The 72089-nt window shown below is 45.4% G+C and overlaps 2 protein-coding genes and 1 long non-coding RNA gene across 4 annotated transcripts in view; all 3 read left to right on the forward strand.

Moving 5' to 3' along the window:
- LOC106572952 (coiled-coil domain-containing protein 120) overlaps positions 1-16909 on the forward strand; it is a 125477-nt gene extending 108568 nt beyond the window's left edge. For both annotated transcript variants that reach the window (XM_045696556.1, XM_045696555.1), the window contains exons 8-10: positions 139-219; positions 919-1905; positions 10964-16909. In XM_045696556.1, coding sequence (XP_045552512.1) covers positions 139-219; positions 919-1905; positions 10964-11066 — 1171 coding nt within the window. In that variant the 3' untranslated portion in view covers positions 11067-16909. The remainder of the gene's footprint in view (positions 1-138; positions 220-918; positions 1906-10963) is intronic.
- Positions 16910-23332: 6423 nt separating this feature from the next.
- On the forward strand, positions 23333-58055 carry abcd1 (ATP-binding cassette, sub-family D (ALD), member 1). The gene is made up of 12 exons (XM_045696557.1): positions 23333-24570; positions 24826-25055; positions 29469-29651; positions 29902-30033; positions 35934-36114; positions 41203-41345; positions 41814-41985; positions 43394-43488; positions 50863-51008; positions 53578-53808; positions 54007-54132; positions 57449-58055. Exons 1-12 carry the CDS (start codon positions 24174-24176, stop codon positions 57699-57701), a joined length of 2289 nt encoding a protein of 762 aa, XP_045552513.1. The 5' UTR covers positions 23333-24173; the 3' UTR covers positions 57702-58055.
- A 10073-nt stretch (positions 58056-68128) lies between these two features.
- On the forward strand, positions 68129-70820 carry LOC123727378 (uncharacterized). Its single transcript, XR_006759376.1, has 2 exons — positions 68129-68633; positions 68838-70820. It is a non-coding gene; the product is annotated as an uncharacterized lncRNA (long non-coding RNA).
- Positions 70821-72089: the final 1269 nt, after the last annotated feature.

Here is a 72089-nt window from a genome sequence, read left to right on the forward strand (position 1 = left end):
CAAGATATGTCCTGTCTTGAGACTGTGGTATGATGTAGTCCTAATGCAGACTCTTGCTGTGTGTGTGTGTGTGTGTATGTGTGTGTGTGTGTGTGTGTGTGTGTGTGTGTGTGTGTGTGTGTGTGTTACTCTTCCCAGAAGCAATATGGAAGGGAGGAGTGTACCTACCACGCCCCTCCTCGCTCGGAACGGACCAACAGGTGTCCACAACCACATCAGGTGAGCTGAAGTCTTAATCTGTACAACTAATCCTAAACCGACAGGTGTCCACAACCACATCAGGTGAGCTGAAGTCTTAGGCCTAGATTCAATCAGATGAAGCGTTAACCGGTGACAGCAGATACCCAGCATAGCAGATGTGTCTGAGGTGGGACTGTATTGGAGCCGTCAAATAATCGGCTCTTGTGATCATTGCCACGCGAAGCCACACCCGCCCCACTCAAGTTAGAAGTTCGCGAGCAAGAAAGTGTAGGCTATTTAGAAATAATTATGCTCAAATTGAAAAAAATCATTCAACTAAATATTGAGGATTTCTATCAGCCTAATCGAGGTGTAGATTACATCTGCGTGGGATTTCTGTTACTGTGACTCCGTGCAGCCAATGGCAATGCCCACTTTAGGTATAATGACGGGAGCCACTTGTGGATTTGACAACTCTTAACACATCCGCTTTGCGGGTGTCAGCTTAAGCAGATCTGATTAAATAAAAGTCCTTAATCTATAAAACTAACCCTAAACCACATCAGGTGAGCTGCTATATAGCTCCACACGCTGGAGCTAGAAGTCTGAATCTCAGAAATTCATTCTTCTTCTTCCTCATCTTCTTGTTCTCTTCCTCCTCCTTCTCCTCCTCCCTGTTTTTCTTCTTCAGTGGTTTAAATACATTAAAAAAAAATTTTTATCTCTTTCCTTTTCCAGGTCAGCTATATCCACAGTGACTACTACTACCAAGCAATGGTCAGACAATCCAGAGGTGACCCAGGTGGTTCCTCATCAGTCTCAGGTCGGCGGCCCCTCCCCTGGCCCCTCCTCTGGCCCCCCGTCGGGGTCCTATGAGCAGGGAGGAGGAGGAGGAGGAGGAGGAGGAGGCGGAGGAGGCGGAGGTTACAGTGATATCCTGATGGACTATGTGTGGGGGAAGCAGCAGCAGCAGCAGCAGAGACAGGTCCAACAGGTCCATGGCAATGGAAAGTTCCCTTCCTCTGTCCCTGTACCTCCTCCTTCCCACTTCAACGGCTACCCTCACCCGCAGGGACATCTCCCAGGGCCCCAGCACGTCTCTGGGGGCCCGCCAGCTTACTCCAGCCCCCTGATGCTCCGGGGGAAACTTGGGGAGCCACGCCGGGTCAAAGTAACCCGTACCAAGTCCTGTGGTCCATTCATCCCTCTCCAGCACCACCAGCAGGAGGTGCTCCACTTCTCCTCTTACACCTCCTCCTCTTCTGACCATCCTCTTCCTCCCACCTCTTCCTCCTCCTCCTCGACCGGGACCTCCACAGCTGCCCTGTACCCCCACCAGGGTTCTGGGGTTGAGTCCCAACAGCACCAGCATGGGTCTGGATCAGGACCCGGTCTCAATCACAACCACCAGCTCAGAACACCCCAGTACTCTGACTCCGTCACCCCAGACGACCCCGTCCGCAGCCTGCACAAGGCCCTGGCTCTGGAGGGCCTGAGGGACTGGTACCTGAGGAACAGTCTGGGTGGAGTGGCAGTTGGGGGGAAGGTACAGGTGCAGGACAACAGGGGGTCCCCCAGGAGGCGTACCACGAACTCCCTGCACGGGTCACACCCTCAGCAGCTCCCACACCAGCCCCAGATCTACCAGGGAGACCGAGACAGAGACTACCCTCCCTGCCAGCTACCACAGTCACAGACCTTCCACGGGCATCCACTACATGGCAGGTAGGTGTGGTTGGTGTGTACAGTATGCTATGTCTGAGTGGTTGTCGTAAAGTCAGTGTGTACGCTCTAATGTTCTGTCTCTCTGTTGTCGTCCTCCGTTTGCTGCCAGAGGCACTTTATTACAATAGTAAGTCATAAATATTATTGTCATTTAACATTTTATTATTATTATTAGGGTTTTCATTTCCTTTATTTATCTCGCTCTCTCTTCCATTCACCGAGCGGACAGGGCGGTCGGGGAAATGAGAGGGCGAGGGTTTTGCCTCTTCGTCAACAACAAATAGTGTGCTGACTCGACCCATTGTTCACCCGTCTTGGAGTACCTGATGGTCAAATGCTCTACATTCCCGGGAGAGTTTTCAGCTGTTAGCGTGACTTTTGTATACAATCCCACCTCAGGACAAGAAATATAACAAGCTAGCAAATGTACAAGGCTATAAACAAGCAGGAAAACGTACATCCGGAGGCTGCTGCCTTTCTTGTCACCGGCGATTTTAATTCTGCGTCATTAAGACACGTGATGCCCAACTACCATCAACACGTCTCCTTCACCACTAGGGGCAGTAAAGTCTTAGACCACTGTTACCCCTACCCACGAGAAAGCATACAAGGCCCTCCCTCGTGCACCATTCGACAAATCAGATCCTGACTATATACTCATGCTTCCTGTTTACAAGCAGAAGTTCAAACAGGAAGTACCCTGAGGCTAAGGCTGAGGACAGGAACAAGTACCAGAAGTCCCGCTACGACCTCCGCAGAGTCATCAAACGAGCAAAAGGACAATATAGGAACAAGGTGGGTTTCATATTACACAGGCTGCGACGCAGAGGTCAGAGGTTACAGTCCATTACGGATTACAAAAGGAAGCCGTGATCTGCCCAACGATGCCTCTCTGCCAGACGATCTCAATGTATTTCATGCGCGCTTCGACAATAACAACACCGTACTGTGAGTGACGGGCCCTCACCGACCCAGAGGACATGGGGGGGATCTCGCTCTCCGGGGCCAGATGGTATTCCAGCGCGTGTTCTCAGAGCATCAACTCCATCATCCCAGACACTCTAGACCCACTCCAGTTTGCATACCGCACCAACAGATCCACAGACGACACAATCTCAATTGCCACTCCACACTGCCCTCACTCACGCTAGATAAGAGGAATAACTATGTGAGAATGCTGTTCATTGACTACAGCTCAGCATTTAACACCATTGTCCCCTCCAAGCTCATCACTAAGCTAAGGACCCTGGGACTAAACACCTCCCTCTGCAACTGGATCCTGGACTTCCTGACGGGCCGCCCCCAGGTGGTGAGGGTAGGTAACAACACATCCGCCATGCTGACCCTCGACACGGGGGGGGGGGGGGCCCTCAGGGATGCGTGCTTAGTCCCCTCTTGTACTCCCTGTTCACCCACGACTGGCTGGCCACGCACCACTCCCAACACCATCATCAAGTTTGCTGACGACCAAATGGTGGTTGGTCCTTATCATCAGCAACGATGAGACAGCCTACAGGGAGGAGGCAGTGTGGTGCCAGGACAACAACCTCTCCCTCAACGTCAGTAAGACTAAGGAGCTGATCGTGGACTACAGGAAACGGAGGGGCAAGCTCGCCCCCATCCACATCGACGGGGTTGCAGTGGAACGGGTCGAGACCTTCAAGTTCCTCGGTGTCCAAATCACTAAGGACTTAAAATGGTCCACTCACACACACATACACAGTTGTGAAGAAGTCGAAAAGATTTGGCATGGGCCCTCAAATCCTCAAAAACTTCTACAGCTGCACCATTGAGAACATCTTGACTGGCTGCATCACTGCTTGGTATGGCAACAGCACCGCCCTCGATGGCATGGTGCTACAGAGGGTGGTGCGGATAGCCCAGTACATCACTGGGGCCGAGCACCCTGCCATCCAGGACTTCTATATCAGGCGGTGTGAAAGGAAGGAATACAACAAGACCCGTAAAATCATTTAAGACTCCAACCACTCAAGACATAGACTGTTCTCTCTGCTTCCGCACGGCAGGCGGTACCGGAGCAACAAGTCTGACACCAACAGGCTCCTGAACAGTTTCTATCCCCAAACCATAAGACTGCTAAATAGCTAACACAATGGCTAGACGGACTATCTGAGTTGACCTTTTTGTATTTTATGAAATAGTTTTGTAATCAAAGTTGAAGTTCTGATAGCTACGGATTCCGCGGTCCCAGCTTTTTTTCAGCTGGGACCGCAAGTTTGTGCTCTGGATTTCTGTTAAAACAGTACAGTTACAGTTAGCGGTTACGACGAGGAACTGAAGAAAGACTTCAACATTCTCTTGAACATCCTTGTTGGCAGAAGGGAAGAAAATAATCATCTCTGGTCCCCTGCCGTGTTATTGAAGGGATTTGGAACATTACAGTTGCCTCGCTGCCCTAAACGAGTTTCCTGAAGAAACTTTTGCAAAGACAGGAATGTCTCCTTTTGTGACAATTTTGACTTGCTGTGGGAGCAACCGACACTCTTTAAAAGAGACTGGATTCACCCAAGTCGCAGGGGTTCCAGATATATCTCCAGAAAACTGCTTAAGAGTGTCCGGTGTGTCCGTACTGGTAGCATTGCCGCGTGTTTCTGGACGCGCTCCTCGACTCCTCTGACCGGGGTACCTGCTCCTGCTGACTCCATGGTAGGTGAAAGATTCTGTCAGGTATGTGCGTACTGGTAGCGAAGTCAGGTGCAGGAGAGCAGAGATTTGTAAACAGGCGCACACTTTATTGAGGCAAAACGCGTAAAACAGTCACAAGAATTATGTTTCGGAAAAAACAAACCAGTCTGGCGCGTCAACAATAAACACGTAACACAAACAATCTTTCACAAAGACATGATGGGGATCAGAGGAATAAATACATGTAGATTGATTGGGGAATGAAAACCAGGTGTGCAGGAAACAAGACAAAACAAATGGATACATGAAAAATGGAGCGGCGATGGCTAGAAAGCCGGTGACGTCGACCGCAAAACGCCGCCCGAACAAGGAGAGAAGCCGACTTCGGCGGAAGTCGTGACAAAGAGACTGGATTCACCCTAACCACAGGGGTTGCAGAATTATCTCCATCAACATAGCGAACTGCTTAAGAGACTGACGGTGTGGGTTTGGTAGTGCTCCAGTCCTCCTCTCATAATAAGACAACAAAGGACATGGAAATTTTATTATATCGTATTACATCCCGATGAAATAGAAGTGCAGTCAATGTAATAAACCTTAATCTATGTTCCTTTGTCTGTTAGCACCAAGGGTATTGTCAGCAATAATCATATACCCATAGAATTGAATTCCACTGTTTCCACTGAAACTATCCTACTTAGGAAGAAGCCTACTCGGTACCATTGGCTCAAATGTAAATGTCACTGGCATGTTTACCTCGGATCAGCCTCTCAGAATAGCACTAAAAACAACAAACAAGCAATCCAGAAAAGGACAAAAAAATAACCCATATTAAAATATGTAGCCTGAGAAACAAAGTTCATGAAATTGACAACTTACTAACACTTAAAAACATTCATATTCTGTCCGTCTCAGAAACATATTTGATAATTCCTTTGATGATGTAGTAGTATCTATACATGGTTCTAGAATATACAGGAACTAGATAGGTTGCTATAGACCTCCAAGTGCTAAAAGTCTGTATTTGGACTATATGTGTGAAATGCTCGAGGATGTATGTCATATGAACAGAGAAGAATATTTTCTGGGTGACCTAACTATCGACTGGTTGTCCAACCAGCTGTTCACACCAAAAAAAGAAGCTTCAAACTGTAACCAATGCCTGCAACCATGTTCAGGTTATCAGTCAACCTGCCAGGGTATTTACAAGTAGAACAGGAACTAAATCATCCACGTGTATTGACCACATGTTTACTAATGCTGCAGAAAATCTGCTCTAAAGCCGTATCCACATCCATCAGATGTAGTGATCATAATATAGTAGCCATATGTAGGAAAACCAAAGTTCCAAAGGCTGGGCCTAATATAGTGTATAAGAGGTCATACAATAAGTTTTGTAATGATTCATATGTTGTTGATGTAAAGAATATTTGCTGGTCTGTGGTGTTTAATGAGGAACAACTTGACAACACACTTTGAAGCATTTATGAAATTGCTTCTTCCGGTTACTGATGTGCGTGCACCCATCAAGAAACGGACTGTTATAACTTCCAAATCTCCATGGATAGAGGATGAATTGAAAAACTGTATGGCTGAGAGGGATGAGCCAAAGGGACAAGTAAGAACAAGCCACCTTGTACCGACAACCTGGATGGTAAATTGCTGAAGTCATTCCGCTACCCAAGAATAGCAAAACACCCTTTAATGGTTCAAACAGCCGACCAATCAGCTTGGTGCTTAGCAAACTTTTGGAAAAAAACAAATTAACAACGGACTTTTCTTTTTTTGCTTATAGAGGCAGTCAACATGTACTGCACTGACACAAATGACTGATGATTGGCTAAAAGTAATTGATGATAAGATTGTGAGCCGTTTTTGTTACATTTCAGTGCAGCTTTTCATATCTTTGATCATAACCTATTGCTGGAAGAAAAAAAAACATTTGATTTATTTTGTATTTCCATCCTCTGCCTTAGATAGTTATTTATCTTAAATAGGGTTTTCTTTAATGGAATCCTCTCTAATGCAAATTTGGTTGAGTGTGGTGTACCGCAGGGCAGCCAGTTGGGACCAATATTGTTTTCTGTTTTTACTAATGACCTTCCACTGACCTTGAATAAAGCTGTGCGTCTTCGTACGCCGATGACTCAACCGTACGTATATATACACGTCAGCTACGACAGTAACATTTAAAACCTGTACCACTGCCCAGTTGTGTTGTCATGTGCGACAAAGAAGGACATAGGAAAATTGCAGTTGGTCCAGAACAGAGCACCACATATTGCACTTCGGTGTACATGGATGGCGAGTGTCAGTGGTACGCATGTTCATCTCTCCTGGCTCAAAGTTGAGGAGAGATTGACTGCATCACTATTTGTCTTTGTGCGAGGTGTTGATGTGTTGAAAGTATCGAACTGTCTGCTCAAGCAGTTGGCACACCGTTTGGAAACTCATGGGTATCACACGAGACATTCCACCAGAGGTCTCTTCACAGTCCCCAGGTCCAGAACAGAGGCTGGGAAACACAGTATTAAATAGAGCCATGACTACATGGAACTCTATGTCACCCCACATAACTCAAGCTAGCAAAATAACACCTTTACGGCACGACGGGGACTGTGAAGAGACACGGACATGTTTATATATTATGCAGTGTATTATGTAGTGTTATGTATTGTATTATGTATTATGTAGTGTAGTGTATTGTGTTGTGTAGTGTATTATGTATTATGTAGTGTATTATGTAGTGTGGTGTATTATGTAGTGTAGTGTATTATGTATTGTATTATGTAGGGTATTATGTTATGTATTATGTAGTGTTATGTAGTGTATTGTATTATGTAGTGTATTGTATTATGTAGTGTAGTGTATTATGTATTGTTTTATGTATTATGTAGTGTATTATATTGTGTAGTGTATTGTGTAGTGTACTATCTAGTGTAGTGTATTATGCATTTTATTATGTAGTGTATTGTGTAGTGTATTATGTAGTGTATTATGTAGTGTATTATGTGATGTAGTGCAGTGTATTATGTAGTGTAGTCTTATGTATTGTATTATGTAGTGTATTATGTATTGTATTATGTATTGTGTAGTGTATTATGTATTGTTTTATGTAGAGTTATATAGTGTATTATGTATTGTATTATGTATTGTATTATGTATTGTCTAGTGTTATGTATTATGTTGTGTATTATATTGTGTCGTGTATTATGTAGTGTGTATTATGTATTGTTTTATGTAGAGTTATATATTGTTTTATGTATTGTATTATATAGTGTATTATGTATTGTATTATGTATTGTCTAGTGTTATGTATTATGTAGTGTATTATATTGTGTCGTGTATTATGTAGTGTGTATTATGTATTGTTTTATGTAGAGTTATATATTGTTTTATGTATTGTATTATATAGTGTATTATGTATTGTATTATGTATTGTCTAGTGTTATGTATTATGTTGTGTATTATATTGTGTCGTGTATTATGTAGTGTGTATTATGTATGGTTTTATGTATTATATTGTGTAGTGTATTATGTGTTGTATTATGTCTTGTTTTATGTAGTGTAGTGTATTATGTAGTGTATTGTGTAGTGTATTATGTAGTGTGTATTATGTCTTGTTTTATGTATTATATTGTGTAGTGTATTATGTAGTGTATTATGTATTGTATTATGTATTGTTTTATGTAGTGTAGTGTATTATGTAGTGTATTGTGTAGTGTAATATGTATTGTATTATTTATTGTTTTATGTAGTGTAATGTATTGTGTAGTGTATTATGTATTGTATTATGTATTGTTTTATGTAGTGTAATGTATTGTGTAGTGTATTATGTAGTGTAGTGTATTGTGTAGTGTATTATATATTGTATTATGTAGTGTAGGATATTATGTATTGTATTGTGTAGTGTATTATGTAGTGTAGTGTATTGTGTAGTCTATTATGTATTGTTTTATGTAGTATATTATGTACTGTAGGATATTATGTATTATGTAGTGTAGTGTATTGTGTAGTGTATTGTATTGTGTAGTGTATTGTTTAGAGTACTGTATTGTGTAGTGTATTGTGTAGAGTATTATGTAGTATGCTGACCCTGTATATAGTATATAGTATGCTGACCCTGTATATAGTATGCTGACCCTGTATATAGTATGCTGACTCTGTATATAGTATATAGTATGCTGACCCTGTATATAGTATGCTGACCCTGTATATAGTATGCTGACCCTGTATGTAGTATGCTGACCCTGTATATAGTATGCTGACCCTGTATGTAGTATGCTGACCCTGTATATAGTATGCTGACCCTGTATACAGTATGCTCACTCTGTATATAGTATGCTGACCCTGTATATAGTATGCTGACCCTGTATACAGTATGCTCACTCTGTATATAGTATGCTGACCCTGTATATAGTATGCTGACCCTGTATATAGTATTCTGACCCTGTATACAGTATGCTGACCCTGTATATGGTATGCTGACCCTGTATATAGTATGCTGACCCTGTATATAGTATGCTGACCCTGTATATAGTATGCTGACCCTGTATACAGTATGCTGACCATGTATATAGTATGCTGACCCTGTATATAGTATGCTGACCCTGTATATAGTATTCTCACCCTGTATATAGTATTCTGACCCTGTATATAGTATGCTGGCCCTGTATATAGTATGCTCACCCTGTATATAGTATGCTGACCCTGTATATAGTATTCTCACCCTGTATATAGTATTCTGACCCTGTATATAGTATGCTGGCCCTGTATATAGTATGCTCACCCTGTATACAGTATGCTGACCCTGTATATAGTATGCTGACCCTGTATATAGTATGCTGACCCTGTATATAGTATGCTGACCCTATATATAGTATGCTCACCCTGTATATAGTATGCTGACCCTGTATATAGTATGCTCACCCTGTATACAGTATGCTGACCCTGTATACAGTATGCTGACCCTGTATACAGTATGCTGACCCTGTATACAGTATGCTGACCCTGTATATAGTATGCTGACCCTGTATACAGTATGCTGACCATGTATATAGTATGCTGACCCTGTATATAGTATGCTGACCCTGTATATAGTATTCTCACCCTGTATATAGTATTCTGACCCTGTATATAGTATGCTGGCCCTGTATATAGTATGCTCACCCTGTATATAGTATGCTGACCCTGTATATAGTATTCTCACCCTGTATATAGTATTCTGACCCTGTATATAGTATGCTGGCCCTGTATATAGTATGCTCACCCTGTATACAGTATGCTGACCCTGTATATAGTATGCTGACCCTGTATATAGTATGCTGACCCTGTATATAGTATGCTGACCCTATATATAGTATGCTCACCCTGTATATAGTATGCTGACCCTGTATATAGTATGCTCACCCTGTATACAGTATGCTGACCCTGTATACAGTATGCTGACCCTGTATACAGTATGCTGACCCTGTATACAGTATGCTGACCCTGTATATAGTATGCTGACCCTGTATACAGTATGCTGACCCTGTATACAGTATGCTGACCCTGTATATAGTATGCTGACCCTGTATATAGTATGCTCACCCTGTATACAGTATGCTGACCCTGTATATAGTATGCTGACCCTGTATACAGTATGCTGACCCTGTATACAGTATGCTGACCCTGTATACAGTATGCTGACCCTGTATACAGTATGCTGACCCTGTATACAGTATGCTGACCCTGTATACAGTATGCTGACCCTGTATACAGTATGCTGACCCTGTATACAGTATGCTGACCCTGTATATAGTATGCTGACCCTGTATACAGTATGCTGACCCTGTATATAGTATGCTGACCCTGTATACAGTATGCTGACCCTGTATATAGTATGCTGACCCTGTATACAGTATGCTGACCCTGTATACAGTATGCTGACCCTGTATACAGTATGCTGACCCTGTATACAGTATGCTGACCCTGTATATAGTATGCTGACCCTGTATACAGTATGCTGACCCTGTATACAGTATGCTGACCCTGTATACAGTATGCTCACCCTGTATATAGTATGCTGACCCTGTATACAGTATGCTCACCCTGTATATAGTATGCTCACCCTGTATACAGTATGCTGACCCTGTATACAGTATGCTCACCCTGTATATAGTATGCTGACCCTGTATACAGTATGCTGACCCTGTATACAGTATGCTGACCCTGTATACAGTAATCTTACTTTCTTGTGTTCTTCTTTGTATTTATTTATTGTGTATTGTTGTTCAACATTGTTATGTTTAGTGCTACATTGATATTGATTAGTTCATTGTTGGGTATAGAGCTGAAAGGCTTTTCACTGTACTTTTGCACGTGACATTGAGATTTGAAACTCTCTCTCTCTCTCTCTCTCTCTCTCTCTCAGGTCTCTGTATCAGGAGTCCTTCCCATCCCAGATGCAGGAGCTGACCCTGAAAGAACCCAGCACTGACAGAGGTGATCAGCCTACCCCGGGTACACTGGTCTAACAACAAACAGAGGTGACCTGCCTTCCCAGGATACACTGGTCTAACAACAACAGAGGTGACCTGCCTACCCAGGATACACTGGTCTAACAACAACTGAGGTGACCTGCCTTCCCAGGATACACTGGTCTAACAACAAACAGAGGTGACCTGCCTTCCCAGGATACACTGGTCTAACAACAACAGAGGTGACCTGCCTTCCCAGGATACACTGGTCTAACAACAACAGAGGTGACCTGCCTACCCAGGATACACTGGTCTAACAACAAACAGAGGTGACCTGCCTACCCAGGATACACTGGTCTAACAACAAACAGAGGTTACCTGCCTACCCAGGATACACTGGTCTAACAACAAACAGAGGTTACCTGCCTACCCAGGATACACTGGTCTAACAACAAACAGAGGTGACCTGCCTACCCAGGATACACTGGTCTAACAACAAACAGAGGTGACCTGCCTACCCAGGATACACTGGTCTAACAACAAACAGAGGTGACCTGCCTTCCCAGGATACACTGGTCTAACAACAAACAGAGGTGACCTGCCTACCCAGGATACACTGGTCTAACAACAAACAGAGGTGACCTGCCTACCCAGGATACACTGGTCTAACAACAAACAGAGGTGACCTGCCTTCCCAGGATACACTGGTCTAACAACAACAACAAACAGACATGTTACTGACTGAATGATACACAGTCGTATTGTAGAGAAACTTCATGGACCTCCATACAAAAAGGAAAATATGAAGAACATTTATTTACACAATATTTGTATTTTTTTCTGCACATTTTTGGGAGAGAATGATAGAAGAATGTGACATTCTTCTAGAACTCAAAAGAGAAGCCGTTGTTTTTATTGGGGGGGGGGGGGGTTCGGGGGGGATTCCCCCCCTAAGGGAGCTTTTCTTTGCATTGCATCATCAAAGTCGGATCATGCATTGCCTCTGAAGATCAATGAAAAGGTGCTTGAAAGAGTCTAGCACTTCAATCAGTCTCTGGTAGAAATATAGGCCAGCTGAACATTACTGTACAGTAGTTTATACAACTAATCCAGGTAAAAAATAAGTTGAAATGGAACACGGGTCATGAACAGTGTTACATGTTCCTCACCTGTTACAAAAATACTGAATTTCTCTAAGTGAACCATCTTCATCATCATCATCATCATCATCCCACATACAATTCCAGGTCTTAGTAGGGACAACAAATAGATAAATACACACACAGCTAACCAAACAGAAAGCACACCCATATCTTGTCACACAGACCCTACAGTACTACGAATCGGGTTGATTTAGGAAATGGAAAAGAGACGTCTATGTTAACTCAAATACACTGATTGATCTGCAGTCTACAGAAGGATCTGCAGTCTATAATCATATTTCTATGTCAGACAGACAAAAACGAAAGGGGGGGGGGGGGGGCTTTTATGTTAGCGATGAGGTTTAGTCAGTTGTTTTGTCCACAATAAACAATAAGACAATACCAGCTCCCACTAGCACACTGCTCTCTCAATAACACACAACAACCTGGACTCAGGGGTAGACGTAACATAGTAAATCGAGGACACTCCAATTAGTATGACATGCTAAGTTTCGTATGATATGTATACATTTTTGATGTCCGTCATCCATTTTCGTATGATATGTTACGAATTGCAATTCGTACAATATATATTACGAATTTGCAAAGCGAATTCCAATTTGTTATGGGAAACATTAGCTAGGTGGCTAACGTTAGCTAGGCTAGGGGTTAGGAGTTAAGTTAAAGGGTTAAGGTTAGGTAAAGGGTTAGCTAACATGCTAAGTAGTTGCTAAAATGCTAAAACTTTCGTTTTGCTAGACGTTCGTGTTATACGTCCACTCATCCACCCCGACCAACAACCCTACATTCGATTTTGCCTTAAATCCTCTACAGGATCGTGTCCCCCTCCCGCGGGATGGTTGAGCTAACGTAGGCTAATGCGATTAGCATGAGGTTGTAAGTAACAAGAACATTTCCCAGGACATAGACATATCTGATATTGGCAGAAAGCTTAAATTCTTGTTAATCTAACTGCACTGTCCAATTTACAGTATCTATTACAGTAAAATAATACCATGCTATTGTTTGAGGAGAGTTCACAATTATGAACTTGAAAATGTATTAGTAAACCAATTAGGCACATTTGGTCAGTCTTGAGACAACATTTTGAACAGAAATGCAATGGTTCATTGAATCAGTCTAAAACTTTGCACATACACTGCTGCCATCTAGTGGTCAACATCTAAATTACGCCAAACCTGGAATCTTGCGTTTCAAAGATGATGGAACAAAAAAACAAAAAATTCATGTTTTTTTTCTTTGTATTATCTTTGACCAGATCTAATGTGTTATATTCTCCTACATTAATTTCACATGTCCACAAACTTCAAAGTGTTTCCTTTCAAATGGTATCAAGAATATGCTTATCCTTGCTTCAGGTCCTGAGCTACAGGCAGTTAGATTTGGGTATGTCATTTTAGGAGAAAATTGGGGGAAAAAAAGGGTCCGATCCTTTTACTTTCTATCTTATGTAAACCATACCAAACATTACATATCATACTCATTTGAGTGTCCTCAGATTTACATTTACTATATTACGTCTAGTCTATGAGACCAGGCTGGACACAATACCAGCTACCACAGGTCCATTGTAGGATGCTTCACATAATCAGGACAAATAAGAGTCATGTTATCCCTTTGGCTCCATGTCAAACACGAAGCGGGTGTGTGTTGTTTCAGACTGCTGCTTACACTAGTGTCCCAATAGGTGGCACCAAAGTGTGCTTCTATTTTCTCCACGGCCCACCGAGCCCAGCCTACAGACGATGAGAACGTCATAGATCACCTGTTTCTCTTCTCAACTAAGCAGAACTTTAACCCCAACCAAATAAGTTGTGATCCGGATGTTCCACTAAATAAAACAAGCACGATATTCTTATCTATGATGAGCAGCAGGATAGAGACACTTGGGTAAATGAGGATAACCTCATTTAAAAACGTTAGTCATTTAGCAGACTCTCTTATCCAGAGCAATTTTACAGGAGCGATTAGGTTGAAGTGCCTTGCTTAACAGGCACATCGACATATTTTTCATCTATTTGGCTCGGATATTCGAAACCAGCGACCTTTCGGGTTAACTGGTCCAACGCTCCTACTTGCTAGGATACCTGCTGCCCCGTATAAAGCCATGCAACCAACAGCTCAGATTCGACTATGCACCTTTTAAAGGCAATGTGGTAAACAACTGCATATGTCTGCTCAATCACAAATTACTATTAAATGTTAAAAGAGGGTTACAAATTAATGTCCTGTTCTTTTGAAACTCAATGAGTTGTTAAAACAACTGGGGGGAAAAAACTCAGATTTAAAAAAAAAAAAAAAAAAAAAAAGAAATGTACTTTTGAGTTACACAATCATTTCTTTGTCCCATACTTCCTGCTGTTGTAGTGGAGAGGTATGAGGGGAATGGGATTTGTGATCAGAATGAGAAAATATAACAACATGGGGTCATTACTGAAAACATTCTATTATGTTTTTGTACTGCGTAGTTTTCCATGAATTCAGATGCATTCAGATGAATTCAGATGATTTGAGATGATTTGAGATGATTTGAGATGAATTGAACCATGAGACCAGACAGATTAAATATGAAATCAGGTATTGACCATCCTCAGACCAAAACACTGGAATGGATAAGTATTACTGGTATATCTACCTTCATCCATAGCATCAAATCTATGAAAAGTATTACTGGTATATCTACCTTCATCCATAGCATCAAATCTATGATAAGTATTACTGGTATATATACCTTCATCCATAACATCAAATCTATGCTGTCTTCTTGACTTTTTCCTGTTTAAGTCCTTGTCCATCATACTTCTAATGCAGTCAGGTATAAATCAAGTCACTGTAGCCTGGCAGCCAGTCTGTTTAGCCTGGGAGCCAGTCTGTTTAGCCTGGGAGCCAGTCTGTTTAGCCTGGGAGCCAGTCTGATTCTGCTCTCCTGCCAACTCCTAATGGAATTGTCATGCCAAACATTTTCATGTTCAGCCAATGACAAGTGGGCAAAATCATAAACAGATCTGGTACCAGGCTAGGCTACCCGTTCAACATTCCCATTACCCATAGACAGCAATACATACATTTCTGTTGAGTATTTTCCTGAAAATATTCAATATTGCTTTCCATGCTGTATTCTCACCTATGCCTAGACACTTTTCTAAAAGAGGTATTGTGCTATACAGTAGCTACTAAAGCAATCAATCTTTGTTCAAGGACTTAAGAGTGCACCCCATTCAGGTAAAACAAATTTAAAATAAATATGGTATTGTGACATACACCAGTTGCATCTAGCATCTAAATCCAGACTGGATCACTTCATGTGAAACGGATCTGAATTCAGTCTGGATCACTTCATGTGAAACGGATCTGAATTCAGTCTGGATCACTTCATGTGAAACGGATCTGAATTCAGTCTGGATCACTTCATGTGAAACGGATCTGAATTCAGTCTGGATCACTTCATGTGAAACGGAGTTGAATTCAGTCTGGATCTCCAGGCTAGGCTGAATTTTATTCTCTTTATTCCTCTTTGCCCAAATGCTGCCATGCTTGTCTCCAGAATAACTAAAAATAGCTTTTCTGCTTCCTCCATTTTGTATTTACAACCAAGCTGCATGACAACAACAAGCAATTTAAACTATTTATTTTGACAAAGCAAACACCAATATTTCCCTCAGGTTAAATTATCAATGGGAGTAGTTGTTTAATTCTGTACATGTCCCTACTGTAGTTGAGCACAATTTTTTTTTTTTTTTTTCAAATTGCACTTCTCTTGAAAAAAATTCTATGGATTATTACTGTGAAAGATTCAGAGTTTTTTCAGTAGAACTTCTTATGACGTGATGCTTCCAACTTCTTGACCAAATAGCTGTGATATGAGCAGCGTACAGCGTGTGGTTTGTGTTACATGTGACACTGGCACACAACAGTTGTCTGTATAAATCAACAGTGATGACGTTTATTCTTTATAATGATGATGATGATGTCCAGTTGAATTCGTCTGTGATGTGGTCTGTGATGTGGTCCAGCTTCTTCTCAGTGATGGGTACTGAACAGTGAACGTCAACACATGTGTAATAGGGGGTTTCCAGCTGAAAGACATGAGCAGTCGTTGACAATGTCAAATCTCAAATTTGCAACAGGGAGACCACAGCGTGATACAATTTGCAACAGGGTGACAACAGCATGGGAGCATAGACCTTTTTTCTAACGGGCTTTCTCTGAAGAAGGCGCTTCTATATTAATCAGACAACAATACCAAATGTTCTGTAAACACGAGAGGCTGGGAAGACGTCACAACGTCGCAGAGGCTACAGAATCCCACAATGTCACAGATACATTATCAGATATAAGTTGATTACATAACATACAGCATTGAGTCTAGTGTCACAAATAGAACAGATGAGAGTCCCACATAGAACAGATGAGAGTCCCACATAGAACAGATGAGAGTCCCACATAGAACAGATGAGAGTCCCACATAGAACACTGGAAATCATGTGTATTACAGAAAGGGAAAATATACAGTGCATTCGTAAAGTATTCAGACCCCTTGACTTTTTCCACATTTTGTTACATTACAGCCTTATTCTAAAATGGATTAAATACATTTTTTCCTCATCAATCTACACACAATCCTCCATAATGACAAAGCAAAAACAGGTTTTTAGAAATGTTTGCAAATTTATAAAAACAAAAATACCTTATTTACATAAGTATTCAGACCCTTTGCTATGAGACTCGAAATTGAGCTCAGGTGCATCCTCTTTCCATTGATCATCCTTTAGATGTTTCTACAACTTGATTGGAGTCCACCTGTGGTAAATTACATTTATTGGACATGATTTGGAAAGGCACACACCTGTCTATATAAGGTCCCACAGTTGACAGTACATGTCAGAGCAAAAACCAAGCCATGAGGTCGAAGGAATTGTCCGTAGAACTCAGAGACAGGATTGTGTCGAGGCTCAGATCTGGGGAAGGGTACCACATTTTATTGCAGCATTGAAGATCCCCAGGAACAAAGTGGCCTCCATCATTATTAAATGGAAGAAGTTTGGAACTACCAAGACTCTTCCTAGAGCTGGCCGTCCGGCCAAACTGAGCAATCGGGAGAAGGGCCTTGGTCAGGGAGGTGACCAAGAATCCAATGGTCACTCTGACAGAGCTCCAGAGTTCCTCTGTGGAGATGGGAGAACCTTCCAGAAGGACAACCATCTCTGTAGCACTCCACCAATTAGGCCTTTATGGTAGAGTGGCCAGATGGAAGCCACTCCTCAGTAAAAGGCACATGACAGCCCGCTTGGAGTTTGTCAAAAGGCAGCTAAAGGACTCTCAGACCATGAGAAACAAGATTCTCTGGTCTGATGAAACCAAGATTGAACTCTTTGGCCTGAATGCCAAGCATCATGTCTGGAGGAAACCTGGCACCAACCCTACGGTGAAGTATGGTGGTGGCAGCATCATGCTGTGGGGATGTTTTTCAGTGGACTGGGAGACTAGTCAGGATAGAGGGAAGCTGATCAGAGCAAAGTACAGAGAGATTCTTGATGAAAACCTGCTCCAGAGCGCTCAGACTGGGGCGAAGGTTCACCTTCCAGCAGGACAACGACCCTAAGCACATTTGAATCCATTTTAGAATGTTGTATAGTTACAAAATGTGGAAAAAGTTAAGGGGTCTGAATACTTTGCCGAATGCACTGTATTTTGCTAAGCATTGTGTTAATTCAACTGAAATAACTTTATTAATCTTACATTTCCCATTACTACCTGTGTTTATTCTAGACCAGGTGTCTCTACCAGGTAGCTCGCCAATCAATTCTGAAAGTATGTGCATTTTTGTGTGTTTTTTCCGCAAACTGTCATAAACATGAAGCTACTATCCAATCAAATCAACATTGACATTATCCCACCCCTGGTTAGACACTATTGGCTTAAAAAGCCAAACGTAACACTATCTACCAATTCAAATCTTTTGTCTTGCCCCTTCACCCTCTGAATGGCACACATACACAATCCATGTCTCGATTGTCTCAATGCTTAAAAATCATTCTTTAACCTGTCTCCTCCCCTTCGTCTATACTGATTTGAAGTGGATTTAACAGGTGACATCAATAAGGGATTCATAGCTTTCACCTGGATTCACCTGGTCAGTCTATGTCATGGAAAGAGCTTAATGTTTTGTACACTCAGTGTATATAATGATTATATGTATCAATTGGGTGGCGATTGTTTTACAAACTCTGCCATGATGTGTTGCAGCAGTAGGCCTAACAGCAGAAACATCACTAGACCAACACGTTCATCTCTTGCTAGATGCAGAATTAAAGGGGAATTACAATCAAAAAAATCTATTTGGCAAGGGGGGGTTTTCCAGACTTCAAAAATGGTGTTCTGATGTGATTGAAGCATTGACATGGACTCAGAACATCGTTGTTTCTCTATGAATCATTGTAATATTGATAATAATTTAAAAAAAAATCCCAAACCAGGAAAAAATGAAAACGGAGAAAACAGAATTCAGGAAAATACAAAATATAGTTTAATAGGGCCCCCCTTAGAGTTGTTTATTAACCATGATTTTACCAGGTATCTGTTGTACACCAAGGACCCAGGGAAGAGTTGCAGGGGAGATATGAGAAGAATGTGCCTATTTGAAAGCAATAAAAAAGTACCTTGCGAAAGGTTTAATTTAAAGAATTTTTTTTTTTTTTTAAAGTAGCTCTCATGCTAGAAAAGGTTCTAGACTGTTTTATTATGGCAATGCAATTTGCCCCCTTGTTTTCTTTCCTTGAGGTTGTAAATTACATGATCCTCCTCATATCTCCTTGGATTATTATCGACCATAATGGAGGAGGAAGCCAATGGGAACTGCTTTCATTTCTAAATTACTCTTTCATTCATTTTTAGCAACAAGGACTGTAGGCAAAATATGTCTTGACTTTCATTTCTTTGACCTACGAGGAGGATAAAGATTTTTCTTCAACTTCTACTTTTACTTCTTCTGTGATTATGTGACTATGGACTTTTTTGATGGACTTTTTGAATTGTTCTTTTGCATAGCAATGAATGCACCCTGTAAAAAAAAAAAAAAGATTTGAAGCTTTTGAAGATACTATCTTTTGTCATTTTTTTGGAGCCATTTGTACTGCTTTTTATCTAATCTCACATAACTTTCTGAATTATGCATATGATTCAAATGAATTATTCATATGATTCAAATGACGAATTAATTTTTCTTGTATGAATGGAAAACGAGTAAAGAAATGCTGTAAATGCTGTTTTTATTAAAGTGATTCTGTTAACTGTAGCTAGATGCATTCTGACAGAGTGGTCTGGTAGCCTAAGATACGATCTGCATTGTGAGTGTTTTTTTTTTTTTGTTTATAGGGAGAGTGGGAGCACTAGGCGATGATACCTACATAAGGACGTCATAACACAGTATGTTTAAAGTCACATACTTATTTCCATTGTGGTCCCTATTGTTATTATTATTATCATTATTGTTAACATAGATACATATATGGTTAGGCCTACAATGATACATTACATAGACATATACAGTTACCCTCATGATACACTAGCACAGGTTGCCGCGCGGTTAAACACTGCTTCCCATTCATTTCAATGGAAGGAAAGCGGTGAGAAGCAGAGAGGGCGGTGAGAAGCAGAGAGGGCGGAGGACCTTTGGGCGGTGAGAAGTGGAGAGGGCGGAGGACCTTTGGGCGGTGAGAAGCGGAGAGGGCGGTGGACCTTTGGGCGGTGAGAAGCGGAGAGGGCGGAGGACCTTTGGGCGGTGAGAAGCGGAGAGGGCGGAGGACCTTTGGGCGGTGAGAAGCGGAGAGGGCGGTGGACCTTTGGGCGGTGAGAAGCGGAGAGGGCGGAGGACCTTTGGGCGGTGAGAAGCGGAGAGGGCGGTGGACCTTTGGGCGGTGAGAAGCGGAGAGGGCGGTGAGAAGCGGAGAGGGCGGAGGACCTTTGGGCGGTGAGAAGCGGAGCGGGCGGTGAGAAGCGGAGAGGGCGGTGGACCTTTGGGCGGTGAGAAGCGGAGAGGGCGGAGGACCTTTGGGCGGTGAGAAGCGGAGAGGGCGGTGGACCTTTGGGCGGTGAGAAGCGGAGAGGGCGGTGAGAAGCGGAGAGGGCGGAGGACCTTTGGGCGGTGAGAAGCGGAGCGGGCGGTGAGAAGCGGAGAGGGCGGTGGACCTTTGGGCGGTGAGAAGCGGAGAGGGCGGTGGACCTTTGGGCGGTGAGAAGCGGAGAGGGCGGTGGACCTTTGGGCGGTGAGAAGCGGAGAGGGCGGTGAGAAGCGGAGAGGGCGGTGGACCTTTGGGCGGTGAGAAGCGGAGAGGGCGGTGGACCTTTGGGCGGTGAGAAGCGGAGAGGGCGGAGGACCTTTGGGCGGTGAGAAGCGGAGAGGGCGGAGGACCTTTGGGCGGTGAGAAGCGGGGAGGGCGGTGGACCTTTGGGCGGTGAGAAGCGGGGAGGGCGGTGGACCTTTGGGCGGTGAGAAGCGGGGAGGGCGGTGAGAAGCGGAGAGGGCGGTGAGGAGCGGTGAAAAAGTCAACTTTTCTCAACTTTATGCAAATCACCAGCGGCGGGCGATGACCAATCATATCGAGTGGTTTCCATGACGAATTTGACGCTATGCGACGCAAGGCTGGAGACTTTCTTCAAGCAAAGATGGCTGACAAAAATGCTACGATGGAAGCAAATGTAAGTTATTATAATGTCATAATAAATCATGCAAAAAAAATGTACAGGTGACAGGAATATGTCAGTTAATGTAGAGACAAACGATTATGCATTTTTTTTTTTTTTATCATAAAGTTAATTTACAAAAATCGCGATTTAAGCAAGCTAGCTGACTAGCTAACATTAGCCGGCTAGCTGGCTAGCTTTATGGGTGTTGTGACATGAGTATGAAATTGTCATTCTGGTTGTTTAATGTTTCAGGGACTCCTGAAACAACCAGCAAACCAGACTGTCTTGTGAAACAGTGGATGTAAAGAATCTAGCTAGCTAAAGCATTTACTGCAAATTGAATGTACACTTTTGTAAGCTTGCCTTGCAGATATTTGCCATGCAATGCAGATAATTGAAATAACGTAGCTAGCTATGTTCTTGCTTATTGTGCAGTGGATGATAAAACATACCTGTATGCCAATGGATGTGTAGCTAGCTATGTAGCCGATCTGTGTATGGACCCAAACGTTTGCTATACATATTAGTTCAGAACCTATGAACCTCAGCTATCATAGCCAGGTGTATCAACTTCAACACAGCCTGAATGACATAAATGAAGCCTATCGATTGAGTAGAATATAATATAACTTTGTGCCAAGGATGCAAGTCGTATATACATGTAGTTATTTCCATGCATGAGATCCCCACATTGTAGCCTGTACATTTTAATATATTCACTGATCATGTACTCTACCTTGGCAAATAAAGGTGCAGTTCAGGTATGAAAACTCTGAGGAGGGCCGGGTCTGGTTGACCTGCGCTGAGGCTGGCCCGGGTCTGGTTGACCTGCGCTGAGGCTGGCCCGGGTCTGGTTGACCTGCGCTGAGGCTGGCCCGGGTCTGGTTGACCTGCGCTGAGGCTGGCCCGGGTCTGGTTGACCTGCGCTGAGGCTGGCCCGGGTCTGGTTGAGCTGCGCTGAGGGATCTGGTAGCGTGGGGAAGGAGGTTTTAGGGGGAATTGAAGAGGGTGGTCTGGAGAGCAGTGTGTGGCCAGAGATGCTCCAAACTCGGTGTGGGGCCTCTTTTACTCTGTATGGCTTGGGCACAGCTCAGTGTATCTGCATGCAGTTCCTAGGAGAGAAGTGGTGGAGGGTGGTGTGGGGGGAGTGTTGCTGGCTGTTCTCCAGTCTTTGTGAAGGTGGAGGGTGGTGGAGGGGGAGTGTTGCTGGCTGTTCTCCAGTCTTTGTGAAGGTGGAGGGTGGTGTGGGGGGAGTGTTGCTGGCTGTTCTCCAGTCTTTGTGAAGGTGGAGGGTGGTGTGGGGGGGAGTGTTGCTGGCTGTTCTCCAGTCTTTGTGAAGGTGGAGGGTGGTGGAGGGGGAGTGTTGCTGGCTGTTCTCCAGTCTTTGTGAAGGTGGAGGGTGGTGTGGGGGGAGTGTTGCTGGCTGTTCTCCAGTCTTTGTGAAGGTGGAGGGTGGTGTGGGGGGAGTGTTGCTGGCTGTTCTCCAGTCTTTGTGAAGGTGGAGGGTGGTGGAGGGGGAGTGTTGCTGGCTGTTCTCCAGTCTTTGTGAAGGTGGAGGGTGGTGTGGGGGGAGTGTTGCTGGCTGTTCTCCAGTCTTTGTGAAGGTGGAGGGTGGTGGAGGGGGAGTGTTGCTGGCTGTTCTCCAGTCTTTGTGAAGGTGGAGGGTGGTGTGGGGGGGAGTGTTGCTGGCTGTTCTCCAGTCTTTGTGAAGGTGGAGGGTGGTGTGGGGGGAGTGTTGCTGGCTGTTCTCCAGTCTTTGTGAAGGTGGAGGGTGGTGTGGGGGGGAGTGTTGCTGGCTGTTCTCCAGTCTTTGTGAAGGTGGAGGGTGGTGTGGGGGGAGTGTTGCTGGCTGTTCTCCAGTCTTTGTGAAGGTGGAGGGTGGTGTGGGGGGAGTGTTGCTGGCTGTTCTCCAGTCTTTGTGAAGGTGGAGGGTGGTGGAGGGGGAGTGTTGCTGGCTGTTCTCCAGTCAGGGGGGGTTAGAAGGATTACTTTATCCTATCCTAGGTATTCCTTAAAGAGGTGGGGTTTCAGGTGTCTCCGGAAGGTGGTGATTGACGCCGCTGTCCTGGGGTCGTGAGGGAGCTTGTTACAGGGATACTCATGAGCAGGATATCAAAAGTACATATGAACGGATATGAGCTACTATCCGGAATACTGTGCGCATGTAAACATGGTCATTGTTAGAGCGGCCACTAGAGTATCTGGCCAATATAATGGATCACCTGTTGCTGGACAGATTACTGGCTGGAGCAGTTCCATCCTCTCAGGTCCCCAGATCTGTGCAATGCTCTGAGGGAATTTGAATGACTGACAGATTTTTTGGGGGGGTTTTGTATTATGTTTTTCGGGACGTTTGAGGAAGTTATTAAAAGTGATGTTTTTCCCCTTTTCAATTTTGGATTCTGCCTTTTTTTTTTCCTGTATCCAGTAGTGGGCGGCAATACTCCTTTTCAGGTTGTAGTCTGCTCTTAAAACCCCACCGAAGAAGAAGATCTGTGACAATCACTGAGTTTTATAAATAAGCGGTGCCAATCAATCCATTATGTCATAGAAGAAGAGGAGTCCATGTTTGATAACACTTTTTTTTTTTGCATCTGATGCAAGACATTGTTAAACATTACTAAGAGCATTTTGACTGTCGAAGTCGGGAGATTGTTTGTTTTTTCCCCCCCCCGGAAGGTCACCTTCCTAGCTAGCTTCATATCCAGCCAGTGATATGGAAGTTGAGGCAGACAGAAAGTTTCAGCTAAAGTTAGCATGCTAGCTAAGTAGCTTAACAAGTATTTTATTTTTCCTTCATTTCAGTGAGTGTTGTTCGTTTTTTGTAGATACCTCTCGTATGGATATAATATTATAGCTAGATGTCAGCGTTATGTAGTAGAGAGCAGGTTCATCTGAATCACAGCTTTGTAGTTTCCTGGTTGTTAGCCGAGGTAACCTAGCTAGCTGAGGTAACCTAGCTAGCTAAGGTTAGCGAGCAGTAGCACTGCGTATGCAATGGATGGTCTGTCTATCGGCATTTCTGTTTTGCTGTGAAAGACGTCGGTTCATAGTTGCTTTAGCTGGCTAAGTGAACGTTATAGTTTATTGCATTTTTTTGTTACGCTTGCAACGTTCATGTAAAATAGCTAAACTAGCATTGAATAAGCAGTAAGAAGCACTTTTTATTTTTAAAGTTATAAAAAGTTGCTAGCTATATAGAAGAGAGGTCATCGTTAACAGGTGTTTCAGTTGGGAGAAGTCAGCTGTATTTGGCTTCATTCTGCTTTTTTTTTTATATTCGGCACTAAAACCGCTAGCTAACAAGCTATCAAAAATGTTGGTAATGTATGAAAAGCTTCCCGAGCAGCTCAAGAAAACATCCCATGCCAGGAAAGCCGTTATCCTTCTCGTCGCTGCCTATGGAATCAAGAAACTCTACCCTTACTTATGGACTAAACTCAGGAAGAAAGTTGGGGGTACACCACTCCAAGTCCCCCTGAGCTCTAACGGGGTGCTGCTACTACAGGAGGGGTCAGAGAAACAAGGAAAGAAGATAAATAGTAACTCGCCAGCGGTGAACCAAGAGTTTCTGAAGAGGCTAAGTCACCTGCTTCATATCATGTTCCCCCAGCTGTTCTGTAAGGAGTTGGTTCTGCTAGGGTTCCACTCCCTGGCTCTCATCTCCAGAACCTTCCTCTCTATCTACGTGGCCAGCCTGGATGGCATGATAGGTAGGTAGGTAGGTAGGTAGGACAAACATTGAATGTTGCTGGTTCGAATCACCCAGGTCTGGGTAGATGAACTGTGTACCGACAGGTACCTGCTTTCAGATTCCATGTACCGTGCTTCTGCTGTTGTGCTCTTGAGCAAGGCACTTAACCCCTGTGACTGTGTTGTCTGAGGCTGTTGGGAGCAGAACAAAAAATAGAATATCCATCTTTGCAGATTCGGTGGACTAATAATACATTTCTATCCTCCTCCTACAGTAAAGACCATTGTGAAGAAGGACCCCCAGGCGTTTGTGTGGGAGTTGACAAAATGGCTGCTGATTGCTGTCCCGGCCACCTTTGTGAACAGCGCTATCCGTTACCTGGAGGGACAGTTGGCACTGGCCTTCCGCACGCGCTTGGTAACCCACGCCTATAAGCTCTACTTCAGTGACCAAACATACTACCGCGTCAGCAACATGGACGGACGCCTCGCCAACCCAGACCAGGTGTGTGTGTGTGGGGATGGGATGGGGGGGGGCTGGCTGTAGCCTTTTTTGGGGGGGCCCTATGCAAGATTTGGTTGCCCCCCCCTCATGCAGTCCTACTTATTTTTCTATGGGGCAGATTTTTGTTGTTGTTGAAGTTTTAAAGCTAATTTCCAGCAATTTTGGCATGACTAATACCTTGTTAAGAATGATATCTGGGTGAGAGTGACTAACTAAATCAATGGGGACCCCCCCCCCCCCCCCCCTCCCCCTGGAGGTCAGGGCCCCTGGGCACGTTCCCTGTGTCATGTAAAACAAATCTTCCCAGTGTGAAATAGTTTCCCCCATTTGTTCTGATTACACTGTGGTTAACGTCATGTTGTTACAACATTTCACAGGGTGAAAATGTTCCCTTGTCGATAATTACACGTGTGGATGGCTGAGCTCCTGCAGATGTTTCTCACACCCCCCTCACCCTTGATTTAGCTAGCTAACTGGCCTAATTAGCTCTAATTACCCTTGATTTAGCTAGCTAACTGGCCTAATTAGCTCACCCTTGATTTAGCTAGCTAACTGGCATAATTAGCTCTAATTACCCTTGATTTAGCTAGCTAACTGGCATAATTAGCTCTAATTACCCTTGATTTAGCTAGCTAACTGGCCTAATTAGCTCACCCTTGATTTAGCTAGCTAACTGGCATAATTAGCTCTAATTACCCTTGATTTAGCTAGCTAACTGGCCTAATTAGCTCACCCTTGATTTAGCTAGCTAACTGGCCTAATTAGCTCTAATTACCCTTGATTTAGCTAGCTAACTGGCCTAATTAGCTCACCCTTGATTTAGCTAGCTAACTGGCCTAATTAGCTCACCCTTGATTTAGCTAGCTAACAAAAATATATGCGCTGTCAATCGAAAAACGTAGCGCCCAAGTCTTTGCAACCGCAAAAAAAAATCTCTCACATAAACCCTTCAGCACTTGGTGACATGATCGTTGATGCTTGACTGCCTTTTGACCTTTCAAAATAATGTCCATAATGTCATGTAGGTTATACCCACTCTATCTGCCAGCTGTTGGCTAGAGCGCATCAGCCAATACCACACTCGCTAAATAACGCCATATTGTTTTGGGTGAGAGAATCATCAGTGTAAAATGCGATTGGAAACCCATTGACTTTTTTTGTTGTGTACTTTAACCCCTTTTTCTCCCCAATTTCATGGTATCCAATTAGTAGTTAAAGTCTGGTCTCATCGCTGCAGCTCCCGTACGGACTTGGGAGAGGTGAAGGTCGAGACCCGTGCGTCCTCCGAAACACGGCCCTAACATGCCGCACTGCTTCTTGACATAACGCCGCTTAACCCGCAAGCCAGTCGCACCAATGTTTTGACGGAAACACCGTACACCTTGCGGAAGTTGCTAGAGCGCGATGGGACAAGGATATCCCTGCCCGGCCAAACCCTCCCCTAACCCAGACGACGCTGGGCCAATTGTGGGCTGCCCCGTGGGTCTCCCGGTCGGCTGCAACAGAGCCTGGACTCGAACCAGGACCTCTAGTGGCACAGTTAGTACTGCGATGCAGTGTCTTAGACCACTGCACCAGTCGGGAGGCCTATGTTTTTTGTTTTCTATTCGGGAATTTAACCGCAAAAGGTATTTTTATGTGCACTACGTCATCACGCTCAGCCTTTTATCTGCAACAAGTCAATTTGATGGCAACATTTCTTGTGGGGGAAAAATGCACATTTTGTTTTTATACAGATTTTAGAATATTCACATTAAAATCTTTTGCCAATCGGATGGAAAGCTAGCTAGTGACTGACATGGCAAGCTAATTGGATGGAAAGCTAGCTAGTGACTGACATGGCAAGCTAATTGGATGGAAAGCTAGCTAGTGACTGACATGGCAAGCTAATCGGATGGAAACCTAGCTAGTGACTGACATGGCAAGCTAATCGGATGGAAACCTAGCTAGTGACTGACATGGCAAGCTAATTGGATGGAAACCTAGCTAGTGACTGACATGGCAAGCTAATTGGATGGAAAGCTAGCTAGTGACTGACATGGCAAGCTAATTGGATGGAAAGCTAGCTAGTGACTGACATGGCAAGCTAATTGGATGGAAACCTAGCTAGTGACTGACATGTCAAGCTTATTGGATGGAAACCTAGCTAGTGACTGACATGGCAAGCTAATTGGATTTAAAGCTAGCTAGTGACTGACATGGCAAGCTAATCGGATGGAAACCTAGCTAGTGACTGACATGGCAAGCTAATCGGATGGAAACCTAGCTAGTGACTGACATGGCAAGCTAATTGGATGGAAACCTAGCTAGTGACTGACATGGCAAGCTAATCGGATGGAAACCTAGCTAGTGACTGACATGGCAAGCTAATTGGATGGAAAGCTAGCTAGTGACTGACATGTCAAGCTAATTGGAAGGAAAGCTAGCTAGTGACTGACATGGCAAGCTAATTGGATGGAAACCTAGCTAGTGACTGACATGGCAAGCTAATCGGATGGAAACCTAGCTAGTGACTGACATGGCAAGCTAATCGGATGGAAAGCTAGCTAGTGACTGACATGGCAAGCTAATTGGATGGAAAGCTAGCTAGTGACTGACATGGCAAGCTAATTGGATGGAAAGCTAGCTAGTGACTGACATGGCAAGCTAATTGGATGGAAAGCTAGCTAGTGACTGACATGGCAAACTAATTGGATGGAAACCTAGCTAGTGACTGACATGGCAAGCTAATCGGATGGAAACCTAGCTAGTGACTGACATGGCAAGCTAATTGGATAGAAACCTAGCTAGTGACTGACATGGCAAGCTAATCGGATGGAAACCTAGCTAGTGACTGACATGTCAAGCTAATTGGATGGAAAGCTAGCTAGTGACTGACATGTCAAGCTAATTGGAAGGAAAGCTAGCTAGTGACTGACATGGCAAGCTAATTGGATGGAAACCTAGCTAGTGACTGACATGGCAAGCTAATCGGATGGAAACCTAGCTAGTGACTGACATGGCAAGCTAATCGGATGGAAAGCTAGCTAGTGACTGACATGGCAAGCTAATTGGATGGAAAGCTAGCTAGTGACTGACATGGCAAGCTAATCGGATGGAAACCTAGCTAGTGACTGACATGGCAAGCTAATTGGATTTAAAGCTAGCTAGTGACTGACATGGCAAGCTAATCGGATGGAAACCTAGCTAGTGACTGACATGGCAAGCTAATCGGATGGAAACCTAGCTAGTGACTGACATGGCAAGCTAATCGGATGGAAAGCTAGCTAGTGACTGACATGTCAAGCTAATCGGATGGAAAGCTAGCTAGTGACTGACATGGCAAGCTAATCGGATGGAAACCTAGCTAGTGACTGACATGGCAAGCTAATCGGATGGAAACCTAGCTAGTGACTGACATGTCAAGCTAATCGGAAGGAAACCTAGCTAGTGACTGACATGTCAAGCTAATCGGATGGAAACCTAGCTAGTGACTGACATGGCAAGCTAATCGGATGGAAACCTAGCTAGTGACTGACATGGCAAGCTAATTGGATGGAAAGCTAGCTAGTGACTGACATGGCAAGCTAATTGGAAGGAAAGCTAGCTAGTGACTGACATGGCAAGCTAATCGGATGGAAACCTAGCTAGTGACTGACATGTCAAGCTAATCGGAAGGAAACCTAGCTAGTGACTGACATGTCAAGCTAATCGGATGGAAAGCTAGCTAGTGACTGACATGGCAAGCTAATCGGATGGAAACCTAGCTAGTGACTGACATGGCAAGCTAATTGGATGGAAACCTAGCTAGTGACTGACATGGCAAGCTAATCGGATGGAAACCTAGCTAGTGACTGACATGGCAAGCTAATTGGAAGGAAACCTAGCTAGTGACTGACATGGCAAGCTAATTGGAAGGAAACCTAGCTAGTGACTGACATGTCAAGCTAATCGGAAGGAAAGCTAGCTAGTGACTGACATGGCAAGCTAATCGGATGGAAACCTAGCTAGTGACTGACATGTCAAGCTAATCGGAAGGAAAGCTAGCTAGTGACTGACATGGCAAGTAGACCCCTTTTTAATGGTTTTTATTTATTGTTAGTCACTCATTGATATCATTAATTAACATGGCAAAATGAGTAGAATTGTAGGAAATTTGCTTTAACTGAAAAATCTCAACCCCCCCCCCATGGCAAAAGGGGTAGAACTGGAGCAAACTTTACATTTTTTTTTTGGTGAACTTGCACATTTTGTATTCTAACTCTCAACAGTAAGTTGACACCCTGACCTGAATTCCTAGCGGCCTGGTGCCCTAAGCGACAGCTCTGTCCCTCTTGTCTGTTTCAAGGGGTTGGAGTTATAAACAAAAATACAAAAAAAAATGGTTCTGTTCTCTGTAATATAATGAACAATGTCATAATTCTTCTCCTCCAGTCTCTGACAGAAGACATGGTGATGTTTGCTGGCTCTGTGGCCCACCTGTACTCCAACCTGACCAAGCCATGTCTGGATGTGGTGGTGACCTGTTACACCCTCCTCAGGACGGCTGAGTCTAAAGGAGCCAACACCACCTGGCCCTCCGTCATCGCCGGCGTTGTCGTGGCGATCACCGCCAAGGTTTCTTTATGTGCTTTATTTAGTCTTAATACCTTTTTATTTTTTTATATATTTGGTTTATTGGGATTTTTTTTCAGCATTTGTTTTTGACCAAAAACAAAAAAACAAATTGTAAATGATTTCCACTGATGGAAACAGTGAATACAGTGAATTCTTTCACCCACCTTGTGTTATTACTTGGTTTTGTTTTGGAGCACTTTGGTTGGGTTTTTGAGAAGTGTGTTGCAAATATCTTTTATCACTCTTTAAGGTTCTGAGGATGTTCTCGCCGCGGTTCGGTAAGCTAGTGGTGGAAGAAGCCCGGAGGAAAGGGGAGTTGAGGTACATGCACTCACGCATCATCGCCAACTCAGAGGAGATCGCCTTCTACGGAGGACACAAGGTGACTGTCACACCTGGGCATATACATACACACCTAGTTAATATATACTGCCTTCTACGGAGGACACAAGGTAAACATGACCGTTGACCATTCTGTCAATGGCAGAATGCTCAAAGTTCAGAGATATTATGGCAGTTGAAAGACTCTGCCAGGCGCAATCAGTCTCTCCAGTGGCGCAGCGGTCTAAGGCACTGCATCTCAGTGCTAGAGGCGTCACTACAAACACCCTGGTTCGAATCCAGGCTGTATCACAACCGGGCCGTGATTAGGAGTCCCCATAGGGTTGCGCACAATTGGCCCAGCGTCGTCCGGGTTTGGGCCGGTGTAGGCCGTCATTGTAAATAAGAATTTGTTCTTAACTGACTTGCGTAGTCAGATTTTTTTTAAAATTTAATTTATTTAACTATCTCTGCCTTTCATCGTGGCTCTGGGATCCTGCAGTCGTGATCAGACTGTCTCTACCTCTCATTGTGTTCCGCTTGAAGAAATAGTGACAGGGAAGGAGACTCTGTCAGGCATTCCAGATGTTGCATTGAGTGAAAAAAAAAATAATAATTCATTATGATTTTCATAATGTTCTCTGTGTGGTGAAGAGAACCCTCTTTACTGCGTTTGGGTGGTCGGGCCGGGGATTCGGCGGGTGGTCGGGCCGGGGGATTCGGCGGGTGGTCGGGCCGGGGGGATTCGGCGGGTGGTCGGGCCGGGGGGGATTCGGCGGGTGGTCGGGCCGGGGGGGGATTCGGCGGGTGGTCGGGCCGGGGGGGGATTCGGCGGGTGGTCGGGCCGGGGCTGTCATGTGACCAAGTAGAAATAGAGAACGTAATCTCCCGTTGGTCAATCTGTCCAGAGACTACGGCTTAGTCCCAAATGACCAGAGCCGTTTGGGTTGTCAGCCTGCGACCTGAACCTCGGGATCAAACCAGTGAAATGCTGCTTGTTTTTAAACCCCTCTGTTTCAACACTCTCTAGTGTGGAGCTGTGTTGGTTTGTAATGCTAACTCTTACCCGAGCCACGCATCAACCTGTTAATGTTGCGACAGTTCGTTTCTGGTAACAGAACAAAATAGTCAGCACATAGTAACTTCTGATTTAGCTGTACTTTAATTAATGCAAACACGTGCGTGGTAAATGTGTTGTTCGTATATATACGGTCTCGCTGTTTTACCTCGCAGGGCAAAACAGAGAAGAGCGTCACATTCTATTGTTATCTCTTTTATACTGAGAGATATTTCCCGCTCAATGCCGACCTGTCCGAGGGAGGAGGAGCGTGGTTTAAACTTGCTCCTCCTGTCGTCGGCGTGCAGGCTGATCCCAGCGTCGTGACGCACTTCCTGTTGCCGGTTGTAGTTCTTGTCTTCAACAGATGATTTACTCGTAGTTTATGTACTTAGCATAGCTTCCCCAGTATATTATAAAGGTTATGCATACAAATAGCCAGTTCAACCCTAACAAACCCCATTAAATGGTCTTGTGTGACGCACTACATTATGTTGTAGTAATTTTTGCAGACGCGGTTATCTAGAGCGACTTACAGGAGCAATTAGGGTTAAGTGCCTTGCTCAAGGTCATAAGTTATTAATGTAACTTTAGTTGTTCTACAAACATTGAGCTATGTGTTGATTTTTTTTAATACATTGTAAGGCTGCGTGATGCGACTATATTGATGATTTGAAAAAAGTAGCTTGTAAGGCATGAGGTCTACTTTTGTTTTTTTGCGACGGCTGTACACACTTCATCAGTCTCTCATTCGCAATTTGACAAGCACTTGATAACGCCTAGAATTTCACGGCGGCATACCCTTTGTGTGGCCATAATGCACCCTAAAAAAAAAAGAATCCATGTATTTTGCGGCCAGTAACCGTTGTGCGCTTCTCCCTGTGTGCTGCGCGCTCCATCACGTGATCGGGTCTTTCACGCAGCCTACAATAAAGACCGACACAACGGGGACGCAACCTCGCGTGTCCTTATCCAATTCCAAGGTGCATATTGGGACAACTGTCCACATTTTTAAAAATTTTCGTCAGCCAACAAGATGAGTAGGCCCAACAAACAGCAAAAGCACAAGCCTATGTCAATCTGCTATCCTCCGAAGTACAAGAAACTACGTATTTGTAAACAGTTGGAATTTATTGCTTTGAGAGCAGGGTGGGGATCTATAACAGCCAATCACAGTTATAGAGAGACCCTTCTATAACTGTGATTGGCTGTTATAGATCCCCACCCTGCTCTCTATAACTGTGATTGGCTGTTATAGATCCCCACCCTGCTCTCTATATCTGTGATTGGCTGTTATAGACCCCCACCCTGCTCTCTGTATCTGTGATTGGCTGTTATAGACCCCCACCCTGCTCTCTGTATCTGTGATTGGCTGTTATAGATCCCCACCCTGCTCTCTGTATCTGTGATTGGCTGTTATAGATCCCCACCCTGCTCTCTGTATCTGTGATTGGCTGTTATAGACCCACCCCCTGCTCTCTGTATCTGTGATTGGCTGTTATAGACCCCACCCTGCTCTCTGTATCTGTGATTGGCTGTTATAGACCCCCACCCTGCTCTCTGTATCTGTGATTGGCTGTTATAGACCCACCCCCTGCTCTCTGTATCTGATTGGCTGTTATAGACCCCACCCTGCTCTCTGTATCTGATTGGCTGTTATAGACCCCCCCTTGCTCTCTGTATCTGTATTGGCTGTTATAGACCCCACCCTGCTCTCTGTGATCTGATTGGCTGTTATAGACCCCCACCCTGCTCTCGGTGATCTGTATTGGCTGTTATAGACCCCACCCTGCTCTCTGTATCTGATTGGCTGTTATAGACCCCACCCTGCTCTCGGTGATCTGATTGGCTGTTATAGACCCCACCTTGCTCTCGGTGATCTGATTGGCTGTTATAGACCCCACCCTGCTCTCGGTGATCTGATTGGCTGTTATAGACCCCACCCTGCTCTCGGTGATCTGATTGGCTGTTATAGACCCCACCCTGCTCTCTGTATCTGATTGGCTGTTATAGACCCCACCCTGCTCTCTGTATCTGATTGGCTGTTATAGACCCCACCCTGCTCTCTGTATCTGATTGGCTGTTATAGACCCCACCCTGCTCTCGGTGATCTGATTGGCTGTTATAGACCCCACCCTGCTCTCGGTGATCTGATTGGCTGTTATAGACCCCACCCTGCTCTCGGTGATCTGATTGGCTGTTATAGACCCCACCCTGCTCTCGGTGATCTGATTGGCTGTTATAGACCCCACCCTGCTCTCTGTATCTGATTGGCTGTTATAGACCCCACCCTGCTCTCGGTGATCTGATTGGCTGTTATAGACCCCACCCTGCTCTCTGTATCTGATTGGCTGTTATAGACCCCACCCTGCTCTCGGTGATCTGATTGGCTGTTATAGACCCCACCCTGCTCTCGGTGATCTGATTGGCTGTTATAGACCCCACCCTGCTCTCGGTAATCTTGTTCTTCTCTGATGAACCTGATGTCTAAACTTCTTTACAGTGAAGTGATCTTGATTGGTCAACATCTCAACTGGTGTTGGTTATAGCCGGTGTCTGATTTAAAAATGTTTTGTAATTCTATGAATCTTTCCCAGTTGATTAACTCACCCACTTGACCCAAATCTCAAATGTCCAGAGAAATCTATCCTGATTTGATTTGATGTTGACAATTGTTCCACATAAATATTCTGTGGTTAAGGATTTAAGTGACCATTGTGCTGTTGTTGCTGTTAGAAATACTAAGGTTCCTACATCAAACCGACACTTTATTCATAAGAGAAATTAAGAGTTTTAATGAGCAGGCTTTCTTGATTTTAATTTAATTTGTTTATTTAAAAAAAAAAAATCTTGAACGGAGAAAGATTGAGTTTATTCTTGATGTGCATTTTCCAAATAGTAAACAAACATGCCCCATTCCACAGGTTCAGGGTTAAAGGGAGGGATGCCCCATTCCACAGGTTCAGAGTTAAAGGGAGGGATGCCCCATTCCACAGGTTCAGGGTTAAAGGGAGGGATGCCCCATTCCACAGGTTCAGGGTTAAAGGGAGGGATGCCCCATTCCACAGGTTCAGAGTTAAAGGGAGGGATGCCCCATTCCACAGGTTCAGGGTTAAAGGGAGGGATGCCCCATTCCACAGGTTCAGGGTTAAAGGGAGGGATGCCCCATTCCACAGGTTCAGGGTTAAAGGGAGGGATGCCCCATTCCACAGGTTCAGGGTTAAAGGGAGGGATGCCCCATTCCACAGGTTCAGGGTTAAAGGGAGGGATGCCCCATTCCACAGGTTCAGGGTTAAAGGGAGGGATGCCCCATTCCACAGGTTCAGAGTTAAAGGGAGAGATGCCCCATTCCACAGGTTCAGAGTTAAAGGGAGGGATGCCCCATTCCACAGGTTCAGAGTTAAAGGGAGGGATGCCCCATTCCACAGGTTCAGAGTTAAAGGGAGGGATGCCCCATTCCACAGGTTCAGAGTTAAAGGGAGGGATAATCCATGGTTTTCTTCGGAGCTGTTTTGTATTATTTACGACCGTTATCTAGCCTGGACTAAAACAAGGAAATCATGTTCTGATGCTGATTGGCTTATTTTTTTTAGGCAGTTACAAAACAGGTGTTCTTTTCTCCTCAGGAAGTCCAAGTCTGAACATTTTATGTCTGATAACCTGAATGACCCTAAAGTTTTCTAAGGCTAAATCTGACTGGTAATGTTAATGAATTACTCTGCTGTATATGACTGAACTGAAATGCTGAAGTCTATCTTGGCCAGGACGCTCTTGGGGGAAAAAAAATCAATTTTCAAATGTCAATGAGCCCTTCCTGGTTAAATAGATCAAATGCTTTTATTAGAAAGTGAATTTTCACCATTTTAAAAAGCATCCTCTCCAAACTGGAAACTCACTCACTGCGTACGGTGTATATACACCAGTTAGGCTCTACACCCCTTGTAAAGCGGATTAATGTGCTTAAATTTAAAGTTATTTCTCAACTTTAGTTGTCATACAAACCTTTTTATTTAAAACATATAGGCCTATGGGCTAGGCTACATGATGTGTGCGACTACGATTAGGGGGGAAAAAAGACATTGTTTCTTATGCTGGGCATCATTCACAAGTGATGATATATAATTAACCAATGATGGGCTAATATTGTTACCCATCAAACTATTCTTGATTTAAATCTTGTCTTTTCATAGACTAAATGATTTAGAATGGACCATTATCATGTCACCTGTATCGAAACAGGGTCAGCAGGAAAAAAAATACATGTCATCTATGCACTTAAATAGTGAATGGAGGATGTTTTTCCCCGTGGTTTATTTTCATGCCAGCCAGGTAGGATATACTCCTGTTGTAAAGATAAACAATGTGCTTAATATTAGGAGAGTTGAGAAATAAATATAGTAGGCCTAGCCTATAGAAAGCTGATCCTCTTTTTATTAGAGGCCATCACTCTGTTTTCTCCCTCAATTGCATAGCCTTAATGTTGCCCAACATGGATCTCATGGGATCTCATGAAGTGTTTTAATTAGATTTTAGTTTGCATTGATGTCAGTGGTAAGAGGTACAATAGAGCCCTGAGTACCAGGCCGGTAGCATGTTTGGTAGGCTAGTAATGACCATCAGCAGCCTCGGAGCTTGGAGAAGCCTAATTACCGTGACCTAAACCGTTCACGTGGAATTTGACTGCCTTCATGACTCGTGACCGCCGGTGGGCTGTTGCGGTGACTCTATTACCGACACTAGTTGTGGGTTCAATTCCCTCAGGGATCCGATCCGATACCATACCATACTAAAGACTATGTACTCACTCATTAAGGCGCTTGGGATGGAAGTGTGCTAAATTACAATATTATTATTTAGGCCTTATTTCTATAATATTATATGTGAATATGTCCTCCTGCCACTAGGTGGAGATGTCCCAGCTGCAGCGGTCCTACCGCTCCTTGTCGTCCCAGATCAACCTGATCCTGTTTAAGCGTCTGTGGTACGTGATGCTGGAGCAGTTCCTGATGAAATACCTGTGGAGCGCTTCGGGACTCGTCATGGTGGCTGTACCAATCATCACCGCCACGGGGTACTCCAGATATGGTAAGACCAGTCACGGGGTTACTCCAGATGTGGTAAGACCAGTCACGGGGTTCTCCAGATGTGGTAAGACCAGTCACGGGGTTCTCCAGATGTGGTAAGACCAGTCACGGGGTTACTCCAGATGTGGTAAGACCAGTCACGGGGTTACTCCAGATGTGGTAAGACCAGTCACGGGTTCCTCCCAGATGTGGCGAGGCCAGTCACGGGGTTCCTCCCAGATGTGGCGAGGCCAGTCACGGGGTTCCTCCCAGATGTGGCGAGGCCAGTCACGGGGTTCCTCCCAGATGTGGCGAGGCCAGTCACGGGGTTTCTCCCAGATGTGGCGAGATGGTTGTTTTACTAATGTTCCACTAGTAGTTCAAAATTATGTATTTTAATGACCCCGTTCTGGCTCCCCGACCATCCGCTTTTACAAAAACCGGCCCGCGGCTGAATCTAGTTGCCAACCCGTGCCCTAAGAGATGGACACCTTACAGTCTGTGATCCAGTGGAGGACTTTGCGACTTTTAAATTGGAGGACGGGTTCATTTTAATGGCGAGAATGGAATTAAGGGAACTGTGTAAAACACATGGTTTCCAGTTGTTTCATAACTTGCCATTACAATCAACCGGTCCTCCGCTTTCTCCGCCGACCAGCCTTCCACTCCGCTACGTTCAGGGTTTGCAGCCCGCTAGTCACCTCGAGCTTCTCCCTCGTTTCATTACACTGGTGTCAGAAGTAGGGTACGCACTGTCTGTGTAGACGCTGAGGTGAGGCGAGGCCGTTGACCAGGTATCTGGCGGAGGTGCAGGCTTATTTAATGTGCTATGGGACATGGTGAAAGAACAATAACATGGTTGCAGCCTGAACTTACGTTTCTATTTCCTCCATGGCGCAGTGGTCTAAAGCACTGCATTTCAGTGCTTGAGGCGTCACTACAGTCCCTGGTTCGAATCCAGGCTGTATCATATCCGGCCGTGATTGGGAGTCCCATAGGGTGCGCGCTCCTTAACTTGCCTTGATTGGGAATCATCGAGCTAACCATGCTACTGCTAGCCGCTGAGTGGGGAATCATCGAGCTAACCATGCTACTGCCAGCCGCTGAGTGGGGAATCATCTAGCTAACCATGCTACTGCCAGCCGCTGAGTGGGGAATCATCGAGCTAACCATGCTACTGCCAGCAGCTGAGTGGGAATCATCGAGCTAACCATGCTACTGCCAGCCGCTGAGTGGGGAATCATCTAGCTAACCATGCTACTGCTAGCCGCTGAGTGGGGAATCATCTAGCTAACATGCTACTGCTAGCCGCTGAGTGGGGAATCATCGAGCTAACCATGCTACTGCCAGCCGCTGAGTGGGGAATCATCGAGCTAACCATGCTACTGCTAGCCGCTGAGTGGGGAATCATCGAGCTAACCATGCTACTGCTAGCCGCTGAGTGGGGAATCATCGAGCTAACCATGCTACTGCCAGCCGCTGAGTGGGAATCATCGAGCTAACCATGCTACTGCCAGCCGCTGAGTGGGAATCATCGAGCTAACCATGCTACTGCCAGCCGCTGAGTGGGGAATCATCTAGCTAACCATGCTACTGCTAGCCGCTGAGTGGGGAATCATCGAGCTAACCATGCTACTGCCAGCCGCTGAGTGGGGAATCATCGCGCTAACCATGCTACTGCTAGCCGCTGAGTGGGGAATCATCGCGCTAACCATGCTACTGCTAGCCGCTGAGTGGGGAATCATCGCGCTAACCATGCTACTGCTAGCCGCTGAGTGGGGAATCATCTAGCTAACCATGCTACTGCCAGCCGCTGAGTGGGGAATCATCGCGCTAACCATGCTACTGCTAGCCGCTGAGTGGGGAATCATCGCGCTAACCATGCTACTGCTAGCCGCTGAGTGGGGAATCATCTAGCTAACCATGCTACTGCCAGCCGCTGAGTGGGGAATCATCGAGCTAACCATGCTACTGCCAGCCGCTGAGTGGGGAATCATCGACCTAACCATGCTACTGCTAGCCGCTGAGTGGGGAATCATCTAGCTAACCATGCTACTGCGAGCCGCTGAGTGGGGAATCATCTAGCTAACCATGCTACTGCCAGCCGCTGAGTGGGGAATCATCGAGCTAACCATGCTACTGCCAGCCGCTGAGTGGGGAATCATCGACCTAACCATGCTACTGCTAGCCGCTGAGTGGGGAATCATCGCGCTAACCATGCTACTGCTAGCCGCTGAGTGGGGAATCATCGCGCTAACCATGCTACTGCTAGCCGCTGAGTGGGGAATCATCTAGCTAACCATGCTACTGCCAGCCGCTGAGTGGGGTATCATCGAGCTAACCATGCTACTGCCAGCCGCTGAGTGGGGAATCATCGACCTAACCATGCTACTGCTAGCCGCTGAGTGGGGAATCATCGCGCTAACCATGCTACTGCTAGCCGCTGAGTGGGGAATCATCTAGCTAACCATGCTACTGCCAGCCGCTGAGTGGGGAATCATCGAGCTAACCATGCTACTGCCAGCCGCTGAGTGGGGAATCATCGACCTAACCATGCTACTGCTAGCCGCTGAGTGGGGAATCATCGACCTAACCATGCTACTGCCAGCCGCTGAGTGGGGAATCATCTAGCTAACCATGCTACTGCCAGCCGCTGAGTGGGGAATCATCGAGCTAACCATGCTACTGCCAGCCGCTGAGTGGGGAATCATCGACCTAACCATGCTACTGCTAGCCGCTGAGTGGGGAATCATCTAGTTAACCATGCTACTGCTAGCCGCTGAGTGGGGAATCATCGAGCTAACCATGCTACTGCCAGCCGCTGAGTGGGAATCATCTAGCTAACCATGCTACTGCCAGCCGCTGAGTGGGGAATCATCGAGCTAACCATGCTACTGCCAGCCGCTGAGTGGGGAATCATCGAGCTAACCATGCTACTGCCAGCCGCTGAGTGGGGAATCATCGAGCTAACCATGCTACTGCCAGCCGCTGAGTGGGACTCCACTACAATGAAGTCTTTCCTTTGAAAGGACCAGCAAAGTCTGTGAAGGCGAGACCATTTCTTTGCTGTCCACTCCAATGGGTTCAAGGCGGTAACAGGGTTTCAGAGCCCATATGGAGACTCTTCACAGACCAGTAACTGGTTCAGAGCCCATATCGAGACTCTTCACAGACCAGTAACAGGGGCTTTCTATCATCATAGGGGGCTAGGAGCCCATCTACTTGCAGCAGCTCTTAGCCTCTTTATAGGCATCCTGGTGATCGTCAGTCCAACTCCAGGGAGCTGCCTGGCCCAGTAGGTGATGCAAGGTCTCCAACACTGTCGCTTTATCTTGGAAGGAAGCAGTTGTTTAAGTTGAGACGCAACAAAAACCACTGACGCTCAGATTTGTTCCCGGGGAGAAGGTGTCTCCTTAATGGCCTTTACCTTACCCTGGGTCAGGATGTCAACGTAGAGCCTCAGGAACTCAACACTGGGTGACGAACTTCTCACTCTGCGGTCGCAGCCCTGCTTTCACGAAGCGCCTCAGCACTTTCCTCTGCTGAGAGTTATGCTCTTCCACGGTCCGGCTTGTAAATCAGTACGTCATCCTTCCAGATACGGCTGGACCCCTGTGATGCCTGCTAGCAAGGTTCATGTAGCTTTGAAATATGGCCACTGCTGAGGACACTCTAAACTGGAACCTTGTTGCCCTCAAAAGCCCCGTGTGTGTTGGTCAGGTCATCTCCTGCGTCTCCATCCAAAGCTAGCTGCTGGTAGGCTCGTGTCGTGTCCAGCTCTCCTGCGTCTCCATCCAAAGCTAGCTGCTGGTAGGCTCGTGTCGTGTCCAGCTCTCCTGTGTCTCCATCCATAGCTAGCTGCTGGTAGGCTCGTGTCGTGTCCAGCTCTCCTGTGTCTCCATCCATAGCTAGCTGCTGGTAGGCTCGTGTCCAGCTCTCCTGTGTCTCCATCCAAAGCTAGCTGCTGGTAGGCTTGTGTCGTGTCCAGCTCTCCTGTGTCTCCATCCAAAGCTAGCTGCTGGTAGGCTCGTCTCCAGCTCTCCTGTGTCTCCATCCAAAGCTAGCTGCTGGTAGGCTCGTCTCCAGCTCTCCTGTGTCTCCATCCAAAGCTAGCTGCTGGTAGGCTCGTCTCCAGCTCTCCTGTGTCTCCATCCAAAGCTAGCTGCTGGTAGGCTCGTGTCGTGTCCAGCTCTCCTGTGTCTCCATCCAAAGCTAGCTGCTGGTAGGCTCGTGTCGTGTCCAGCTCTCCTGTGTCTCCATCCAAAGCTAGCTGCTGGTAGGCTCGTGTCGTGTCCAGCTCTCCTGTGTCTCCATCCATAGCTAGCTGCTGGTAGGCTCGTGTCGTGTCCAGCTCTCCTGTGTCTCCATCCAAAGCTAGCTGCTGGTAGGCTCGTGTCGTGTCCAGCTCTCCTGTGTCTCCATCCAAAGCTAGCTGCTGGTAGGCTCGTGTCGTGTCCAGCTCTCCTGTGTCTCCATCCAAAGCTAGCTGCTGGTAGGCTCGTCTCCAGCTCTCCTGTGTCTCCATCCAAAGCTAGCTGCTGGTAGGCTCGTCTCGTGTCCAGCTCTCCTGCGTCTCCATCCAAAGCTAGCTGCTGGTAGGCTCGTGTCGTGTCCAGCTCTCCTGTGTCTCCATCCAAAGCTAGCTGCTGGTAGGCTCGTCTCCAGCTCTCCTGTGTCTCCATCCAAAGCTAGCTGCTGGTAGGCTCGTCTAGTGTCCAGCTTTGAAACATACTCTAGCTATATGTCTCCTCTGTTTTACAGTAATGATAGATTACAGTACTAAACATACAGCTTTTGGATTGATGGGCACCCCCACATATGAAATGGGCTCTGACGTCCTCTGGACTTTGGATGATAAACAGGGATGATCCATCAGACTGAGTCTGTGAAGCCGTCGACCAGGCTTACAAATGTGCTGGGCTATGAAGTGCTTATGTCTGGGCTATGAAGTGCTTATGTCTGGGCTATGAAGTGCTTATGTCTGGGCTATGAAGTGCTTATGTCTGGGCTATGAAGTGCTTATGTCTGGACTATGAAGTGCATATGTCTGGGCTATGAAGTGCATATGTCTGGGCTATGAAGTGCATATGTATCTTCTGTATGTTTTCAGACTCCGAGGATGTGAAGCAGTTGGCCATGAATTTGAAAGAGGAGGACCTAGTGAGTGAGAGGGCTCAGGCCTTCTCCACCGCCAGGAACCTCCTCAACTCCGCTGCCGACGCCGTCGAGAGAATCATGAGCTCTTACAAGGAGGTGAGGCTTTAGAAACGACCCCTAGGCCCTAACCCCTCACCGTCGAGAGAATCATGAGCCCCATCGAGGAGGTGAGGCTATAGAAACGACCCCTAGGCCCTAAACCCGTCGCCGTCGAGAGAATCATGAGCCCCATCGAGGAGTTGAGGCTCTCGACTTCTCATTTATTGATTGCGTCCCAAGTGTCACCCCATTCCCTTTACAGTGCAGTAGCCTTTTTCAGTTGACTGAACACTTTTGTCATTTACAGCAACAACCTGGGGAATAGTTACAGGGGTTAAAGTGTTCCATTTGGGACGGATGTTTTACTTTCCTTTCGTTTTGAACCATGATAAAGTGGACTAACAACTAGTGAGTCTTTGGGGAAACCACTGTTCTTATCATGATCTAAAATGTATAATAAACCCTTTTAATAAACTCTGGTACCACCTGCCGTGATTTTACAGTTTAACCTTTGTCCCGGTCCAGGTGACTGAGCTGGCTGGGTACACAGCCCGTGTGCACGAGATGTTCACTGTGTTCGAGGACGTGCGTGCGGGCGTGTTCCGTCGCTCTGCGGGGGGAGGGGATGAGCAGACGGGGGGAGGAACACAGCTGGTGCAGCACGGCATGAGGGTGGAGGGACCAATCATGATACGAGGTAAACTGACTGACAAGGAATTCAACCAATCACTAGGCTATTTTTTTTTTTTGTTAACAGGTGGTATTCAAAGTCGAACTGCGGTTGTATTAGTTTTTGTTCGTTATTTTAGTTTTTATAAAATTCAGATGACAGATTGTTGCATGGGACAATATACAAACGTTTTTTGAGAGAGAATTTGGAAAAGAGAATTTTATTGAGTAAATGTATTTATTGGTTTCTTAACATTTTTGTAACACACTAATGAGGTTTCCTACCAATTTGGTGACAGATTTTCATGTGAATATTTTACAATGTATATTTTAGCCCCAGTTGTGTTTCTTCCAAATGGACTTGTTGCCGAATTATTTTTATTTTTTTATTTTTTTGTATTATTTTTTTTTTATATATATTTTTTTACATCCTGTGAGAGATGATGTAGTGCACACAGTGTAATTTTTCGCTTAAGTGTTCATGTACCGAATATAAATGTAAAGTTACATGTGTTTTCCATCGCCTTTTCAACAAACTGTTAAATAGCAAATGTGCCTACTCGGGTCTCGGCATGTGTGCGCTAACCAACAGCTCGTAGATACAGCGTGAGGAGGCTGTGCGGGTTGGCTAGACTACATGATGAGATCATTATGGATGATATTTCTATCGGTCAAATGGCAGCCAAGCATCGTTTATCGTGTCACCAGAATAAGACCCTCGGTATTTATTGTAAAGGAGCATCAAGATCACTGCGGAGTTTCACCACCCTGTGAAGTTCATCATCAAAAGTGATTTCATCTGTAGCCTAATAAACTTTTTCCCCGAGTCGGAAGTGGGAGGGCCAGACACCATATCATCGCGTGACTCCCAAGTTTACTTCGATATGATTATTATACTGAACAAAAATAAAGTTCATATAAGGAAATCGGTCAATTGAAATAAATTCATTAGACCTTAATCTATGGATTTCACATGACTAGGAATACAGATTATGCATCTGTTGGTCACAGATACCTTCAAAAGAAGGTAGGAGTGTGGATCAGAAAACCAGTCAGTATCTGGTGTGACCATTTGCCTCATGCAGCGCGACACATCTCCTTTGCATACAGTTGATCAGGCTGTTGATTGTGTCCTGTGGAATGTCGTCACGCTCCTCTTCAACGGCTGTGCGACGTTACTGGATATTGGGCGGGAACTGGAACAAGATGTCATACACGTCGATCCAGAGCATACCAAACATGCTCAATGGGTGACATGTCTGGTGTCTATGGAGGCCATAGAAGAACTGGGACATTTCCAGCTTCCAGGAATTGTGTACAGACCGAGACAGCTTGTTAAAATGTTATTGCTAGAAATGGGGATTCTGGTACTGTGTATGTATTCTGTGTGTGCGTGTATTCTGGGTCCTGAACTGTCCCATTTTGTGCGTGTGCAGGTCAGGTGATCGACGTGGAGAAGGGCATCAGCTGTGAGAACCTTCCCATCATCACACCAACAGGAGACGTTGTAGTGTCCAGCCTCAACATCAAGGTAACACAGACACACCTCGGGCCCCATCAACGCAGCTTAGCACACTAGATCTAAAGTTTAACCAGCTTCAAGTTAGCTTCACATTCCAGCTCAGGCTTCATCCGTACTACGACGGTGGATATTGGCTGCTCTGCCTGCGCGTGTATGTCACACGTGACATGGTCGAACGCAGATCTCTTCATTGAGACGATGCTGAAACATTAAGAGAGTCGGTGCCGCGGGCGAGTCGGTGCCGCGGGCGAGTCTGCTGAATTTGCAAGATATAAAATAGTGTTTTAGAAGTGTTGTCTTTATTTGGTTACCTGACGTCTTTGGTTACCTGACGTCTTTGGTTACCTGTCGTCTTTGGTTACCTGTCGTCGGCGCTGTCTTTTTCCCCATTCCTATCGATAAAATGTCAGTCATACAAGTTTTTTATTAACTTTCAAAGGCATCCTGTCGTTACTAAATGTGTAATGTGATAGGTATTATAATATTATTATAAACATTTTGATTTAATAAAATATTTTAATAAGCAACTGTCCCTAAACCTAATCTAGTCCTTTTAAAAACGTCCTATGTTGCATCTGATTGTTACGTTTTTATTCTAGTGGCAAAATGGACTACAGAGAGTAACTAGGATAATTCTGTTCAGTCAGTCATGTCTAAAAAAAACGAAGTTTGGAATCTTAGTCCGTCAAAACGACGACTAAATCAAGGTTGGGTTTTGATTTCGGCAATGCCCACTACAACAGGATTACCAGCTGCGTTTGATTTGTGTCGATCCACTAGCATGGCAGAAGACAGATGGTGAGGCGGCCGAGCGGGAACCTGATGCATGGGAGTAGTGAGCAGGCACGGGAAACGGAACACCGATCAGAAGGGGAATTTAGCAAAGTTGGGGGGGGCTAAACAGACCGACCAACAAATAACAAACACAGCCCAACTCTTCACATCGTAAAATATATGCTGTTTAGCAGATACTTTCTTTTTTTTTTTAATCCAAAACCATCTAACAGTACATTTTATAGTATATGATCTCTGGTGGGAATTGAACCTACAACCACTATGGGCCAATTTTCCCGGAATCACATGAAGCATATTCCTCCTTTCTTTCTGAAGGTGATTTCTAGTCCAGCTATCAGCATCCTTAATCTGTGGCTGGAGGACACATGCCATTTTTCAAGATCCCTGGTCCAACCAAGACGGCAACAGGGCAACAGGGGAACAATGTATCAGCCGTAACAACTTAGACATGGCAACAGGGGAACAATGTATCAGCCGTAACAACTTAGACATGGCAACAGGGGAACAATGTATCAGCCGTAACAACTTAGACATGGCAACAGGGGGACAATGTATCAGCCGTAACAACTTAGACATGGCAACAGGGGAACAATGTATCAGCCGTAACAACTTAGACACGGCAACAGGGGAACAATGTTTCAGCCATATCAGCCGTAACAACTTAGACACGGCAACAGGGGAACAATGTTTCAGCCATATCAGCCGTAACAACTTAGACATGGCAACAGGGGAACAATGTATCAGCCGTAACAACTTAGACATGGCAACAGGGGAACAATGTTTCAGCCATATCAGCCGTAACAACTTAGACACGGCAACAGGGGACAATGTATCAGCCGTAACAACTTAGACATGGCAACAGGGGAACAATGTATCAGCCGTAACAACTTAGACATGGCAACAGGGGGACAATGTTTCAGCCATATCAGCCGTAACAACTTAGACATGGCAACAGGGGGACAATGTTTCAGCCATATCAGCCGTAACAACTTAGACATGGCAACAGGGGGACAATGTTTCAGCCATATCAGCCGTAACAACTTAGACATGGCATGAAGACATTATAGACCTACACTACCAGTCAAAGGTTTGGACACACCTACTCAAGGATTTTTCTTAATTTTTTTCTTACTAGAGTGTGTAAAGCTGTCATCAAGGCAAAGGGTGGCTACTTTGAAAAATCTCAAATATAAAAATATACCAGCAGTAACTGTTTTTTTGGTTTACTACATGATTCCATATGTGTTATTTCATAGTTTTGATGTCTTCACTATTATTCTACAATGTAGAAAATAGTAAATCTAAATACCTTTTTGAATGAGTAGGTGTGTCCAAACTTTTGACTGGCATTAGTTACAGACGCATACCATCCTAACGACGATCAAGCAAAACTTTTTTTTTAAACTCCCATGGAAACGAGCATAGATATGTTATCGTGAAGAGTAGATATGTAAATCTGGACACGTTCTGTTCTAGATAGGGACTGCTGCTGCTGCCCCAGTTCCTCTGTGTCCTTGCCTGGCTTCTTGTCTGACACAGTGATAACAGCAGCTGCATACAAAACATTTATGTTCACTACCAAATGTCACCCTGTTCCCTATATATATATATATAGTGCACTGCTTTTAACCAGTACCCAATAAGGGCTCTGGTTTAAATGTAGTGCACTATGAAGGGAACAGGGGGGGACTGAGAGAACCTGGGGTTAGCTTGTTAGTATAAAAACCACATGGGATCATTGTGCTGAGAGAACCTGGGGTTAGCTTGTTAATATATAAACCACATGGGATCATTGTGCTGAGAGACTGAGAGAACCTGGGGTTAGCTTGTTAATATATAAACCACATGGGATCATTGTGCTGAGAGACTGAGAGAACCTGGGGTTAGCTTGTTAATATATAAACCACATGGGATCATTGTGCTGAGAGAACCTGGGGTTAGCTTGTTAGCTTGTTAGTATATAAACCACATGGGATCATTGTGCTGAGAGAACCTGGGGTTAGCTTGTTAATATATAAACCACATGGGATCATTGTGCTGAGAGACTGAGAGAACCTGGGGTTAGCTTGTTAGCTTGTTAGTATATAAACCACATGGGATCATTGTGCTGAGAGAACCTGGGGTTAGCTTGTTAGTATAAAAACCACATGGGATCATTGTGCTGAGAGACTGAGAGAACCTGGGGTTAGCTTGTTAGCTTGTTAGTATATAAACCACATGGGATCATTGTGCTGAGAGAACCTGGGGTTAGCTTGTTAATATATAAACCACATGGGATCATTGTGCTGAGAGAACCTGGGGTTAGCTTGTTAGCGTCACATATTTCAGTTGTTGAGCAACGTAATTCTTTGATCTTTAGCCAGTTTTTTTTTTAAAGCAGGTGTTGTGAGTCCCAAAGAGCACCCTATCCTCTCTCTAGTTCAGATCAAAGTTTATTTGTCACGTGCACCGAATACAACAGGTGTAGTAGACCTTACAGTGAAATGCTGAATACAACAGGTGTAGTAGACCTTACAGTGAAATGCTGAATACAACAGGTGTAGTAGACCTCACAGTGAAATGCTGAATACAACAGGTGTAGTAGACCTTACAGTGAAATGCTGAATACAACAGGTGTAGTAGACCTTACAGTGAAATGCTGAATACAACAGGTGTAGTAGACCTCACAGTGAAATGCTGAATACAACAGGTGTAGTAGACCTCACAGTGAAATGCTGAATACAACAGGTGTAGTAGACCTCACAGTGAAATGCTGAATACAACAGGTGTAGTAGACCTTACAGTGAAATGCTGAATACAACAGGTGTAGTAGACCTCACAGTGAAATGCTGAATACAACAGGTGTAGTAGACCTTGAGGTTATATACAATAGAGAGGCTATATACAGGAGAGGGGCTATATACAGGAGAGGGGCTATATACAGGAGAGGGGCTATATACAGGAGAGGGGCTATATACAGGAGAGGGGCTATATACAGGAGAGGGGCTATATACAGGAGAGGGGCTATATACAGGAGAGGGGCTATATACAGGAGAGGGGCTATATACAGGAGAGGGGCTATATACAGGAGAGGGGCTATATACAGGAGAGGGGCTATATACAGGAGAGGGGCTATATACAGGAGAGGGGCTATATACAGGAGAGGGGCGTATATACAGGAGAGGGGCGTTATACAGGAGAGGGGCGTTATACAGGAGAGGGGCGTTATACAGGAGAGGGGCTATATACACAGGAGAGGGGCGTTATACACAGGAGAGGGGCGTTATACACAGGAGAGGGGCGTTATACACAGGAGAGGGGCGTTATACACAGGAGAGGGGCGTTATACACAGGAGAGGGGCGTTATACACAGGAGAGGGGCGTTATACACAGGAGAGGGGCGTTATACACAGGAGAGGGGCGTTATACACAGGAGAGGGGCGTTATACACAGGAGAGGGGCGTTATACACAGGAGAGGGGCGTTATACACAGGAGCGGGGCGTTATACACAGGAGCGGGGCGTTATACACAGGAGCGGGGCGTTATACACAGGAGCGGGGCGTTATACACAGGAGCGGGGCGTTATACACAGGAGCGGGGCGTTATACACAGGAGCGGGGCGTTATACACAGGAGCGGGGCGTTATACACAGGAGCGGGCGTTATACACAGGAGCGGGCGTTATACACAGGAGCGGGGCGTTATACACAGGAGCGGGGCGTTATACACAGGAGCGAGGCGTTATACACAGGAGCGAGGCGTTATACACAGGAGCGAGGCGTTATACACAGGAGCGAGGCGTTATACACAGGAGCGAGGCGTTATACACAGGAGCGAGGCGTTATACACAGGAGCGAGGCGTTATACAGACACCGGTTAGTCAGGCTGATTGAGGTAGTATGTACATGTAGATATGGTTAAAGTGACTATGCATATATGATGAACAGAGAGTAGCAGCAGGTAGCCATTTGATTACCTGTTCAGGAGTCTTATGGCTGTTCCCTGTGGCTCAGTTGGTAGAGCATGGTGTTTGCAACGCCAGGGTTGTGGGTTCGATTCCCACGGGGGGCCAGTACAAAAAAATAAAAATGTATGAAATGTATGCATTCACTAGTGTAAGTCGCTCTGGATAAGAGCGTCTGCTAAATGACTAAAATGTAAATGTAAAACTGTTGAAGCCTTTTTGTCCTAGACTTGGTGCTCCGGTACCGCTTGCCGTGCAGTAGTAGAACAGTCTATGACTGGGGTAGCTGGGGTCTTTGACAATTTGTAGGGCCTTCCTCTGACACATTTACATTTTAGTCATTTGGCAGACGCTCTTATCCAGAGCGACTTACAGTAATGAATACATACATTTCATTTCATGAATTATTTTATTTTTGTACTGGCCCCCCGTGGGAATCGAACCCACAACCCTGGCGTTGCAAACACCATACTGAGCCACAGGGAAGGCACCACCTGGTGACGAGGTCCTGGATGGCAGGAAGCTTGGCCCCGGTGATGTACTGGGCTGTTCGCACTACCCTCTGCAGTGTCTTGCGGTCTGAGGCCGAGCAGTTGCCGTACCAGGCGGTGATGCAACCAGTCAGGATGCTCTCGATGGTGCAGCTGTAGAACCTTTTGAAGATCTCAGGACCCATGCCAAATCTTTTCAGTCTCCTGAGGCTTTGTCGTGCCCTCTGCACTACTTTTGACCAGGGTCCTATGGGACAAAAGTAGTGCAGGGATCCTGGTCTAATGTAGTGCACTATATAGAGGATAGGGTGCCATTTGGGACAGACTGCGTAGTAGGTAAGTTATTCCTACGTGGAAATTGAGGTCCTAGGAAACATCTATCCACTAGCTTCCTGGCTCGTCTCCTCTCCTGTATAATATACATGTAGAGGTCCTAGGAAACATCTCTCCACTAGCTTCCTGTCTCGTCTCCTCCTGTATAATATACATGTAGGGATTGCGCGGGTTGTTGTGGCCTCGTCTCCTGGGTGTGACGTAGACGACTGCATAAAATCCTGCCCCTGTAGAGGTTAAAGAGCAAAATGGCACCATTCTACAGCAGCCTCTCTCTCCAATGCATCAGAGCAATGGACTCACTCACTCTCATATCAAAACGTAGGGTGGAGGCCTCTCTCTCTCCAATGCATCAGAACGGAGGACTCAGTCACTCAGTCACTCACTCAGTCACTCACTCAGTCACTCACTCAGTCACTCACTCAGTCACTCACTCAGTCACTCACTCAGTCACTCACTCAGTCACTCACTCAGTCACTCACTCAGTCACTCAGTCACTCACTCAGTCACTCACTCAGTCACTCACTCACTCACTCAGTCACTCACTCACTCACTCACTCACTCACTCACTCACTCACTCACTCACTCACTCACTCACTCACTCACTCACTCACTCACTCACTCACTCACTCTCTCTCTCATATCAGAACGTAGGGTGGAGGCCTGTCTCTCTCCAATGCATCAGAACTATGGCATGTAGGACATTTGCATTTTTCTGTATAGTGTGTCTGTGAGAGAGAGCGAGTGGGGATCATGGTTTGCCCCAACACAGTAAGTCCCCTGTTTAAAGTATCCTTTCATGATCAATTCATGTTTCATCAGTGGCTAGTTCCACACTGTGATCTCCTCACACACAACAGTACCATAGCATGATCCTCTTTGTGAAACAATGTGCTGATTGTTTTGGCTAGCTACATTCCTGCTCCATGCGGAGTATCTGAGGTAGTAGGCTCTGTGGGAACCCTGGCTCTGATCATTGGGTACTCCCATAACTTACCCCATCTCTCTCACTTCTCTCCCGCTCTCTCTCACTTCTCTCCCGCTCTCTCTCACTTCTCCCGCTCTCTCTCACTTCTCCCGCTCTCTCTCACTTCTCCCTCTCTCTCTCACTCACCCCTCTCTCTCTCACTCACTTCTCCCTCTCTCTCTCTCACACTCACTTCTCCCTCTCACTCACTTCTCCCTCTCTCTCTCTCACACTCACTTCTCCCTCTCACTCACTTCTCCCTCTCTCTCTCTCACACTCCTCTCTCTCTCTCACTCACTTCTCCCTCTCTCACTCACTTCTCCCTCTCTCTCACACTCCTCCCTCTCTCTCTCTCCCTCTCTCTCTCACTCACTTCTCCCTCTCTCTCACACTCCTCCCTCTCTCTCTCTCCCTCTCTCTCTCACTCACTTCTCCCTCTCTCTCTCACACTTCTCCCTCTCTCTCTCTCTCACACTTCTCCCTCTCTCTCTCTCTCTCTCACTTCTCCCTCTCTCTCACTTCTCCCTCTCTCTCACACTCACTTCTCCCTCTCTCTCTCTCTCTCTCACACTCACTCTCTCTCTCACACTCACTCTCTCTCTCACACTCACTCTCTCTCTCACACTTCTCCCTCTCTCTCTCTCTCACACTTCTCCCTCTCTCTCTCTCTCACACTTCTCCCTCTCTCTCTCTCACTCACTCACTTCTCCCTCTCTCTCTCACTCACTTCTCCCTCTCTCTCTCTCTCACTTCTCCCTCTCTCACTCACTTCTCCCTCTCTCTCTCTCTCTCTCTCCCTATTTCCTCACCCCTTTTTCCTTTGTCCTTAATCTCTCTCTCTCTCTCCCCCCCAGGTGGAGGAAGGGATGCATCTGTTAATAACAGGTCCTAACGGCTGTGGGAAGAGCTCTCTGTTCAGGATCCTCAGTGGTCTGTGGCCAGTCTATGGAGGGGTGCTTTACAAACCACCACCCCAAAACATGTTCTACATACCTCAGAGGTTAGTGCACACACACACACACACCTCAGTGGTGTATTGCTAACACAAGTCTTCAGGTCTGGTGGGTGAGTGGGGACCCACTTTTTAGTTTTATTTTCCTGTGTATTTATTTTTGTGGCTGTGTACGGTATATGTTTTATCATTTGAAATGACGAATGTAAACGTCCTCTCACTGTCAACTGCGTTTTTATTTTCAGCCAACTTAACATGTGTAAATATTTGTATGAACATAAGATTCAACAACTGAGACATAAACTGAACAAGTTCCATAGACATGTGACTAACAGAAATTGAATAATGTGTCCCTGAACAAAGGGGGGGTCAAAATCAAAAGTAACAGTCAGTATCTGGTGTGGCCACCAGCTGCATTAAGTACTGCAGTGCATCTCCTCCTCGTGGACTGCACCAGATTTGCCTGTTCTTGCTGTGAGATGTTACCCCACTCTTCCACCAAGACACCTGCAAGTTCCCGGACATTTTTGGGGGGAATGGCCCTAGCCCTCACCCTCCGATCCAACAGGTTCCAGACGTGCTCAATGAGATTTGAGATCCGGGCTCTTCGCTGGCCATGGAAGAACACTGACATTCCTGTCTTGCAGGAAATCACGCACAGAACGAGTCCTGTCTGGTCCAGCGACGGTGGGTTTGTGCCCATAGGCGACGTTGTTGCTGGTGATGTCTGGTGAGGACCTGCCATACAACAGGCCTACAAGCCCTCAGTCCAGCCTCTCTCGGCCTATTGCGGACAGTCTGAGCACTGATGGAGGGATTGTGCTTTCCTGGTGTAACTCGGGCAGTTGTTGTTGCCATCCTGTACCTGTCCCGCAGGTGTGATGTTCGGATGTACCGATCCTGTGCAGGTGTTGTTACACGTGGTCTGCCACTGCGAGGACGATCAGCTGTCCGTCCTGTCTCCCTGTAGTGCTGTCTTAGGCATCTCACAGTACGGACATTGCAATTTATTGCCCTGGCCACATCTGCAGTCCTCATGCCTCCTTGCAGCATGCCTAAGGCACGTTCACACAGATGAGCAGGGACCCTGGGCATCTTTCCTTTGGTGTTTTTCAGAGTCAGTAGAAAGGCCTTTTTAGTGTCCTAAGTTTTCATAACTGTGACCTTAATTGCCTACCGTGTGTAAGCTGTTAGTATCTTAACGACAGTTCCACAGGTGCATGTTCATTAACTGTTTATGGTTCATTGAACAATCATGGGAAACAGTCTTTAACCCCTTTACAATGAAGATCTGTGAAGATATTTTGATTTTTACGAATTATCTTTGAAAGACAAAGTCTTGAAAAAGGGACGTTTCTTTTTTTGCTGAGTTTACTTGTAACCCCCCCCCCCCCCCAAAAAAAAGGTGTAAAAAAAAAATGAAAAGAACCTGACCAAGTAAATCGACTAGAAACGCTGCCGCCTCTGTGGAGGTCGTCGTCGTCGTCGGTTGCCGCCTCTGTGGAGGTCGTCGTCGTCGGCTGCTGCCTCTCTGGAGGTCGTCGTCGTCGGCTGCTGCCTCTCTGGAGGTCGTCGTCGTCGTCGGCTGCTGCCTCTCTGGAGGTCGTCGTCGTCGTCGGCTGCTGCCTCTCTGGAGGTCGTCGTCGTCGGCTGCTGCCTCTCTGGAGGTCGTCGTCGTCGGCTGCTGCCTCTCTGGAGGCCGTCGTCGTCGTCGGCTGCCTCCTCTGGAGGCCGTTTTCGTCGTCAATCAGGCCAACTACTTGTGTCGTCAGCGAGCTTGATGAGTAAGTTGGAACTGTGGGACTCCACTCAGTCGCGGCTATACAGAGAGGAGACTGAGGCCCCTGTGGTGGGGGGGGGGGGGGATGTTACCCATCTTCACCAGTTTGGGGGGGGGCCACAGACGCAAGGCTCACGGCCAGGAATCGGGTGGTTTTTGACCACAGACGCAAGGCTCACGGCCAGGAATCGGGTGGTTTTGACCACAGACGCAAGGCTCACGGCCAGGAATCGGGTGGTTTTGACCACAGACGCAAGGCTCACGGCCAGGAATCGGGTGGTTTTTGACCACAGACGCAAGGCTCACGGCCAGGAATCGGGTGGTTTTTGACCACAGACGCAAGGCTCACGGCCAGGAATCGGGTGGTTTTTGACCACAGACGCAAGGCTCACGGCCAGGAATCGGGTGGTTTTGACCACAGACGCAAGGCTCACGGCCAGGAATCGGGTGGTTTTTGACCACAGACGCAAGGCTCATGGCCAGGAATCGGGTGGTTTTTGACCACAGACGCAAGGCTCACGGCCAGGAATCGGGTGGTTTTTGACCACAGACGCAAGGCTCACGGCCAGGAATCGGGTGGTTTTTGACCACAGACGCAAGGCTCACGGCCAGGAATCGGGTGGTTTTTGAAATGTTGCTTGAAATATTTGATTCCATGTGCTTCTTGGTGGTTCAGATTTCAGGAAAAAATAACAGATTTTAAAATCATATGCCAAAAAAAATAATATCTGATTTTAACTGTCACTGTGAACAAGGCTTAACAGATCTGGCTGTGTGATATTTTTTTTTATTTTTATATAGTTGATCTTATATGTTTGTTTCGTGTTTGTCCATCAGGCCGTACATGTCAGTGGGGACCCTGCGAGACCAGTTGATTTACCCAGACACCGAGACAGAGATGGAGGACAGAGGGTTCACGGACCAGCAGCTAGAGGGGATCCTCGGAACCGTCAACCTGGTCTACATTCTGGAGAGGGAAGGAGGGTGGAGTGCAGAAAGCGACTGGAAGGACGTGTTGTCAGGAGGCGAGAAACAGAGGATTGGGATGGCACGGATGTTCTACCACAGGTACGTCACGACGACCTATACAATAAACTGTGTATTCCTCACCCAGGCGTGTGTAAGGATGGGGAACTAAAACCATTTATAATGAACTGTCGTCTCAACGTGATGAAGGAAATCTATTCCTATACCGTATCAGTGTTAGAGGTATGGAAACGGTATCTTTTGATTTCCTACTAATGTCGTGTGTGTTGTCTTGCCCAGGCCTAAGTATGCCCTGCTAGACGAGTGCACCAGCGCTGTCAGCATCGACGTGGAGGGGAAGATCTTCCAGGCTGCAAAGGATGCTGGGATAGCACTGCTTTCGATAACCCATCGACCCTCCCTCTGGTCAGCATGCTTATCAATCAACCAATTCATTTATATAGCCTTTTTTTCTTTACAGATTCTGTACGTGTGCATTTTATTCATTTAACAATTCATTCCTGAAGGAAACCTGTTTTTGTATGGGTACATAAATTTGAAATTTAGATTTTGTTTTCTGATCTAATCGATGTGCAAAAAAGAAAGTAAGACTTGAGTTTACACAGGCAGCCTAATTCTGATCTCTTTTTCACTAATTGGTCTTTTGACCAATCAGATCAGCTCTGAAAAATATGGATTGGGGTTGGAACTAAAATAATTCACCAATCGGTTTTGTTCTGAAGTAGAACCATTCTGTCCATTCTGTCCATACCATAACCCCACCATTGGGCACTGTTCCCAACGTTAACATCAGCAAACTGCTCGTCCACACGACAACGTACACGCCTTCTGCCATCTGTCCGGTACAGTTGAAACCGGGATTCATCCGTGAAGAGCTTCTCCAGCGTGCCAGTGGCCATCGAAGGTGAACCATTTGCCCACTGAAGTCGGTTACGACGCCGAACTGCAGTCAGGTCGAGACCCTGGTGAGGAAGACGAGCAACGCAGATGAGCTTCCCTGAGACGGTTCCTGACGGTTTGTGTAGAAATTCTTTAGTTGTGCAAAACCCCACAGTTTCATCCACTGTCTGGGGTGGCTGGTCTCAGACGATCCCCGCAGGTGAAGAAGCCGGAAGTAGAGGTCCTGGGCTGGTGTGGTTGTAAGGCCGGTTGGACCTACTGCCAAATTCTCTAAAACGATGTTAAGATGCGGCTTATTGTATTAAATTCAAAGGAAAAATGCTCCCTAAAAGGGATGTACATTTCTGACCTTTTTTATTTCAGCTCATGAAACATGGGAGCAACACTTTACATGTAGCATTTTATATATAAAACAATTTTTTTGATAAATTTACATCAATATACGTTTTTTTAACATTTAGCTGGACATTAAATTTACTTAGAGCAGCTTGCTGTGGAGCGGGTGAGTGATTTTTTTTTTTTTTAAATCTGTATAGGAAAGACGTTAAGAGCAAGTTTTTGTATTTTGACGTAACAGCAGGGTTTTTATCATAATGGAAGCCAAGTGCGGCGCACACTGATCTGCCAATCGATGTGGGGGACGTGAGATGCAACTGAAATGAAGGGCGAGAGGATTGAGACGACTTGACTTGGAAGAGCTGGGTATCTTACTAGGAGATGCATTATCTGAATTAGAACCACAGAATTATACCTGCGGAGGAACTTCGAATGTCTTTGAACTTATGAGTTGGTTTAACGTTGGACCAGAGCAAATGTTAACTAGCTAGCGAACAAGCTTGTGTGTGCAGCGCAGCAATATAATTAAAAAAAACGCCTTTTAAAAAAAAAAAATTTGTTCATAAAAACAGTGGTAACTGTAGTAGCATTGGAAAAAGTAAATCTATTCTCCTAATTAAACATGTCTCTCTGATTTCCTCTTGTAATGTCAGCAGTAACGTGGTTGAGGGGCAGGTAGCCTACACACACCCACTGGCGAAGATTTCCAGCTGGCAGGCAGACGTTGGAATACGTTTGAGTGATAGTGTGAGGGTTTTGTTGCTATTTTTTTTATTTTTTATTTTTTATTTTTTTTAACTTTTTTATTGTTTATTTTTTTTGTGGCACTGGAAAAAATGTTATTAACCGGTTCTCATGCTTTTAATTTTTTTAATTTTTTTAAATAACGGTTCTGTTCCAGAACGGTATGTCTCTGTTTCTGTTTGGATTCTGTTCCTCAAATGTTATTTTTTGAACCAATTCCAACCCTTGGTCAAAAGACCATTAGTGGAGAAAACAAAAGAGACGTATATACATTAGGAAGCAAATGGAAGCAAATGAAACGGGACCCCCTTTTTTTTTGTGACTAATGAATACACCCCAGAATTGAGCTTCCTGTGTAAATGCAGCCTTTGAGAAACCCCTGGTTGTAGATGAGTAGTTATATGAATCCTCCAGTAGGGGGCAGTGGTGCTCAGAGTTCAGACTCTGTCTGTCACTGCTGTGTCTTGTAGAGTAGAGGCCAGGCTGGAACAACCCATACCCCTAGTCACTTCATATGGAGTAGAGGCCAGGCTGGAACAACCCATACCCCTAGTCACTTCATATGGAGTAGACGCAAGGCCAGGCAGGAACAACCCATAGCCCTAGTCACTTCATATGGAGTAGAGGCCAGGCCAGGCTGGAACAACCCATACCCCTAGTCACTTCATATGGAGTAGAGGCCAGGCTGGAACAACCCATACCCCTAGTCACTTCATATGGAGTAGAGTAGAGGCCAGGCCAGGCTGGAACAACCCATACCCCTAGTCACTTCATATGGAGTAGAGGCCAGGCCAGGCAGGAACAACCCATAGCCCTAGTCACTTCATATGGAGTAGAGGCCAGGCTGGAACAACCCATACCCCTAGTCACTTCATATGGAGTAGAGGCCAGGCTGGAACAACCCATACCCCTAGTCACTTCATATGGAGTAGAGACCAGGCTGGAACAACCCATAGCCCTAGTCACTTCATATGGAGTAGAGGCCAGGCTGGAACAACCCATACCCCTAGTCACTTCATATGGAGTAGAGGCCAGGCCAGGCTGGAACAACCCATACCCCTAGTCACTTCATATGGAGTAGAGGCCAGGCTGGAACAACCCATACCCCTAGTCACTTCATATGGAGTAGAGGCCAGGCTGGAACAACCCATACCCCTAGTCACTTCATATGGAGTAGAGACCAGGCTGGAACAACCCATAGCCCTAGTCACTTCATATGGAGTAGAGGCCAGGCTGGAACAACCCATACCCCTAGTCACTTCATATGGAGTAGAGGCCAGGCCAGGCTGGAACAACCCATACCCCTAGTCACTTCATATGGAGTAGAGGCCAGGCCAGGCAGGAACAACCCATACCCCTAGTCACTTCATATGGAGTAGAGGCCAGGCTGGAACAACCCATACCCCTAGTCACTTCATATGGAGTAGAGGCCAGGCTGGAACAACCCATACCCCTAGTCACTTCATATGGAGGTCTTAAAGGATCAGTTCATATGTTTTAAATAATGAATCATTTCCCCGCACAGCTCCTATACCAATAGTGAATCATTTTCCCCGTACAGCTCCCTATACCAATAGTGAATCATTTCCCCGCACAGCTCCTATACCAATAGTGAATCATTTCCCCGTATAGCTCCCTATACTATCTCCGCACCGATCTCTCTGGATAACGGTGATCCATTTGATTTTAATACAATGTTAGTCAATCTCAAACACGCAGCTTTCCTTCCTTCCCATTACAGGAAGTACCACACCCACCTGCTTCAGTTTGACGGCGAGGGTGGCTGGCGGTTCGAGAAGCTGGACGCCTCCACACGGGTCTCTCTCCAGGATGAGAAACAGAAGCTGGAGTCCCAGCTCTCTGGGATACCCAAGATGCAACAGCGCCTGTCGGATCTCTGCCGCATGCTGGGGGAGGACGCCACCATGTCAGGAAGCGGGGGGGGGGAGGAAGCAGGGGAGGAGGAGAAACGGAAGGAGGAGAAGGAGGAGTGACGAACAAGGACAATAGAAGGATGATGATCGTGTGGATGGATGGATGGATGGATGGGAATGAAGGAACTTTAAGCCCTGTGGTATTTGTCCCCTAGACGAGGTGTAGCTCTACTCGTATTGTTACTAATAGGTTCCAGTCCTTTCAGATCCTCTGGGCTGCTCAGGCCATAGGGTCGAGGTCCAAGAGGCTGGGTCTTCTAGTGTATAATGTGGTTCTGGACATCCAACCACTCAGATGTGGCTGTTAAAGTGGAAAAGAAAACTGAGCAGCAGTGTGGAAGTAGACTCTAGGGGGGAGGGTGGTAGTGTAGTGGGAGGAGGAAGTAGACTCTAGGGGGGAGGGTGGTAGTGGGAGGAGGAAGTAGACTCTAAGGGAGAGTGGGCGGGTGGTAGTGGGAGGAGGAAGTAGACTCTAGGGGAGAGTGGGAGGGTGGTAGTGGGAGGAGGAAGTAGACTCTAGGGGGGGAGGGTGGTAGTGGGAGGAGGAAGTAGACTCTAGGGGGGAGTGGGAGGGTGGTAGTGGGAGGAGGAAGTAGACTCTAGGGGGGAGTGGGAGGGTGGTAGTGGGAGGAGGAAGTAGACTCTAGGGGGGAGTGGGAGGGTGGTAGTGGGAGGAGGAAGTAGACTCTAGGGGGGAGGGTGGTAGTGGGAGGAGGAAGTAGACTCTAGGGGGGAGTGGGAGGGTGGTAGTGTAGTGGGAGGAGGAAGTAGACTCTAGGGGAGAGTGGGAGGGTGGTAGTGGGAGGAGGAAGTAGACTCTAGGGGGAGTGGGAGGGTGGTAGTGGGAGGAGGAAGTAGACTCTAGGGGGGAGGGTGGTAGTGGGAGGAGGAAGTAGACTCTAGGGGGGAGGGTGGTAGTGGGAGGAGGAAGTAGACTCTAGGGGGAGGGTGGTAGTGGGAGGAGGAAGTAGACTCTAGGGGAGAGGGTGGTAGTGGGAGGAGGAAGTAGACTCTAGGGGGGAGGGTGGTAGTGGGAGGAGGAAGTAGACTCTAGGGGAGAGTGGGAGGGTGGTAGTGGGAGGAGGAAGTAGACTCTAGGGGAGAGGGTGGTAGTGGGAGGAGGAAGTAGACTCTAGGGGGGAGGGTGGTAGTGGGAGGAGGAAGTAGACTCTAGGGGGGAGGGTGGTAGTGGGAGGAGGAAGTAGACTCTAGGGGAGAGTGGGAGGGTGGTAGTGGGAGGAGGAAGTAGACTCTAGGGGAGAGTGGGAGGGTGGTAGTGGGAGGAGGAAGTAGACTCTAGGGGAGGGTGGGAGGGTGGTAGTGGGAGGAGGAAGTAGACTCTAGGGGGGAGGGTGGTAGTGTAGTGGGAGGAGGAAGTAGACTCTAGGGGAGGGTGGTAGTGGGAGGAGGAAGTAGACTCTAGGGGTGAGTGGGCGGGTGGTAGTGGGAGGAGGAAGAAGACTCTAGGGGAGAGTGAGGTAGTGGGAGGAGGAAGTAGACTCTAGGGGGGAGGGTGGTAGTGGGAGGAGGAAGTAGACTCTAGGGGAGGGTGGGAGGGTGGTAGTGGGAGGAGGAAGTAGACTCTAGGGGTGAGGGTGGTAGTGTAGTGGGAGGAGGAAGTAGACTCTAGGGGAGAGTGGGAGGGTGGTAGTGGGAGGAGGAAGTAGACTCTAGGGGTGAGGGTGGTAGTGTAGTGGGAGGAGGAAGTAGACTCTAGGGGAGAGTGGGAGGGTGGTAGTGGGAGGAGGAAGTAGACTCTAGGGGAGGGTGGGAGGGTGGTAGTGGGAGGAGGAAGTAGACTCTAGGGGAGGGTGGGAGGGTGGTAGTGGGAGGAGGAAGTAGACTCTAGGGGGGAGGGTGGTAGTGTAGTGGGAGGAGGAAGTAGACTCTAGGGGAGGGTGGTAGTGGGAGGAGGAAGTAGACTCTAGGGGTGAGTGGGCGGGTGGTAGTGGGAGGAGGAAGTAGACTCTAGGGGAGAGTGTGGTAGTGGGAGGAGGAAGTAGACTCTAGGGGGGAGGGTGGTAGTGGGAGGAGGAAGTAGACTCTAGGGGAGGGTGGGAGGGTGGTAGTGGGAGGAGGAAGTAGACTCTAGGGGTGAGGGTGGTAGTGTAGTGGGAGGAGGAAGTAGACTCTAGGGGAGGGTGGGAGGGTGGTAGTGGGAGGAGGAAGTAGACTCTAGGGGAGGGTGGTAGTGGGAGGAGGAAGTAGACTCTAGGGGAGGGTGGGAGGGTGGTAGTGGGAGGAGGAAGTAGACTCTAGGGGTGAGGGTGGTAGTGTAGTGGGAGGAGGAAGTAGACTCTAGGGGAGAGGGTGGTAGTGGGAGGAGGAAGTAGACTCTAGGGGAGAGGGTGGTAGTGGGAGGAGGAAGTAGACTCTAGGGGAGGGTGGGAGGGTGGTAGTGGGAGGAGGAAGTAGACTCTAGGGGTGAGGGTGGTAGTGTAGTGGGAGGAGGAAGTAGACTCTAGGGGAGGGTGGGAGGGTGGTAGTGGGAGGAGGAAGTAGACTCTAGGGGAGGGTGGTAGTGGGAGGAGGAAGTAGACTCTAGGGGAGGGTGGGAGGGTGGTAGTGGGAGGAGGAAGTAGACTCTAGGGGTGAGGGTGGTAGTGTAGTGGGAGGAGGAAGTAGACTCTAGGGGAGAGGGTGGTAGTGGGAGGAGGAAGTAGACTCTAGGGGAGAGGGTGGTAGTGGGAGGAGGAAGTAGACTCTAGGGGAGGGTGGGAGGGTGGTAGTGGGAGGAGGAAGTAGACTCTAGGGGAGGGTGGTAGTGGGAGGAGGAAGTAGACTCTAGGGGAGAGTGTGAGGGTGGTAGTGGGAGGAGGAAGTAGACTCTAGGGGGGAGGGTGGTAGTGGGAGGAGGAAGTAGACTCTAGGGGAGGGTGGGAGGGTGGTAGTGGGAGGAGGAAGTAGACTCTAGGGGGGAGGGTGGTAGTGGGAGGAGGAAGTAGACTCTAGGGGAGAGTGGGAGGGTGGTAGTGTAGTGGGAGGAGGAAGTAGACTCTAGGGGAGGGTGGTAGTGGGAGGAGGAAGTAGACTCTAGGGGAGAGTGTGAGGGTGGTAGTGGGAGGAGGAAGTAGACAACTGCAAGTGCCAACTCCGCCGCCGCGCTCTCCCCTCCGTCTACCTACCGGCCGCGCTCTCCCCTCCGTCTACCTACCGGCCGCGCTCTCCCCTCCGTCTACCTACCGGCCGCGCTCTCCCCTCCGTCTACCTACCGGCCGCGCTCTCCCCTCCGTCTACCTACCGGCCGCGCTCGCTCTCCCCTCCGTCTACCTACCGGCCGCGCTCGCTCTCCCCTCCGTCTACCTACCGGCCGCGCTCGCTCTCCCCTCCGTCTACCTACCGGCCGCGCTCGCTCTCCCCTCCGTCTACCTACCGGCCGCGCTCGCTCTCCCCTCCGTCTATGCATGCCAAATATCACCCTATTCCCTATATAGTGCACTACTTTTGACCAGGGCCCCTAGGGAATAGGGGGGGGGGGCATTTGGGACAGAACCTCGGTAGGAGAGGAGACTGACCTCTTCAGAACCATCTGCTCTACTGAATTACAATTTCAACAAATTACATTTATTTTATAGAGTTTGACACCAATATATTTCTGAATAGCGGAGAGATACTTTGAGGTTTCTTATGATGAATGTAACAATCTATATTTTATTACAGTCTGTGCTGTATGTAGACAATTGATACAAAGGTAATAACCTTTTATTTTAATATAGATTGATTTATTAAATTATTTTTTTTGTAGAGTATAGATGTTAACTTTTGAAACTGTCATATAGCTTACACCAGGTGTTTTCATTCTGCCAATTATATTGCAAAATGTTCATTTTTTTATTTATTTTTTTAAAGCAAAGAAAAGAGGTCGAGATTTCTCAGAATTTTTCCCAATGAACTCCAAACAGTTGCAAAACGTTCTGTTGTGCAACAGAATTGGCAGCATGAATACACCCCCAGGGCTAGCCCTGGTCCCGGAGGGCCATGAATACACCCCCAGGGCTAGCCCTGGTCCCGGAGGGCCATGAATACACCCCCAGGGCTAGCCCTGGTCCCGGAGGGCCAAAAGCACTTATTTAACTGACCTGGAAGACCAGGTGCGTTGAATTTAGGCGAAATCACAGAACTGATCCATTCGCTCAGTTGGTCTGGTGAGGTGTCTAGTTGGAACAAAATGCTACAGTACTCCAGGAGCAGGGTTGCCTACACACCCCTCTGCCAATTATTTAGCTATTTGTAAATTATATTGAATTGAGATTATTAGTCGATTTATCTAATGTAATCTGAAGATTGTAGCCTGTCACATTTGTGCCTTAAGTGCCCTTAACCTAAATGATTATTGGTTTACTTAAATGTTTTACCACTATTAATGATAGAATATTGACACATATCTAGGCTTTCAAAGAAGGGCCAAAGATTTATAAAAATATTATTATTTTTTTTTAATTAAATTTTGTTTTAATTTCCATTTCATCTGTAAATTATTGTGTGGTCTTCTGATTTCATCTCTTCAATTTGTTGGAAAGAGAAGAGCGCCAATATCTAATCAGGATGGTTTCTGGGTAGGAAAAAATGTATTTAGCTCGATCAACCATTGGCTAAGCCCTCAGCAGCTGGACAGAAGGCCCCTGCCGTTTAACTCATAGACCCATTTCTGTGTTTGGAAACATCGCTGCATGAGGCTGCAGTGCACAAGGTGGTGTCAGGACAAAGGAGGTCCAATGGAGCGGCAGCAAATAAAGCCTTTATTTACATGTTGTTTATGAGTGCATGTCACAGTACTATTGAATTATAATTTGGATGTCCAGTTTAATGTTTTTATCGTCGCAAATCAACTGCATTTATACTTTTAAAAAAAAACGAAAAAAACTGTCCACCTTCAGCCAGTAAATTGGCTCTCTGACTAGCTTTTGCTACAACTGCTGCATCCAAAAATAGTTATTTTGTAAAGATCACAACGAAATATAATCTTAGCGACTGTCCAAGCAAGAATCAAATCATCATTGTAAAGTGTATGAGAAACAAAAAAAATATTTAGTTTTAACGTGGGGGAGAAAAATATATAGACATGTCTAACTGTCGCCAAGAGTCTTGCGCATCTGCCTGACGTGTGTGTTGGAAAAGTGTCTATTAGAGCACAATTTAGGCCGTGGAATGAAACAATCACTTTTTGACATGCACGGGTAGGAGGACTCAGTTGGTAGAGCATGGTGTTTGCAACGCCAGGGTTGTGGGTTCGATTCCCACGGGGGACCAGTACGGGGAGAAAAAACAAATGTATGAATTCACTACTGTAAGTCGCTCTGGATAAGTGTGTCTGCTAAATGACTAAAATGTAAAATGAGGACTGTTTCAAAAAAAAAAAGAGACTAATGGCACTTTAAAAAAATATATATTTTAACAGATTATTGCATTTTAAGCTTCAGATCACTTTTTGATCAGATCAAATGATTGACATAAAGAGGCGTTGTGTTGAACACTGCGATGTTTAACAGTGAGAACGGCAGAATGGTGAACTTACTAAATGAAATGAGAGGTTGACTGTGTGATATTAGGTTGCTTCTTGTGTAAATATTTTCTGTCTGGATTTGAATGATTTGTAAAACAAACAATCTGTCGGTCATTCAGGCAGAGAACTAAAATTTATAGAAACACCATTCAACTGATGTCTAAAATGGACTCGGAGTGATAAAATACAGTATATATTTTTAATGAGGAAGTAATAGCTGATTTTGTTCATATCATTTTGGAAATTAAATGGTTGTGCTTTTGTATAGGATTGATTTCATGTGGGCTACTGGAGTGAACGGGATGCTTATTCTGTAACATTTATCGGATGCTGTGTGTGACTGCTGTCTCAGCTTTTTGTCTGTGTTTGACCAAAACTGGCTCTCCTTCATCGACCATTGAAGTGCACAGGTATTACAGCCAGGGGCGGAAATCCCGGGGGGGACACGACCCCCCCCCCATCCTGGGAAAAATATGATTTGTCCCCCCCCAATATATCACTGAAACATAACTATGTAATTTAAATAATATTAATAATACGCAATGAAAGCAATTGTGCTGATTATAGACACTTAATAGCTCGTTTTTAAGTTTCAAAAGATTGCGACCCCCCCCCACCCTTTGCCTCACAATGGTTTGATCCACTGCCAGTTCCTTAGCTTGCTAGGTAACAGAGAGGTTGTATCTACTGTCTGAAAGGCACTCAATGCACGTAACTGACGTGAGGTTAATCCAGTCAATCGCGCACACACACTAGCTGAATATGCAGAGCTAGCGCGCAAATATTAACTATTAAGCTAGCTAGTACCTATTCCATTTATGTGGCGTCGTCAAAGATGGAATCTTTGCTATCGTCAATTTATTCCAAGATCAGCATGCATGTAAGTTAGTGCTTCAAAGTACCTGTGATAAGGTTAGCGATAAACTGAACAGAACTACACTCTTCTATCATTTGTTTTAAATATATTTAATGGTCTCGTTGCAAAAGCTAAATTGTCGCAAGGGAACTTTTATTTATATATTTTATTTCACTTTTATTTAACCCGGGTAGCAAAGATTATAGCAAACACCACTGAATTGGTGCTCGCTAGCTTTGCAAATTCAGCTATTGTTAGAAGCCAGCCAATATGAAACAAACGATTAAAATTACAAAAGGTTGCAGCATATGTTGTGTAAATGGTGAACTCATACAGCTGTCAACTCTTGTCACTGCAATCCGTTTCACATTTGCTAGCTACCTTTTTAGATAGAAGCCCAAATAGAATGATAGAAGATAAGATGATAGAAGCCCATCTCCTACTGTAAATAACCTACACACTGTGTGTAGCCAGCCAGCCAGGTAGAAAAATGGCAGAAAAATAAAAGACGGACATCAGAGTATTTTTCAGTACACCAAAACGCATAGTAAGAACCCTAGTAGCCTAATATCTCAAAGACTAGTTGATAAAATGTTCATAAGAAAGAAATGAAATTCTAATGGAAATGTTTCACAATGATGTCATTAGGCAGAGCAGGCAACAGATGGCACACAGACAGCAGAGTTGGGGACAGATATGCAGGGACAGACTGGCAGAGACAGGGAGTCTCAGGTAAGTTTGTTGAGTCTTTGTTTGGCAACATTATGAAAGGTTCTCAATTTTTTTTAACTTGTAAAATAGGAACATAATTGGAAAATGCCATGGATACCCCCACTCTCAACTTAAACTGGTGACTGAACTAAGATTTGTTAAAGGCAATGGTATTGCTGTTGTGATTAGTTGTGTAGTTTTGGGTACCGGTAGTTAGGAGTACGGCAAACACCTTATTTCTTTGGTTCCTCAGCCTACGTTTAATATGGTAAATGTATATTATGTGTTACAGCACTACTTTTGGTGTCCCCCTCAGGAATTGCTCTTGAGAAAATGTAATGTAATTGTCCCCTCCAAAGTTGATATCAGATTTTCGCCTGATTACAGCCGCTGTCCTGTTTTTAATCAGCCCAGTAGGCATTGTCCATTATGCATTTTATATATAGATGGGTACATTTTTAAATATGAAAAGATCAAATGAACTAAACTCATGTTTGTCATTTAAAAAAAAAAAATGTAATAATTTTTCTGTCCATTTCTATTCATCTAGTTACTCAGCTTCTAGAAAGATGATATACTTTTGGCTTATATTGCCTACAAACCATGCTTGGTTCTGTCTGACCATTTTTGAATCAGTTTCTCACGGTCTATTCCAGAAATATCCGATTTTGAGCGTTTACCTGTATCCCAGACGAGAGTAGTAACATTTTAAGTTGGTGTTAAAATATTTAGTTTACAAACCCGATAAAAGAAAAGTCTTACTAGAATGAAAGTACTTCCCATTTTAGACACCATACATTCGCTTTGAAGAAGCGACGTTTCCTTTTTACGTCCCTGTCCTCTACGACGTGTTGCATTTCCGACCGACCGCAACTTTCCAGTCCGACGACAGCCGCTCCTCTGCGGCAGAGAGAAGCACCAAGCTACCCTGTTTCTGGGTGGAGGTTGGGGTGGACCTTGAGTCATTCCTCCGGTGTAAATACTACAACGTTGATTTATCTGTGAGCGCGTTTTTATTCCCCAAAACGTTGGATAAAACCGAAGCGCACCGTGAATCACCGAGAGGTAAGTTCACTACTTCTGAACTTGTGAGTTGGTTGGAAAACTACATTGCTAATGTTAGCTACCTGTAGCATGGCTGCTGATGTTAAAACCATGTTAAATAGTTAACCTATTGAAAGGAAGCCTGTTGGCTGTCGTATGGATGTGTTTGGACGGACGTATTTCGTGGAGTATGAAATCTTATGTAAACGCTACTATCCCGCTCACAAATACTTTGTACGCATTCCTCTGCGGACGGACGGAGACGGACTGACGGACGGACGGACTAGGTGTTTTCCCCGAGGCAGATCGGTACTTGTACGTCAAACTGCCTGTTTCAACTGAAATAACGTAACTAGAATTAAAGAGCAGAAGTTGTGCTGTGTTTGTAAGTGAACGACCTGTAGTTAACGCAACAGATCTGGTTATAGCGACCGTCTGGTTGAAAGAGAACTTTGTGGAGAATGTCATCCGTCTTTTATTTTCAACACCTGTCCATGTTGTAGTACAGCTAGAGTTACTGCTATGTCTGGTGCACAGGGGGACAACACCAATACACTTCAGTTGTTCAGAGTATATTTTTAAACGCTTTGGATCTGTACATGTATATATTTTATAGATGAGGTGTAAACTCAAAGAGAGCTCGCTGTACATGAAATTAGCCGCATTCATTGAGGTTTGTTTGGATCCACAGCAACCAGTCTGTCGTACCACTGTCTCCAACTCACATGTTACCTGGGTGAGATGTTCTATGTTTTCCTGCTGTCGTCATTGTCAACAGATCTAGATGTGGAAGAGACACAGGTCAAGTTTGGTTACACTTTAGGTTGGAGTCATTAACTCGTTTTTCAACCACTCCACACATTTCTTGTTAACAAACTATAGTTTTGGCAAGTCAGTTAGGACATCTAGTTTGTGCATGACACAAGTAATTTTTCTAACAATTGTTTACAGACAGATTATTTCACTTATAATTCACTATCACAATTTCAGTGGGTCAGAAGTTTACATACACTAAGTTGACTGTGCCTTTAAACAGCTTGGAAAATTCCAGAGAATTATGTCATGGCTTTAGAAGCTTCTGATAGGCTAATTGACCTCATTTGAGTCAATTGGAGGTGTACATGTGGATGTATTTCAAGGCCTACCTTTAAACTCATTGCCTCTTTGCTTGACATCATGGGAAAATCAAAAGAAATCAGCCAAAACCTCTGTCAGCCAAAAGAACTGTTTGGCCATAATGACCATCGTTATGTTTGTAGGAAAAAGGGGGAGGCTTGCAAGCCAAAGAACACCATCCCAACCGTGAAGCACGGGGGTGGCAGCATCATGTTGTGTGGGGGCTTTGCTGCAGGAGGGACTGGTGCACTGCACAAAATAGATGGCATCACGAGGAAGGAAAATTGTGGATATATTGAAGCAACATTTCAAGACATCAGTCAGGAAGTTAAAGCTTGGTCGCAAATGGGTCTTCCAAATGGACAATGGCCCCAAGCATACTTACAAAGTTGTTGCAAAATGGCTTAAGGACAGTAAAGTCAAGGTATTGGACTGGCCATCACAAAGCCCTGACCTCAATCCTGTAGAACATTTGTGGGCAGAACTGAAAAAGCGTGTGCGAGCAAGGAGGCCTACAAACCTGACTCAGTTACACCAGCTCTGTCAGGAGGAATGGGCCAAAATTCACCCAACTTATTGTGGGAAGCTTGTGGAAGGCTACCCGAAATGTTTGACCCAAGTTAAACAATTTAAAGGCAATGCTACCAAATAATAATTGAGTGTATGTAAACTTCTGACCCACTGGGAATGTGATGAAAGAAAGAAATAAAAGCTGAAATAAAATAATTCTCTACTATTATTCTGACATTTCACATTCTTAAAATAAAGTGGTGATCCTAACTGACCTACGACAGGTAATAATACTTGGATTAAATGTCAGGAATTGTGAAACGGAGTGTAAATGTACTTGGCGAAGGTGTATGTAGACTAATGACTTCAACTGTATGATGGGTTTGACGAGTGGAAGAGAGATGATAGGTTTGACATGTGGAAGTCGCTCTGGATAAGAGCGTCTGCTAAATGACTTAAATGTAATGTAAATGGAAGAGAGATGATGGGTTTGACATGTGGAAGTCGCTCTGGATAAGAGCGTCTGCTAAATGACTTAAATGTAATTTAAATGGAAGAGAGATGATGGGTTTGACATGTGGAAGAGATGATGGGTTTGAAATGGGCCCCCGTTCATCCTGCTTTAGGATAGGTGTTGTGCCATTTCCTTTTACATTCCCGTAGTGTCTCTCCGGCTTTTCCTCCTGCTGCTGTTTTTTGGGCCAGGGGTATAAACTGTCAACCTAACATATACCCTCCTCTCTTCCCTATATCTCCCCCCCCCCCCCCCCCTTCCACTTCATAATCTCTGCCTCTCCCCCTGCTCCTGGATTAGGAGATTTCCCCCCTGCCTGCAATCCTGATGACTATTTCTTATTTAGTAATCTCTAATCCAGCCTACTTCCTAACAGCCCCTAACCCACCACTCTCTAACACACTCACTCACTCAGTCGAGTTAAGGCGGAATCCAGATTTTCATACCGTTTCTGTACCATACCGGGCTATATGGTACTACTGAACACAATGGGAGGTGTTTTATATGGTATTACTGAACACAATGGGAGGTATAGTGTTTTATATGGTACTACTGAACACAATGGGAGGTGTTTTATATGGTATTACTGAACACAATGGGAGGTGTTTTATATGGTACTACTGAACACAATGGGAGGTGTTTTATATGGTATTACTGAACACAATGGGAGGTGTTTTATATGGTATTACTGAACACAATGGGAGGTGTTTTATATGGTACTACTGAACACAATGGGAGGTGTTTTATATCTGAACACAGGAGGTGTTTTATATGGTATTACTGAACACAATGGGAGGTGTTTTATATGGTACTACTGAACACAATGGGAGGTATAGTGTTTTATATGGTATTACTGAACACAATGGGAGGTGTTTTATATGGTACTACTGAACACAATGGGAGGTATAGTGTTTTATATGGTATTACTGAACACAATGGGAGGTGTTTTATATGGTATTACTGAACACAATGGGAGGTATAGTGTTTTATATGGTATTACTGAACACAATGGGAGGTGTTTTATATGGTACTACTGAACACAATGGGAGGTGTTTTATATGGTACTACTGAACACAATGGGAGGTGTTTTATATGGTATTACTGAACACAATGGGAGGTGTTTTATATGGTATTACTGAACACAATGGGAGGTGTTTTATATGGTACTACTGAACACAATGGGAGGTATAGTGTTTTATATGGTACTACTGAACACAATGGGAGGTATGGTGTTTTATATGGTATTACTGAACACAATGGGAGGTGTTTTATATGGTATTACTGAACACAATGGGAGGTATAGTGTTTTATATGGTATTACTGAACACAATGGGAGGTGTTTTATATGGTACTACTGAACACAATGGGAGGTATAGTGTTTTATATGGTATTACTGAACACAATGGGAGGTGTTTTATATGGTATTACTGAACACAATGGGAGGTATAGTGTTTTATATGGTATTACTGAACACAATGGGAGGTGTTTTATATGGTACTACTGAACACAATGGGAGGTATAGTGTTTTATATGGTACTACTGAACACAATGGGAGGTATAGTGTTTGTTTTACTCACAGAACAATGTAGACAACAGGGATCTCTGCCGTAACCATGAAGCGTTAGCAAGTTAGCAAACCACATGCATAGCTGAAGCCCTGAGCTGGAAATGATTGACACGTGATTTAAATCCGGTATGTAGCCTAACACACATACGTGTACACAAGACAGTTAAAGCTGCAGTATGGAACTTTTTTTGGGGGGGGGGGACCCCCTACCAAATTCACATAGAAATATGAGTTCTAGATCTGTCACTCATTTGAAAGCAAGTCTTAAACTCTGTTCTATTTGCTCTACTTCTGTGGTTCCCTTTTCGTAACTTTAATGGAGCGATTCCTACACATTGCACTTAAAAAAAAATTGTCCGGGTAGCTATTTGGTTAACTCTCTGCCCCCCCCCCATTTTTTTGCACTAACTCTTGCCTCATCACGTACGCTGCTGCTGCTACCTTTGGATTTCTTGACCTTTTTTTCTTGTAAAGTATAATTTTTAAGAATGTAACTAAATCACATCGTAGGAACCCTTTGTGGTTTATCCCTTTCTTGAAGACCAGGTGATGTGGGCTGGGGAACGATAGTGCAGTAACAATATTAGAGTTCATGCTATGACAATATGGTGACATTTGCCAACAGGTTTGAGGTTTCGAGTATGTTGTTGTTGTTGTTGTTGTTGTTTGAGAATTGATCGGCTCGTAGTAGTTAACATGCGCACGCCTCTGTAGCCTGTACAGGGTGATACTGCCCTAAACAAGCAAAGAAAATACAGTAACTGTTCATAGTGTGGAACTGAGGAAAAATAACTTGTATATACCTTGGTTTCGACAGTTACTGCTGACATGACCTCCATTTTCTCCAAAATACAATACAATAGAGGCAGGATACTTGTCCACATGATTAAGCATGTATTTAATGTAGCAAAAAAATGACTTGAGCAGTTCCTACCTTTTTGCTTGGTAGGGTAGGATAGTGCAGGGGTATTGAACTCTGAGCCTACGAGGTCCGGAGCCTGCTGTTTTTCACTTCTAGCTGGTAATTAATTGCACCCACTTGGTGTCCCAGGTCTAAATTTAGTCCCCGGTTAGAGGGGAAGAAAACCTCTGATGGGTTAATCGTTTATTGCTGTCAGATATGTTTACATATGAGCCTCTGTCAGTTTTGACTTTCATCTGAATCATTTTCATGTTCAGGTTTTTATTGGCTGATTTTAGTATATTGACACTGTCTCTCCTCTAACACCCTAAACCCTAACCCCTAAACCCCTAACCCCTAACACCCTAAACCCTTATCACACAATCTGGATTAGGCAGGGATTGTGTCTGTGTCTGACGAGACCACACACATCCTTATTCTTGGTTAACCCGAAGGATCACGAAACAATGAACATGATGACTGGTTCGGTCTGAATGTAAAATGACTGGTTCAGTCTGAATGTAAAATGACTGGTTCAGTCTGAATGTAAAATGACTGGTTCAGTCTGAATGTAAAATGACTGGTTCGGTCTGAATGTAAAATGACTGGTCCGGTCTGAATGTAAAATGACTGGTCCGGTCTGAATGTAAAATGACTGGTTCGGTCTGAATGTAAAATGACTGGTTCGGTCTGAATGTAAAATGACTGGTTCGGTCTGAATGTAAAATGACTGGTCCGGTCTGAATGGAAATGACTGGTCCGGTCTGAATGGAAATGACTGGTTCGGTCTGAATGGAAAATGACTGGTTCGGTCTGAATGGAAAATGACTGGTTCGGTCTGAATGGAAAATGACTGGTTCGGTCTGAATGGAAAATGACTGGTTCGGTCTGAATGGAAAATGACTGGTTCGGTCTGAATGTAAAATGACTGGTCCGGTCTGAATGGAAATGACTGGTTCGGTCTGAATGTAAAATGACTGGTTCGGTCTGAATGTAAAATGACTGGTCCGGTCTGAATGGAAATGACTGGTTCGGTCTGAATGGAAATGACTGGTTCGGTCTGAATGTAAAATGACTGGTTCGGTCTGAATGTAAAATGACTGGTCCGGTCTGAATGGAAATGACTGGTTCGGTCTGAATGGAAATGACTGGTTCGGTCTGAATGTAAAATGACTGGTTCGGTCTGAATGTAAAATGACTGGTCCGGTCTGAATGTAAAATGACTGGTTCGGTCGGAATGTAAAATGACTGGTTCGGTCGGAATGTAAAATGACTGGTTCGGTCTGAATGGAAATGACTGGTTCGGTCTGAATGGAAATGACTGGTTCGGTCTGAATGGAAATGACTGGTTCGGTCTGAATGGAAATGACTGGTTCGGTCTGAATGGAAATGACTGGTTCGGTCTGAATGGAAATGACTGGTTCGGTCGGAATGGAAATGACTGGTTCGGTCGGAATGGAAATGACTGGTTCGGTCTGAATGGAAATGACTGGTTCGGTCTGAATGGAAATGACTGGTCCGGTCTGAATGGAAATGACTGGTCCGGTCTGAATGGAAATGACTGGTTCGGTCTGAATGGAAATGACTGGTTCGGTCTGAATGGAAATGACTGGTTCGGTCTGAATGGAAATGACTGGTTCGGTCTGAATGGAAATGACTGGTTCCTCACCAAACTCAGACAAAATACCGGGATTGGGAGGATTTTCACAATGTAGTCTATAGAACA

This window comes from Salmo salar, chromosome ssa15, assembly GCF_905237065.1.
Source record: "Salmo salar chromosome ssa15, Ssal_v3.1, whole genome shotgun sequence".
NCBI lineage: Eukaryota > Metazoa > Chordata > Actinopteri > Salmoniformes > Salmonidae > Salmo > Salmo salar.

What these genes read in the sequence shown, in the direction of transcription:
- abcd1 (XM_045696557.1), top strand. Translation starts at nt 24,174, where the DNA reads ATGTTGGTAATGTATGAAAAGCTTCCCGAGCAGCTCAAGAAAACATCC. An exon ending in CAGCCTGGATGGCATGATAG is followed by an intron (nt 24,571 to 24,825) that starts GTAGGTAGGTAG and finishes CTCCTCCTACAG; the next exon opens with TAAAGACCATTGTGAAGAAG. An exon ending in ACCCATCGACCCTCCCTCTG is followed by an intron (nt 54,133 to 57,448) that starts GTCAGCATGCTT and finishes TTCCCATTACAG; the next exon opens with GAAGTACCACACCCACCTGC.